At 36.1% G+C, this 72,089-nt stretch overlaps 3 protein-coding genes, 1 long non-coding RNA gene and 2 pseudogenes across 13 annotated transcripts; 5 read left to right on the top strand and 1 right to left on the bottom strand.

Moving 5' to 3' along the window:
• The first annotated feature begins 8,012 nt into the window (after positions 1-8,012).
• On the top strand, positions 8,013-12,431 carry LOC137726659 (TMV resistance protein N-like; annotated as a pseudogene). The gene is made up of 5 exons (XR_015963181.1): positions 8,013-8,625; positions 8,725-9,820; positions 9,921-10,191; positions 10,298-11,386; positions 11,471-12,431. The product of XR_015963181.1 is annotated as a TMV resistance protein N-like (transcript).
• Positions 12,432-17,375: 4,944 nt separating this feature from the next.
• On the top strand, positions 17,376-22,588 carry LOC148697196 (PH, RCC1 and FYVE domains-containing protein 1-like). Of its 5 annotated transcripts, none has more exons than XM_088695053.1 (6): positions 17,376-18,281; positions 19,235-19,321; positions 20,158-20,244; positions 20,361-20,447; positions 20,541-20,660; positions 22,125-22,588. In XM_088695053.1, exons 1-6 carry the CDS (start codon positions 18,234-18,236, stop codon positions 22,212-22,214), a joined length of 519 nt encoding a protein of 172 aa, XP_088551179.1. In that variant the 5' UTR covers positions 17,376-18,233; the 3' UTR covers positions 22,215-22,588. The 5 variants fall into 5 exon arrangements, with proteins under 5 accessions (XP_088551179.1, XP_088551178.1, XP_088551182.1 ...); XM_088695052.1 differs by lacking the exon at positions 22,125-22,588 and adding an exon at positions 21,220-21,651; XM_088695056.1 differs by lacking the exon at positions 22,125-22,588 and adding an exon at positions 20,744-20,890.
• Positions 22,589-26,415: 3,827 nt separating this feature from the next.
• LOC137726658 (TMV resistance protein N-like) lies at positions 26,416-32,074 on the top strand. Of its 3 annotated transcripts, XR_015963179.1 has the most exons (7): positions 26,416-27,409; positions 27,508-28,621; positions 28,722-28,997; positions 29,105-30,190; positions 30,322-30,920; positions 31,442-31,552; positions 31,874-32,074. XR_015963179.1 is itself a non-coding variant. In XM_088695050.1 (5 exons), exons 1-5 carry the CDS (start codon positions 26,892-26,894, stop codon positions 30,829-30,831), a joined length of 3,504 nt encoding a protein of 1,167 aa, XP_088551176.1. In that variant the 5' UTR covers positions 26,417-26,891; the 3' UTR covers positions 30,832-31,317. The 3 variants fall into 3 exon arrangements, 2 of the variants coding, with proteins under 2 accessions (XP_088551176.1, XP_088551177.1); XM_088695050.1 differs by lacking the exons at positions 31,442-31,552; positions 31,874-32,074 and having other exon boundaries at positions 26,417-27,409; positions 30,322-31,317; XM_088695051.1 differs by lacking the exons at positions 31,442-31,552; positions 31,874-32,074 and having other exon boundaries at positions 27,158-27,341; positions 30,322-31,317.
• A 6,316-nt stretch (positions 32,075-38,390) lies between these two features.
• On the top strand, positions 38,391-46,048 carry LOC137725177 (PH, RCC1 and FYVE domains-containing protein 1). Of its 2 annotated transcripts, XM_068463770.2 has the most exons (9): positions 38,391-39,049; positions 40,106-40,192; positions 41,030-41,116; positions 41,233-41,319; positions 41,415-41,534; positions 42,058-44,160; positions 44,288-44,434; positions 44,822-45,366; positions 45,543-46,048. In XM_068463770.2, the coding sequence occupies exons 1-9, from the start codon at positions 39,002-39,004 to the stop codon at positions 45,706-45,708; spliced, it is 3,390 nt and encodes a 1,129-aa protein (XP_068319871.2). In that variant the 5' UTR covers positions 38,391-39,001; the 3' UTR covers positions 45,709-46,048. The 2 variants fall into 2 exon arrangements, with proteins under 2 accessions (XP_068319871.2, XP_068319872.2); XM_068463771.2 differs by lacking the exon at positions 40,106-40,192 and having other exon boundaries at positions 38,518-39,049.
• A 2,402-nt stretch (positions 46,049-48,450) lies between these two features.
• On the bottom strand, positions 48,451-49,767 carry LOC148697195 (uncharacterized). Its single transcript, XR_015963178.1, has 2 exons — positions 49,333-49,767; positions 48,451-49,196 (listed from the first exon to the last, which is right to left on the bottom strand). It is a non-coding gene; the product is annotated as an uncharacterized LOC148697195 (long non-coding RNA).
• An 18,275-nt stretch (positions 49,768-68,042) lies between these two features.
• Positions 68,043-69,622, top strand: LOC137726072 (U-box domain-containing protein 29 pseudogene; annotated as a pseudogene). Its single transcript, XR_015963177.1, has one exon. The product of XR_015963177.1 is annotated as a U-box domain-containing protein 29 pseudogene (transcript).
• Positions 69,623-72,089: the final 2,467 nt, after the last annotated feature.

Here is a 72,089-nt window from a genome sequence, read left to right as displayed (position 1 = left end):
GTGGACCGGGCCCGGGAAGTGATCCGCCCCGGGCCGGGATGTGACATTTATTATTAATTTCATCTTGTACTTATAGTAATTATATAAAAGGGAAGGAATGACAGTTCGCGTTTAACTTAGGTGTAAAGTGAGGTTATATGAGTTCAAATAAAAGTATTTGAACATTTATGGGTCCGATGATAGTTCTTAGCGTACGGATGATGCTTGCAATTTTGTTTGCTTTATTAAGAAATTTACGAGTATGCTTAAATCTATGTCCGGACTTTTATTACGACAATGTATGCGCTTGTTACATGATTATTTAGTTATTTTTGTTACTTATAAAGGGATCGAAGACTATTCATTGATGACATTTTGCTCAAACTATATTTAAATTTCTCGAGAATTTTCACAATGCATTGAGAGCAAACTTCTTTAAAATTTTGTTACTACTAAGTTAAGTCTCCTTTTACTCGTTTATTTTTCCATACCTAAACAACAACTTTTTATTTATTTATTTATTCAGAGTTTATGAGCTTGGGCAAATGTAGACCTATGCAGTGAGGTCACAGACTATATTGGTGAAATTTTATAGAGATGCTTTCGTTCTCAGCGATCAAATATTTAATCTTCTGTTTACTTTGTTGGTTCCATTGATCATGCAATTTAACAATTAAATATTATTTGATCATCCATATAATTAAAATCATGTCGTCATACTAATCACCATTACCACTACGCGCTTTGTCATAAAAATAAAAAAAAGAAAACTAATGAAAATGACTTGAAAACTTTGAGTTTTAATAATAATGACAAAATAAAGGGTAAAGTGAATAGTATCAGGATTGACTTTTTAGTGTAAAAATGTGGTTTTTCATTAAAATGAACAGTACCGTAGGTTTTTCATTAAAACTCCAAAAAAACAAAATTAGAAAACTTCATTTTAATTCTTGGCAAATATGATTTTTAGATTAAAATCATAAGTAAGATCAAAATTTAATTTTAGTCATTTGATATATTAATAATGTAACATCCCACATCGCTCAGGGGAGTGATTCTTATATGTATATTCTCATCCCTACCTAGCACGAGGCCTTTTAGGAGCTCACTGGCTTCGGGTTCCATGGGAACTCCGAAGTTAAGCGAGTAGCGCGCGAGAGCATTCCCTGGATGGCTGACCCATCGGGAAGTTTTCGTGTGAGTTCCCAGAAACAAAACCGTGAGGGCGTGGTCGGGGCCCAAAGCGGACAATATCGTGCTAAGTAGGGATGAGAATATACATATAAGGATTACTCCCCTGGGCGATGTGGGATGTTACAAATAACCTCATTTATTAATTTTATTTTTATTTTTTTAATTATTTCTCTTTTTCTTCCTAATTTTTAATGTATTAATTTTAGTTCATTATAATTTTCATTTTCATTTCATTTATCGTAATATATTTTGTTGATCATTTAGATAAACTAATTTTTGTTATATAATATATTTCGATGTACTTTGTCTTCTTTATTTAGGTACATTAAATTCATTATAATACATTTCGATGCATAAATTTAGGTACACAAATTTCGGTACATACATTTCGATACAAACATTTAGGTACATTAATTCAATATAATACATTTCGGTACTCACATTTTGGTGCATACATTTCGGTACACACATTTATGTATATTAATTTAATATGATATATTTTGGTACATACATTTCGGTACTAACATTTAAATACATTAGTTCAATATAATACATTTCGGTAATAACATTTATGTACATTAATTGTGTGACATCCCACATCGCCCAGAGGAGTGATCCTTAAATGTATATTCACATCCCTACCTAGCACGAGGCCTTTTGGGAGCTCACTGGCTTCGGGTTCCGTAGGAACTCCGAAGTTAAGCGAGAAGGGGGCTAGAGCAATCCCATGATGGGTGACCCACTGGGAAGTTGCTCGTGAGTTCCCAAAAACAAAACCGTGAGGGAATGGTAAGCCCAAAACGGACAATATCATGCTACGGTGGTGGAACGGGCCTGGGAAGTGATCCGCCTCGGGCCGAGATGCGACAAATTGAGTCTTTCAAGTTTTAAGAATATTAAATAAATTTAAAAAATTAAAAAACTTTTTTTTGGTCAAAAAATAAATTAAAATTTGTATATTAATAAATTTAAATATTTAATGGGAGACATTAAATAAAATGCACATTAATTATTTTGAATAAAGAAAAAATTAAGGGATTATAATCAATATGTAATCTAATACAATATTTATTTTAAATTTCAATATTCTTAAAGGATTAAAGTTAAAAAACCCCGAAAAAAAAATACCCATCTCTTCGTCGTCTATTCCTACTTTGGTGTGAGTGATTTTGGTGTGAAGTTATATTGGTTGAAATAAAATTTCTTTTAAAATATTTTAACATTGTGAATTTCCGATGATAATTTTTGGTAAATGAATGGTAATTTTGCCTACTGTATTCAGTACTTTACAAGTAATCATCAACTCATATTCAAACTTTTCACTCATGAACATTTGCTCGTTACATGATTATTTATTTATTTTCGTTATATATAAGGGGATTGAAAACTGTTCATTGATACTATTTAGTTTAAATTAATTCTTGCAAATACATCGAGAGTGAGCTTCCTTGAAATTTCGTAACTATTAAGTCAAGTCTTCTTTCACGTGTTTTTGGTTGTCAAGTTTTGTCCTTTCATTTTGGTGTTGGCTGTGACAGCCCGTCCCGAATTATTTAAACCGTAGGTGTGAAATGTCGATTTTGTCCCTTGTGGTTGTTTGTCATTTTGGGGTGATTGTTTTGTGGTTTTGTTGGCTGCATCTGGACCACCTCTTGGTGTGTTTAGTTAGTATTTGTTCCTCTGGACTGCACTTGGCTTTCTGTGCTCTGAATATTGTTTATCACACTTACACTTGCACTTGCACGTTAACTACATTGTTTTGTAGTTTGGTTTTTATTTATTCGTACTTTTATTATTATTTTTGCTTCCGCACTATGCACATGGTTACGTCACTCTCACGTGACGGCCAGCACGCCTCGACTCCGGTCGGGGTGTGGCCGAGTTTAGCTCTTTCTTGTGGATTACTCGTTATTTTTTTAGTCTTTGTTTTGGCTCTGTGTACAATTGTTTATTTATTTATAGAGATGCTTTCGTTCTTGATTGATCAAATAATTTATCGTTTCTTTAGTTTCTTGGTTTGATCATGCAATTTAAATATTATTTGATTATCCAAATAATTAAAAGAGAGGATTGGCGAAAGAGACATAACTTTCTTTGGGGAAAGCTAATAAAACCAGGCCAAGGGTTTTCTGTTCCAATTATGTGTCTCCTCTACGTCTTATTCTTAGTTTTTTGACACGTTCTTTCACATAATTTTTGTGACAGCCCGTCCCGAAAATATCAAAAACGTACGTGTGAAAAGACTACTTTGCCCCTAGTTCGTTTTCGTTACGTTTATTGGTTGTTTTGTGTTGTGTTGGCATGTGTTGGGCCACACACTCACACTCTCACTCTCCCTAACCCTCTGTCCCTTTCCCTGTGACAGTCCCGAGAACCCTATTCCTTCCTCTTCCTTCGAAAACGTACGGACACACACAAGCACACTAAATCTCCACAGATCGAAGGAACTGAGTACACATTCGAGCTCGTGGGGCTCGTGGGAGTGCAGTCGTACCATTTTCAGGTGAGAACTCCATCGTTTTCACATCGATTCGACGATGTCCGATTTGGGTACTATTCATGCAAACGTGATTTCTCACGTTTTAAGGAAAATGAAGCTTGTAGGTAGCTTGGTGGAGTCCCAAGGAGACTCGGAGTAGTTCGTTTGAGGGAATTGGACGTCGGGATCGTTGGGTTCGAAGTTGGCCGGAGTTGGATCGATTTTGCAGGTGAGATTCCTTGGTTTTTAACCCTTAAAAGTGGTATGGTTGTGTTCCCCTAGTCCTAGGCTTCATTTTGGTGCAAAAATTATGAAATTTGGACGAAAAACGAACGAGATATCAAAGTTAGAAAATTTTCCAGTTTTCCGGCTCCGGCGACGGCACCGGAGGTTCGCCGGGGAAGGAGACGGAATATTTCTGACGCCGTTAACGGAATCCGTTAGAACTAACGGAATATTCCCTACGGCGTCAATTGACGCCGTCAGCGTGCCAGGCACGTGCCTGCGCGTGGCCGGCGCGTGGGGGCGCGTGCGGCGGTGAAAAATTATTCTAAAAATTTGGGTGTGATCCTGAGGTTGTGTAGAGCACGTTGGTATATTCATTTGTCCAATTTGAGCAATGTATGAGAAGTTATTACGAGAAGTTGGTTATGTGCTTTAAAATTAACGTTTTTGTAGTTGTTTCGCATATAGGTGATATGTATCCCGAGGACGAGCGTGGTCACTCGAGGCAGGGGGGCTACGACCCTTCCACATACCAGTGAGTGGGCTTTTGGTTTTCCGTATATACCTATATACATTTATTTTCCCATAAATTGTTTGAAAGGGTTAATTGTTTTATGCCATGCACCATATTATCATTGTTTATGCATCATCACGTGCATTATTAGTTGCATACATATACTTATGCATATTGGGTGCTGTGGACGCACAGGTAAGTGTCAGGTAAGTGTTATTCATGTTTATATTCAGTAGTGGTTTGAGATGCTTAGGGAGCTCATAACCTGCACCCCCGGTGTTAGTGCTCCCGCCCAGAGTAAGGCACAGTCCTTCACGTGATGTTCACCTCCCGCACCACACGCTCAGCTTGGATCCAAGTTAGGTGCACAGTCCTGTCGTACAGACCACATTAGGTGGTTCCGACTCGTAGGTGACCCGCGATTATTCGCACAGCCTTCACGTGATCGTAGCACTAGAGCGTTTATAAGTTTTACACCCAAGCCTGTCGTACAGACCACTTTAGGTGGTTCCGACTCGTGGGCAGGTTTAGTTATTGAGTTTGAGATTTGAGCTTTATATGCAGCCGTACAGGTCACGTTAGGTGACTCCGGCTGCCAGATTATATGTTATTGATATGATTTATACCTGAGCACTTGCATTTCATTATGAGGTTTTGACATGGCATATTCTTGAGCATGATTGGCATATCTATACATACGTATATATGTTTATTTTCTGGGAAGCATACAGGTTTTATGGCGAGGGGTTAGAATGTATTTTACTAAATGGTTTTCGAAAAGCTTTGTTTTTGCCCACTCACGCTTTTCTTTTGCGCCCCTCCAGGTTCTAGTTGTCTAGCAGGTTCGGTGGTTTCCCAGAGGGCTTTCCCAGCATTTCTGACAGACGCTCACCAGCGTAGGGTCACCTTCGGGTGTACTATTGTCGTATCATTTTCTTTTGGACTGCTGTAGGCTTATGCTCTGAACTTGTGTCTCACTTACGCTAGCACTTGTTTTTATTACTTTGTATGCTAGTTTTTAATTATTCGTACTTTTTATATTACTATTTTATTAGCTTCCGCACATGCACATGGTTACGTCACCTCCGCGTGACGGCCAACACGCCCTGATCTCGGTCGGGGTGTGTCAATTTTGAATTTAACAATGCTTTTTTATGGATTGAATTTTTTTTTTTTCCCAAAGCGGCGACATAAATTTCATAAGGGTAATGCAATGAAGACTAAATTCGTATACTAAATTTGCACACTAATTGATGTGTCACTAATAGAAATAAGCATGTTTATCAACGTTAAATAATAAATCAATCATCAATTTCCATGTTCTTTAATTTCCAAAACTTTGTCCACAAATTTAGGCGTATATATTTTAGAGATATTAATGGATTTATAAATTCATGGAGTTTAAGGGAGTTTAATTTATTTGTGGAGATTCCATGAAATTTTTTTATTCAACTCTCTCAAAATCTCAAGGAAAGAGGTGAGATTTGTGATGCTTAAATTGTACTACGAAAGCTCTCAAATTCCCTTAAATTCCTTAACTCTTTAAAATTCTTTAAAATAAATTCATAATTGAATACACCTAGAATGCTATAAACTTCTTTGAAATCTTAATTGAATACAAATATTTTTAAGGATTTTAATATTATCTTAAAAGTTTGATTGAATACATGTTGAATTTCAGAGAATCACTTAAAATCATGATTAAATACCTCTAGATTCATTAAAAACATTAAAAACCCTCAAATTCTCAATTGAATACAGGAGTGCGCTTTGCCTCACAAATCACAATGGACTAACAATAATATGGATCAAATTCTCCTTCGGCCAGAATAGAACTTAAAGCATTTTATTTATAAACGAAGAGGAATAACACTAGATTATAGTATTAAATAATTAACATTTAAATGTTAACCCTTGATAATACCTCAGCCTCAACCAATATCTCTCAATTATTTCATTGGTTGCTTTCACTTTAAATTAATTCCACAAGTAAAAAATTGTTGCAGTCTTACCAAGCAAGTGGTTAGAAACCGTCCAACATGTAATTGGAAAGGACCTGGCTTCTCTGCCATCCCAGTTCCCATACACTCTCATCTCCTCTTATTTTGTGTGGTCACAATTAAGCCATGTTAACATTTTATATTGATTTTTTTTATAAAGATAATAAGATAAAAAGTAATAATGATATAAAATATTAACCGTGACCGTATAGGAGGGGATGAGATTCTATAAGAACTAAGAGGGTAGAGAAGTCAGGTAAAATGGGGTTTTGGTCCCATCAGGACTGACTGAATGAGAAGAGTAAGCCGCCAATCCTGACTTATTGGTACAATTTCCATCTCTTGTTTTGTTTTTAGTGGAAAAATAGTTTTCTTTTTCTTGCATAAATTGTTAGTCTTGGTACTACAACACTATACTACACTTGTTATTGTTGTTGTTATCTTACCTCACTTAATTATTCTGTGTTACTTATTTTATCTATAGATAGAATGACAAAGTGAGGAAAAAAAATTTCACACAAGCGTAGAATTACAAACGAATATCTCCCATCAAAGAAAAGAATAAACAAGTTAGACTTTGTCAATACAAGTGTCTTTCAATACCTAAATTAGACTTAAAGGATGAATGAGAATTAAAGAGCTTACGTTTTTTTTTTTTTTTTTTTTTTTTGGGTGTGTGGAGGAAATGATCTTCCCTTTTCAAAATTTAGTTAATTATTCGGTGTTAATTAACATTTAAAAGCTACTTGTTTTGAATCTAATCTAAAAATAACTATTAGCGTTGATTGGTTAATTAACATTTAAGAGTTAATCCTGGATGATATGCCTCAATCTCAACTAATTTCTCTCCATTATTTTATAGGTCTTTTTCGCTTTAAATTAATCTCACTAGTCAGAAATTGCTGCAATCTTACTAAGCAAGTGGTTGGAAAGCATCCATCAAGTAGTTGGATTTGGAGGCCCTAGAAGGATTTGGATTTCATCTGGATTCCAATTGTGAGAATACTAAGAATTTTCACATTCTAACCGTTTATTATATATCGTGCGATCACAAATTATTTTGAATTTTTTATTTAAAATTAACCATAAATAATACTTAACGAAAACTTGATCGCACAATATACAATAAACGACCATAATACAAGAATCTCTAAAACTCCAAAAAAATTCCAAAAAAGATCCTCATCCGCTCTAGAAAATGAATAATTATTTTTGATCCAATTTAGCAGCAGAAGTGGGAGTGGGTAGAGCGCTGCCTGTTCGCACGTACTTTTCTCAATCTATTTGTGCAATTTACTTGTCAATAATGGATTTGGTCCTTCGGATCCCATCCGAATCCAAATAGTAAGGATCTAAGGATTCTCATATCTTAACTGTTCATCGTAAATCATACATTTAAAAATCATTTGAATTTTATTATTTAAAATTAAATACAAATAGCATCTGACAAAAACTAACCATATAATATATAATAAATGACTAGGATACGAGGATCTCTAATATTCCCACTATTTGAATCCAAATGGGATCCTCATCCAATTAAGTCCGCTGGTCTCTTCCTTTCTTGTTGGATTGATTCGTATTATCCCACTTGGCTTCCCCACGACTTTCACTCTTTCTCTCTTCCATTATTTCCTTTCCCCAACACCTCTCTGCTCATACTTTTGTGTGAGTATTTTGATCGTGGCTTTTCGTTCACTTTTCATTTGCTTTGCAATGGCGATGAGCACCCAAAGAGCCTCTGCCCCACTTCTTTCTCTCGAATCAGCTACTCGATGGAAGTACGATGTGTTTTTGAGTTTTAGGGGTGTAGACACCCGCAAGGGTTTCGTATCCCATTTATACCGCGAATTGTGCAAGTTCCAAGGAATTACGACTTTCCTTGACGATCGAGAGCTTGAAGAAGGAACAAGTATTCCACTTGAGCTCCCGAGTGCGATCAAAGAATCGCATGTTGCAATCGTTGTTCTTTCACCAAACTATGCTTCTTCCAAATGGTGCTTGAATGAACTTACAGCCATTCTTCAATGCATGGAAGCTAGGAACTCAGTTCTGCCGGTCTTTTACGAGACAGATCCATCTGACGTTAGAAATCAACGTGGATCTTTTGCCAACGCCTTCGCAGATCATGAAGAAAAGTTCATCACTAACGAAGATAAAAAGAAGGTTGTCCAATGGAAAGCTGATCTAAAAAGACTGTCCAAAATTTCGGGTTGGCATTCAAAGCAATCCAAGTAAGCATGCATGAACTTTTTTAATTTCCCATGTCTTAACAGAGTCAAACTTGAATGCTTCGTTTATGTTGTTTTGATCGGTTTTTTTATACCTTGTAGGTGTGAAAGTGAGCTTATTGAAAAAATCGTCAACAGTGTGTGGAGGAAAGTGCAAGCTGCGTTCACCGTGTCAGATTCCTCACAGAAATTAGTCGGAATTAATTCTAGGCTTGAGCAACTAGGTTCGCTATTAGCTCATGATGCCAATGATGTTCGCTTTATAGGGATAACGGGGATGGGCGGCATCGGTAAGACAACCCTTGCCAAGCTAGTTTATGATAGAATCTTCCATCATTTTGAAGTTTACTGCTTTCTCGCAAATATCAGAGATTGTACTCCAGTTAGTCTTCAACAACAACTTCTTTTCCCAGTCTTGAAAGAAAAGATTGAGCAAGTTCGGGATCAACAGTTGGGAATCATATACACTGAGAAGTAATTACGCAACAAAAAGGTTATTCTTGTACTTGATGATGTGGATCAAATAAACCAGATACAAGTACTAGCTGGAAAAGAAGCTTGGTTTGGTAGTGGGAGTAGAATGATCATTACAACTAGAAATGAACGTTTGCTAGTCCAGCATGGCATAACTTTATGTCATAGCGTCAAGTTGTTAAATGATTATGAAGCTCTTGCTCTGTTTAGTCAACATGCCTTTAAGAAAGATCTGCCCGAAGATGGGTTTTTGGAACTGTCTAAGTATTTCATTAATCATGCTAGAGGCCTTCCATTAGCTCTTGAACATTTGGGGTCGGCTTTGTTTAAGAGAGGTCTAGATGCATGGAATAGTGCACGGGATAATCTAAAGAAAATTCATAATCCAACAATTTTTGATAAACTCAAAATAAGTTATGATGGACTAGAAGAGATGGAGAAGAGAATTTTTCTCGATGTTGCATGTTTTCACAAAGGGAAGCACACGCAACGAGTAATTTAAATGCTAGACAATTCCCTTGATATTTCAAGCCGGATCTTGATAGATGCTCTAATTGAGAAATCTCTTCTGTATGATACTTCAGTCAAGTACAGCAGGATAGGGATGCATGATTTGATACAAGATATGGCATGGAGAATTGTTGGTAACGAGTCTAAAGAGTCTGGCCTGCGGAGTAGGTTGTGGCTTCCCAATAACATTTTTCATGTATTCATGACCAATACGGTAAGAAGTTATGTAAGATTACCAAGTTTGATAGAAGATATTATTTTTTTGGCACAATACTAAATGTGAAATTGACATTTCCTACATTCTTGGTTATTAGGGGACAAGAGCTATTGAAGCCATAAGCCTACAGTTACCCGAAATAGAGGAGGTGCACTGGAATTGTGAAGCCTTCTCTAACATGTCTGGACTAAGGTTTCTAGAATTTGACAATTTGATCGTTTCTTCCCAAATTTCTTCCATGTTCCTTGAGAATTATGAATTGGAGTTTGTATCCTTCCAAGTCTCTTCCACCAAGCTTTCACCCGCGTTTCCTTACTGAACTAAAAATGCATGATAGCAAACTTGTTCGGCCTTGGGATGGAAAAGAGGTAAGAATATACCCAATGAATGCTATTTAACAATTTTTTTATGTCCAATAAAATTGTAAGGTTTTGGAATTGGAAGCTTATATACATTATTTGTTGTATTCTGCAGAATTTCCCCAACTTGAAATATATTGATCTTAGCAACTCACGTAAATTAGTAAGTACCCCAGATTTTACTAGTCTTCGAAATCTTGAGAAGTTGTTTCTTCGGGATTGTACGAATTTGGTTGAGGTACACTCGTCTTTTGCAGTTCTTAAAAGACTTAAAGTTTTGAACCTTCATGCCTGTAAAAGTATTAAGAGTCTCCCAAGTGAGCTAGAAATGGATTCCCTTAAACATTTAGATCTTACTGGATGCTCCAAAGTGAAAAAGATTCCAGAATTTTCAAAACAGATGAAAAATTTGTCCGGGGTTTGTTTAGGCGGGACTGCGATTGAGAAATTACCTTCAACAATTGGACATCTGGTTGGCCTTAAAGATTTGTATATTAATGAATGCAGAAATCTGTTGGATATTCCTATTGAGATTTGTAACTTGAAGTCTCTTGAAACGCTGTATGTCCGCGGAAGTTCGAAAATAGAAAAACTCCCAGGGAAAATGGAGTTTTTAAAGGTACTTAACATGGGGGGAAACACAATAAGAGAGCCACTTGTTGATATGAAAAATCTCAAAACGTTGTGTGTTTCTGGATCAATGGGTAAGCCAAGGGACGAGTGGGGCCTTCTCCGCTTATTTGGAATTAGAAAGAGCCATGAGCCTTGTTGGGGTTTGGTGTTGTCTTCTTTAAATCGTTGGCGTTGTTTGGAGGAAATACACCTATGCAATTGTGATCTTGGTGATGGTGATATCCCCCATGATATTGGGGATAACTTGTCCTCTTTACGAATGTTAGATCTTAGTGGAAACAATTTTATTACCCTTCCAGCAAGCATCAAATGCCTTTCTCGACTTGTGTTTCTTTGGTTGATTGGGTGCCAAAGACTTGAGCAACTGCCAGATCTTCCATCAAATAGCAAATTACACGTAATTGTAGATAATTGTACCTCCTTGAAAAGGTTGTCGGATCCCTCGAAGTTGAGCAGCAGATTTGCCAATATTTATGATTTTACTTTCAGTTCTCTGAATTGCATTACATTGGTTGAAGATGAAGACTGGATGAATACAATATGTTCAAGGATCGTGAAATTCGCCAGTAAGGTACTCTTGTCTCTCTGTCTCTCTCTGTCCTTCTCTCTCTCTCTCTGTTCTCTGAATTGCATTACATTGGTTCTTTTGGTGCAGGGAATCTGTCGTTCTTTGGGTCGTAATTATATTGTATGCCCCGGAAAGGGGATTCCCGAGTGGTTCAACAATCAAACTGTGGGACATTCGCTAAACGTGGAGCGACCTCCTCAATCATGTAGCAGCTGGATGGGAATTGCTTTTTGCGTTGTTTTGGCACCACCTAAGGAAAACTATTCTTGTTATTGTTTCAAAATTAACTGTTTTCCTGGGATTTCATATCGCTTTAATGAAATAGAGCATGAGCGTATGGTGTCAGAACACCTTTGGATATTTTATTTGTCTCGAGAACAGTGTCAGGAACAGTATTCATTTGAAACATATTATCAAGCTGGAGGAAATAAGCCAAATGTGGTGAAAATGTATGGGGCTCGTTTGGTGTACAAGCAAGATTTGGAAGAGCTCAACCGAACATTGAAAATCTTGAAGCGAACGCATGGATATTGTGAAGAGGCAGCTCCAAGTGAAAGTGGTAGTTTTGATGACAAAGAACAAGCTCACAAAAGGCAGAAGGAAGAATAAAAATTGCTTTCTGCTTTATTTAACCATTCAATGCTTCAGAGTCGTACTTGGAAAGCTAAACATGGTGCTTTTTCTCAGAATCCATGTTAGTAAGTCACCATCTCAATCCCAGTATAACCTACCTGATATTTGATTATTTATTTTGCCCTCAAAGCTAATTTATTTGATCCAGCAATGAAGTATGTGTACATACTTCAAAAAAGATGCAAAGTCGTATTATGTAAATAAGTTTTCAACAAAAAGTGAAGGTATGGAAGATATGTAAGCAATATATGTTATGACATTTTCACATCAGCCGAATTGAAGCAAAATTTACTATGCTATGAACAGATAAGTAGCTGTAGGGATAATAATGTAAAAATGCCGATCATGATATGTGAAAACGGACGAGGAAGCTGTCTGTACATATTTCTTCAAATAAATGCAGGATATTCTATAACGATGTTGTGCATGTTATGAATCTTTTCTTTTTTGTGGGTACTGATAATTTTGAACTCAAACTAAAACTAGATTCTTAATGGCGAGACTAAGACGCAACCAAAGTGAATATTTATAGAACTCTCGTTATCAATTAAAATTCCATAAAACTACAATTTTAATTCTCTAATTAAAACTGAATATAATTAAAAATGATGGGCAATTTAGTAATTACAAGAACAGAAATTTTGTTGTTTTTTAAAAGCATCATCCACATATAATTTTTAATGTCTTCAATTTAAAAATAAATAAATAAAAGATAAAAGATAAAAATAATAATAAAAAAAAATCTTTGTCTACTCTCTCCCCGCTCTCACATTCTCTCACACTCTCTTACTCTCTCCATCCATTTAAAAAAAAAAAAATTAAAAATGTTCACACACACTTCGTCTTTGGACATTACTATTTATCAAGGTGAGAAGAAACTTTTTATCCTGTAAACAATTTTTTATCAAAGCAAATTAAAGTCAGAATTTGATGGTCCGAGGAGGGTGAAGAGGTTTTAAATATTCGGACTGGGCTGGAAGAAGGTAGGTTGATGTCAAATTTAACAATCATATGGAAACTGCTAGTGGATTGTATTTTGGGCTTAAACCCAATTACCATATTTCATTCAGATTTTCTTGCTGGACCTATAACCGTTATGTATGGGCTTTTTTGAATTTGTTGGGCTGAATGCCATAATTATGTAGTTTTTTCTTAGTTGATTCATGTGTAGAATTCGATCTTGAGATTTCTTTCAATACTAAGAAATAAACCAATAAATACTTTCATTCTACTCTCGTGTCGTAAACTTTACTAGCTACGCTAGAAACCAAGAAGAATGTGGATATGAGTGGATATTATCTACTATCCATGCTTATTAGTACTTCACGGGTTCTTCCATGCTTATACTCTTTGATGTCATCAAGTTTCAGCAAGCAAAGTACATCCTTGTGTCAAAGGCTGCAACATCTGCCCTAACTAGCAACTGCTAGGCTGCTTTGGGTGGTCCTTTGTTTAATCTGCAGTCGGCCTTTTCCTTATCTTCATATCTTCATAGATGTTGGTGCAAGTGTGTTGGGGTTGTGTTATTTGCAAGTAACTTAAGTAAGTTTGTAAATATCAGATCATTTGACACAATCAAATATATAATATACAAACAACTTTTTGTTTTTATTTTTTTCCGCTAATATTATTGGCTACAATAGTAACATGTATTTAATACAATCATTATTTGACGGTCAAATGTAATTCATGTGAATATATACATATATAATCAAGAGACCATATCAAACTATTAAAATGATGATTGTATTAAATACATATAAATATTATAGTTAAATCGAAAAACAACCCACACTCGGTTTAAATAATTAGTGACACTTGCAGTTTGTTTGTACCCGTCATAACATGGTGGGGTATTACGAAGTGAAAAGAACTTGATGAGTAGAGGATCTCCTGAACCTCTATGGGTGTTTTGTTTGTTGTGTCTTCCTCCCACTACACATCTCTATTTCCTTCGGGTTTTAAAAAGCTCACTAGCTACTATGGTAACGATAATGATAGACAACCACTTGGGTAAATGACTAAAAACCTTTTTAGAAAAAATATTTTTGGATTCCAAAAACACTTGAATTACTTTCTACTAAAAGCACTTGAAGTGCTTCTTGCTAAAAAAGTACCAATTATGTACTTCAAGTGTTTTTCTAGAATTAACTTGCATTTTACTAAAGTTTAGTTCCAAAAATATTTTATCTGAAAATATTTTCAATATTTTAAAAGTACTTATGAAAATGGTCCTCAAAAGAGTGAAAGTGATCCTTAATTTGTATGCAATGGTCCCATATGCATGGCAAGAAGGCGACCATGCCGAGTAGGTTGGTTTTGTGGTTGTGTCAAATCAACTTTGCAATTTTGGCTTCTTGTCCGCAAAGCAAGCCTTTGGAAGCCTCCTTCCTACATTATATATACTTCTCGGTTCTCACATCATGAAGAATTCTTCTTTCGCTGTACTTACCACCCTACTTTAATCAGTAGCACAATTATAATTAGGTTCCTTTAGAAATAACATTAAAGTCGATTTTAAAACCTCATTCTTGAGTTTCAAGAAACCACAAAGCCAAAGTAAACAAAACTGTTAGAAAAATATAAGATATGATGTCGTTTGACTCAACTTATTCACAAGGATAATTCATATTCTTTTCATGTCGCTAGAAATTTTTTTACACAGTTGTTAGGATGGACCCGAAACCACTCTAGTCCCTTAGTGGACCGCCATGCACTGCCAGCTGCCACCATTCAGAGTTAACAAAATTAGGGTTAGGGTTGTCGAATTAGGGTTAGGGTTTAGGAAAATGTGTAAACATAAGGTGCTATATATCTATAGTATGAGTTTTTCTCTTTTTAGCATTATTCATGGGTGAGTACGTAGATAAAAGCATCGATCATGTAAGAAGAGCTGAGAGAGAAATCAGAATGCAAAACAGCCACCTTGGTGGAACATGCGCTTCAAATAACTGCTTACCATAATCCCTCCTTATTTTTTTTTCTTGAAGAACAAAGTCCCACAGGTTTTAGGGGTTTTTGGCTATTTTGACTTCTCAAACTAAAGAAAATTAAATCATGCTCATTGCATGTAAGAATAAATCTGATCTTTAAAGAATCGAGGAAGATGAAGTTATTGTCGACTTCAATAGTAAGTTTCTGCTCTCAATATACATAACGCATAATTGGCTTAAGCTTATTGATGCCCAATATGTATGTATAACAGTGTGAACTTACTTATAGAGCAAACCGAAGTTATTCGCTCCTTCTTATCTGGACAAACTTAACGATAATAATGTTAAGCTTCAATTAACAACAAGTTCTGCTAACCTTCACTTACTCAAACACAATAAGTAATATATTAATAATTCAACAAATTGCTTAGTCGAAGTACAATTTGATTTACAAGCATCAAAATGAATTACAACTTCATTAGAGACATGGTCAATTGGGACAAAACAAAGCCAAAATTGTTTGATTCTACTTATCCACATAATGTATAACATGATCATCATTCAACCAATTGCTTAAACAAAAATCTTAAAAAGATCCATACACAACACCATGAATGATTATATAACAATTTCACAAATTGCCTTGTCAAGTCAAAAGTGATTTAAAGCATCAATAAGATATTATAATTCAAAACTACCTAGCCTAAATACCCTTATACTTATACTCACATTCGAACACTTGATTCTCCTGCTGACACCACCCGACCCGGATATCCACCAAAGTGAAGGCACGATAGCTGACAAATGAAAAGTAACGAAACCATATCATGAAAATAAAAAGTATGAATAAATCAAAACCGAAACTTAAAACTATTGATGAGAGTGCGCAGTACGGAATGTAAATTGCAATTGTTATACTAATGGTGCAGTAAATATACGAAAAGTTCCCATCCTAAGTAAGGATGAATATTACACAAAACTACAATAATTAAAAATTCTCACATTAATTGGACAGTACGTCAGAATTGCCCAAAATCCTTTGCTCACTAAAGAAGTTTAAAGCTCGTTTGGATGTGCTTTTGAAATAATTGAAAGTGTTTTTGGTGAAAATGTTTTTAGAACCAATCATTAGTAAAGATGCAAGTAAATCCTGAAAACGCACTTAAGGTGCTTCCTGAAAGAATCACGTAACTGGTGCTTCTTGCAGAAAGCACTTAAAGTGCTTTTGAAACCCAAAAATGTTTTCTCTAAAAACGCTTTCAGTCATTTTAAAAGCACATCCAAACAAGCTCTTAGCTACTAAGTCTTGGAGGGACACAAAACAGAAAGTGTGAGCTAGAAAAAATAAGTGTAATAAAACTTTTGTTTTTCTCAACATAATATAAAACCAAGTAAAAAAGATAAATAATTTTTTTAATTAATAAGGGTATTAAGGAATTGAAAATATATATTAAAGGTTCAACTCAACTTTTTATGAAAATAGCTTTTAAAAGCAACATGCATGCTGCTTTTAAAGATAATGTCTGGAGGCTACTGCTTTTAAAATAAGCAAGATATTTTGTTTTTACTAGACATTTTTTTAATGTTTAACTTTATAGTGAAATAGCTTTTAATGAAAAAACAATACCAAACAAACTTTAGTTATAAGTGTTTTTAGTTATTAGAAAACACTTCCTAGTATTTTTTTTTCCCAAAAAAGGAACCCCAAACAAACCATATACTCGTTTATACATTCGAGTTCATGCAGTCATTCTTTTATCTTTAGTAAGTAAAGAATGATTATATTTTAACATGCACATTACTAGTTGATATTCATGTTTACAAAGGAGTCGAGTTTTTTTGTTGGATTTTCTCCACTTAAAAATGCATAGAATATTCGTCCATGTATTTCCTTAATACAAATCAATGACATTCGTGCACACAAATTAATATGGATTTATGAAACATTGGTGCAATTGTAGGTATTCACAAACTCCTACATTCTCATCGTTTGGGTTCAAAATCTGCTACCTTTGGCGTTACAACCCCCACCAAATCCCTTTGAAGTTCTGAACCCACCTTCACTTGTAAAATACCTTCTCTACCCTTCTCCAGTCTTGCTTGTGTGTAGACCAACGTACAACTTGGTCGCTTCTCTTTTCGCCACATCACTCCTAATGAAGGCCATTATCGTCATCCTGCTATTCTCGCAACGCTCAAACCTAATACCACCCGTAAGGAAGAAAAGGATGCATAACTTGCACTCTTACAAGGACCCAAAATCATCACTAAAGTATAATGACAATCTTATAATGATAAAGTGTTTTTGAAATTGAATATATCATAACGTATATGAGTAGTTACGTAAACATTTATGTAAAACAAAACGAAAAACAGAACACAAAACTTAGACTGCAATTACATTCAGTTCAAATTTGGCTGAAGACATTACACCTCGCCAATTTCCAGCGATGGCACCTTTGGAAAATAACAAATAAAACTCCTTAAAGAAAGAAAAATTATACTTATATGGCCGCTCGACACTATTTATATAAAAAAAGAAAACCAAAACCGATTGCTGCAATCTTAATCTTACAACAAAACGTTGTTTATAAAAAGAAAAACTTTGAGTAACTTTCCACCTTGGTCATGTAGTTTCAACAAGTTCGTACTCAGTTGCATCAAACTCTGAAATTCTAGATACATATTTTATTTTATTTTATTTTGCGAGTTTGATTTATTTTTCACAATTTTTCACAATTTTTCAGAGTTTGAAACTCTGAAATTCTAGTACTCAATTTTTCACAGGTTTGACCAGTTGTGCTTTTTACAGACTCGGACACGCCCCACGGTCCGGTGAATCTTTCCAGTGAATTTTCTCTCTCTTCTGTTCCCTCCCTCGCTCCTTCGTCCGGTCCGCTTCCCCTCCCGTCCCATTCTCCGACGCCCTTTCGTACCTTCTCTTTTCTCTTTCACTCCCTAAATTCCTCTCTGAGGCCCTTTTCGTTTTTAAACCCGCCGTCGGTCTCTCCGCAACCAGCTTCCCAACAGTCCACGGCTTCGAGCTCAGTTTCTTCTTTGCTCGGAGTCAAAGATCAGAACTGGAGGTCTTAGGGTTTCGGCAGATCTGCGCCGCGTAGTGTAGAGAAAGAGAGAGCTGAGCAGTGGTGGTTGTGGTGGTGGTGACGTGGCCGTTGATGGTATTGCACGGAGGCGCGAGAGCCAGTTGGAAGGTAGATGATGAACGGAGCTCCGGCGGGGGATCGGAGAGGGTGGTGGCGTTACGGTAATTTCTGTCACATGGAATGGCAGATCTTGTTAGCTACGGGAATGCCAACCGTGACATCGACCAGGTCGGTCTCTTTCTCTCTAAATTCTCTTTGCCTCTTTTTAGTTTTTGCAAATGTATCAAAAAATACAAAGAAAATGAAATAAATTCCTAATTATTTGTCTGTTTAATTACTTAGAAAAGCAGAAGATTTGTTTTTTTCCTCCTCTAAAAAGTGGAAATTGGATGGAGAGCTATTTATTTTAGCTTGATACTTTTAAGTTTTGTAGGTATGTTAAAAATGTGAGGGAATTTTGATTTGGTAATTGAAAAACAACTCTCTAGATATAATTACTGGGAACATAATCTTCAGGTATGTTAAAAATGTGAGGGAATTTTGATTTGGTAATTGACATACAACTTTTTAGATATAATTAGTGGGAACATATTCTTCTCAAGGTTTTGGTTTTGATCTGGGTTCATCGTTTTCGGCTCAATGGATGCAGTATGGGTGCTTTTACAGAACCAAACAGGGCCGAAGTTTCGAACCTTTTTTAATTTTGTATTTTTCCCATGTGCATTTTCCATATCGACAACTGGGTTTGCTCCGAGGCATATGTAAAGTACTGACATCTTCAAACGATAAATGTCTAGTGATTATTGCATGGAAACCACATTTTACTTTCTTCGCAGGGTGTAAAACCTGCTGCTCTATTTGGAACAGTTTTTATAGTAACTTTAGAAGACGCATAGGGTTTCTTAATATCTTAAAAGTTTGGATTTAGCGGTTTATTGTCTTAGTCGCAGAATAACGGTTATGAATAATGATATGTTTTGGATGGTTGTAACTTGTCACTGAATGAGAACTAAGTTGGTATGCTTCTTGAGTTGGAAGTCAAAAAGTCATTACTATATGCGGTATGGAGTTCAGGGTAACGTTATAATTAGAATAGCATTTGATATGGTCCTATGTTTAGTTCATACAGCGTTTATCTGCCCTTCATATCTCATGGTTTTGAATGATTAAATGATTTTCAGGCAATAATTGCTTTGAAGGAGGGTGCTCAACTACTGAAATATGGTCGTAAGGGAAAGCCTAAGTTTTGTCCATTTAGACTTTCTACTGTAAGTTTGTATCTAAAGCTTCTCTATTAGGATTTATTTTTTATTTTTAAAATATTGGTGGTTTGTCCACTCCATGGAAGGAAAAGAACATGGTGTGCTCAATTATTAAGGTTGAAATAAAAAATTTATTCCACAATTCCTGCATGAACAGACAGTAAAATTTGTAAAAGGATGAAGTCAAGAATGCTACGAAACATATTTAATTGAATTTCCTGCTTAGCAGTGGTAATGTGGTGCCAATTAGGTAATTTCTATCTTCTCCCACAAGCATACAATCTCCATTTGTGCTTATAACGGAAAAGATAAAATTTCTCAAGTTTCCCTTCTGCTAATTAAATTAATCTCAAGGGGAAATCTGAGTTAATTTAGGTTCCGATCCATATGGCAGATTGGAACCAAAGGGTACAGTAGGCAGTTTGCCAGATTCTATGGCATATTTAATTTGGATGAGAGATTTGAGAACTTATTCGTAGTGTAGTTTGAGGTCAGTCAAGGCAAAATATGGTCTATAGTTCTTGGAGAAACATATCATTAATAGCTACGAAGGTTTGATAGACTATACATTTCACCTTGTAAGGTATTGGAATATGTTAAATGTCAGTTGACATTAGTTGTGCTGCTACGTTGCTGCATAACCAAGCTACTTTGTGTTTTGATGCATGCATTGTAAAATACTGCTAATGGGATAGCATTTCACTGGCCTTCTGTGGTAGATAGCATTTCAATGGCCTTCTATGGTTCTTGCTTGTGATTATATTTATTGTATTTTAATTCACAAATTTTGTCTGCTTAAATTCTTTCTATTTTCTACTTACTGCTGCATTTAATAATTTCAGGACGAATCAACTTTGTTCTGGATTTCAAGTAGCGAAAGAAGTTTGAAGTTGGCTTCTGTCACAAGAATTGTTCCTGGACAAAGAACTGTGAGAAATTTGATATAATTTTTTAGTACATGATTGGCATAGATTTACTGCAGTTTAAATTTAAGTCTTCTAGCGATGCTTATTCTAATTTCATCTTGCTCCAAAATTTGTTACAGGCTGTCTTTCAACGATATTTACGTCCTGAAAAGGACTATTTATCATTTTCTCTTCCATACAATAACGGAAAGCGGTCTCTTGATCTGGTTAGTGGTGGAAGCTCAAAATTATTTCTTTACATTGTTTCCTATTTTTATTTATAATAACAATATTTATGATAATCTGTTATTTGCGTCCAGATTTGCAAGGACAAAGTTGAGGCGCAAGTGTGGATTGCAGGCCTTAAAGCACTAATTTCCTCCGGCAGAGGTGGGCGTCAGAAAATTGACGGATGGAGTGATGGAGGCCTCTACCTTGATGTAAATATGCCTACTTAGAAACCTCTTTTGTGGTTAAAAAACCTCTTTTGTGGTTAAATTTTATGTTTTCTCTTGTCTTGCAGTGATCTGTGTTATATAGGCATCAACATGCAGTATTGGAGCTTTTGAGCTAAATTTGAAATGCTGAAATACTATGATAAGATTCTTTTATTATTTTTATTTAAATTTTAGTATTTGATTCTTAAAGAAATTAAACTTCTCCTTGCATAGACATAGTGTTTTTGCATGTTTAATATATATTTTTCTTTCCCTTTGTAATTTTTGGATTGGCATTTTTTTATAGACATTTTTTTATCTTATTTTTTATTACTTTATATGTTTAATATATATGTGTGTGTGTGTGTGTGTGTGTATTCTAAATGAGTCATCCAACCTTATAGTTCAGTTCATATGATTTTATTGTAGTCATCCAACCTTTATATGGAGAAATCACACACGCACATAGACTTTGGATGTATGAAAGTTTCTCTTACATTTCGGTATGTACAAGTACACCTGTTGAATGACTGCCTGCTTATCATGTTTTCGGGTACTTCAGGATGGCAAGCACTTGACATCAAATTGTCCTACTGATAGTTCTTCTAGTGGTGCACGAGATAGTGGCTCTCCAGATTATGAATTCAAACTGAAAGTATTTTCATAATCTTTTCAATGACAAACACAAAAGGAGTACTTATTTGGGTAATTTGAGTAACTCGGAAGAGTGAAGAAATTACTCCTTCTACCGTAAATCAATAAAGAAGAAGCTTGTAGCTTTGAAAAAAGATGAAGCATAGAAAAGTAGTGGGTTCCAACAGTATACAGACCGAAGTGTGGAAAATCTTGGGAGAGACATGTATAACATGTATAACGTGGTTGGAAGCCATTCAGCAAGTAGTTGGAAACCGTCCAGAATAAAGGTGGCCCAAAAAACGATTAATTATTTTTGGCCCTAAATATAATGCAGCCTGTTCACACTGACTTTTTTCAATCTGTTTCTGCAATTTCCTTGTCAATTAAGTCTGTTGGTGTTCATTTTGTGGTTTTCTTGTTGGATTGATTCGTATTGTCCCAATTGGCTTCCCTACAACTTTCATTCTTTCTCTCTTCCAGTTCCATTATTTCCTTTCCGCAAAACCTCTCTTTTGGTCTGCACCTACTTTTGTGTGAGTATTTTCGTCGTGGCTTTTCGTTCACTTTTCATTTGCTTTGTCCAATGTTATTTTTATTACTTTATATGTTTAATATATATATATATATATATATATATATATATATATTCTAAATGAGTCATCCAACCTTATAGTTCAGTTCATATGATTTTATTGTAGTCATCCAACCTCTTTATGGTGAAATCACACACGCACATAGACTTTGGATGTATGAAAGTTTCTCTTACATTTCGTTATGTATAAGTACACCTGTTGAATGACTGCCTGCTTATCATGTTTTCGGGTACTTCAGGATGGCAAGCACTTGACATCAAATTGTCCTAGTGATAGTTCTGCTAGTGGTGCACGAGATAGTGGCTCTCCAGATTTGAATTCAAACTGAAAGTATTTTCATAATCTTTTCAATGACAGGCACGAAAGGAGTACTTATTTGGGTAATTTGAGTAACTTGGAAGAGTGAAGAAATTACTTCTTCTACCACCAAATCAATAAAGAAGAAGCTTGTAGCTTTGAAAAAAGATGAAGCATAGAAAAGTAGTGGTTGGAAGCCTTCCAGCAAGTAGTTGGAAACCGTCCAGAATAAATGGGGCCCCAAAAAACGATTAATTATTTTTGGCCCTAAATATAATGCAGCCTGTTCACACTGACTTTTTTCAATCTGTTTCTGCAATTTCCTTGTCAATTAAGTCTGTTGGTGTTCATTTTGTGGTTTTCTTGTTGGATCGATTCGTATTGTCCCACTTGGCTTCCCTACAACTTTAATTCTTTCTCTCCTCCAGTTCCATTATTTCCTTTCCCCAAAACCTCTCTTTTGGTCTGCACCTACTTTTGCGTGAGTATTTTCGTCGTGGCTTTTCGTTCACTTTTCATTTGCTTTGCAATGGCGATGAGCACCCAAAGAGCCTCTGCACCACTTCTTTCTCTCGAATCAGCTCCTCAATGGAAGTACGATGTGTTTTTGAGTTTTAGGGGTGCAGACACCTGCAATGGTTTTGTATCCCATTTATACCACGAATTGTGCAAGTTCCAAGGAATTAAAGTTAAAAAACCCTGAAATTTATTTTAAATTTCAATATTCTTAAAGGAATATGTAATCTAACACCAAATTTATTTTAAATTTCAATATTCTTAAAGGATTAAAGTTTAAAAACCCCGAAAAAAAATACCCATCTCTTCGTCGTCTATTCCTACTTTGGTGTGAGTGATTTTGGTGTGAAGTTATATTGGTTGAAATAAAATTTCTCATAAAATATTTTAGCATTGTGAATTTCCGATGATAATTTTTGGTATACGAATGATGCTAGTAATTTTGCCTACTATATTCAGTAATTTACAAGTAATCATCAACTCATATTCAAACTTTTCATTCACGAACATGTGTTTGTTACATGATTATTTATTTATTTTTGTTATATATAAGGGGATTGAAAACTGTTCATTGATACTATTTAGTTCAAATTAATTCTCACAAACACATCGAGAGTGAGCTTCCTTGAAATTTTGCAACTATTAAGTCCAGTCTTCTTTCACATGTTTTTGGTTGTCAAGTTTTGTCCTTTCATTTTGGTGTTGGCCAAGTTCAGCTCTTTCTTGTGGATTATTCGTTTTTTTTTAGTCTTTGTTTTGACTCTGTAAACAACTGCTTATTTATTTATAGAGATACTTTCGTTCTCGACTGATCAAATAATTTATCGTTTCTTTACTTTCTTGGTTTGATTATGCAATTTAAATATTATTTGATTGTCCAAATAATTAAAAGAGAGGATTGGCGAAAAGAGACATAATCTTCTTTGGGAAAGCTAGTAAAACCAGGCCGAGGGTTTTCTGTTCCAATTATGTGTCTCCTCTACGTCTTATTCTTAGTTTTTTGACACTATTCTTTCACATAATTTTGAATTTAACAATGCTTTTTTTATGGATTGAAAAAAAAATAATTTCCAAAGCTGCGACATATATTTCATAAGGGTAATGTAATGGAGACTAAATTCGTATACTAAATTTACACACTAATTGATGTGTCACTAATATAAATAAGTATGTTTATCAACGTTAACTAATAAACCAATTATCAACTTCCATGTTCTTTAGTTTCCAAAACTTTGTCTACAAATTTAGGGGTGTATATTTTAGAGATATTAATGGATTTATAAATCCATGAAGTTTAAGAATTAATGAGTTTAAGAATTCTTTTTTTGGTTAAAATAATGCACAGAGTTAATTTTGGATGGTAAATTAACAATTAAGCTCACAATCTATACGAAATATTAAGGGTATATGGGCAAGAAAATGACAATATTATCTCCTATAGTGTGTTATGTGCAACTTACGTGATTTAAATTGATAAATTACCATCAAATTTTTTATCAAGGATGAAATTGGCAAATAATAATCAGTTTAAGGACATATTTTAGCGAAAAAAGTCAGTTTAGATACTTGGTTTTTCACTCGCATTATAGTCGATAGACTGGAAGATTTTTTTATTATTCAAGGATGAAATTGGCTTGAATTTCCCCAATGTTTTTTATTTTATTCAAGCTAAATTGTACACTAACTACACTTAGAAGAATAAGAAAGTTTGAACGTGAGAGACTGATTTGAAAAGAAAAATTCAAACCATCAGTTGAATCCACCATTAACTTCCCAGAAAGATTTAAAGTCAAGGCTAAAGTCTAAAAGTACAAAATACACAAGTCCAGCCCGTGGTCGTCCAAAACCAAACTAAACAAATCAAGGTTATTTTTTGAATAAGCGATATTATTTATATTAAGGAAGAGTGGCCTAAGTTTCATAACAGATGAGTTCTACTAATATGGTTAAAATTCGCTTTTAATAAGAATCAAACTTAAAACCTCTCATTTCAAGTAAAGAGTAATATCACTAGACCGTAGTACTAAATAATACTGAAAAAACCAAAGTTGAGAGTTGAGTATTGACGCAGAACACTAGTACTTAATTCGCTTATATTAAGGAAGAGCGGCCTAAGTTTCATAACAGATGAGTTCTACTAATATGGTTAAAATTCGCTTTTAACAAGAATCAAACATAAAACTCTCATTTCAAGTAAAGAGTAATATCACTAGACCGTAGTACTAAATAATACTGAAAAAACCAAAGTTGAGAGTTGAGTATTGACGCAGAACACTAGTACTTAATTCGCTCTCCTTCATCCCTCGGATGAAATGGGTTGCCAGGGGATGGGACTAGACTAGCAGCAGCACAACAATTCCTGTATTTTTTCCACCACAACTATGGCTGACTTAATACAAGAAGGGGTAAGCCACCGATCCTGACTTTTTGGTACATTTCCATCTCTTGTTTTGTTTTTAGTGGAAAAATAGTTTTCGTTTTCTGGCATAAATTGTTAATTTTGCCTCTACTACGCTACCCTGCACATCACATTTTATTGTTGTTTTTATCTTTACCCTTGTTAATTATTCGGTGTTGCTTGGTTTATCTATAAATAGAATGATTTTGTTTTTGGACAAAATCTATAGTTAGAATAATGAAGTGAGGAATAGAATTAGAAACGAATATCTGCCACAAATAAAAGAATAAACATGTTAGACTTTGTTAATGATGAATTAGGTGTCTGCCGATGTTTAAATCAGACTTAAATGATGAATGAGAATTAAAGAGCTTAGGGTTTCTTTGTTAAGAAAATATTCGTACTTCTTCATAATTTGGTTAATTTATTCGGTGTTAATTAAGCTAATTGTTTTGAATCTAATCTATAAAAAAAACTTAGTAACTAGTGTCGATTTATTAATTAACATTTAAAAGTTAATCCTTGATGGTACCCAGGCTCAACCAATTTCTCTCAATTATTTCATCGGTTTTTCGCTTTAAATTAATCCCACTAGTTAGAAAACTCTGCAATCTTACCAAGCAAGTGGTTGGAACCCGTCTAGCAAGCAGTTTGAAATCGTTCAGCAAGTAGTTGGAAACCGCGCTCAGAATGCATAGAGGCCCCTAGAAAATGAATAATTATTTTTGGTCCAATTAAGGAGCAGGAGTAGGAGTAGGTAGTCACACTGACTTTTCTCAATCTTTTCTTGCCAATTAAGTCTGCTTCTTGGTCTTTATTTTGTTGTTTTCTTGTTGGATTGATTCGTATGGTCCCACTTGGCTTCCCTACCACCTTCACTCTTTCTCTCTTCCATTATTTCCTTTCCCCAAACCCTCTCTTTTGGTTTGCTCTTATTTTTGTGTAAGATTCTAAAAAATGTTAGACGCTAGTCAGATGATAGGTTAGGGCCTAGCACCTAGACAGTTAGATGGAGTCTAGATGGAAGCCTAGGCGGATTTAGTTAAATTTATTACATATCATATAAAATTAATTAAATTTACTCTATAATATATAAATAAACTTTAAATAAAATGTTATTTAAAAAAATATATATCTATAAGTAAGTATATATGTAAAATTTTAAACAATTTATGTTAGATTTATATATTTTTAAGCCCGCAAGTTTTGTTGGGCCTTTTATTCTAATTAACAAAACGAAAGGTTGGGCTTTAATCCTTGTTTTATCGGTATGCACATGCTTAATAAAAAACCCTAACTAAATCATATAAAGCGTGCTAAAGGTGCTAAAATCTAAACCACTGCCGCCTTCAGCCATTCCGTTTCTGCAATTGTAGATCCAGTTCCGTCCCTCTTCTTCCTCTGCAGATTTCTCCAACCAATCCCACAGCGCCTCCCTCGCTTCTTCATCCTCTTCAGATTTCTCCAACCATTGTCGACATATTCGTTCGCAATTGCAGATCGATTTTGTTTGCACATTGAGAGGGAGATGGCGAGACTCGGGGAGACAAATCGGGTCTCGCTACAGATGTTCTTTCTCAGGCCGTCAAACCACCCAGCGTCCCACCAGACCGCCTAGCGTCTGCCCACACAGCACGCCGCCTAATAACCTTGCCGATTTTAGAAACAATTTCGGGTTAATCGCGGCGGAGCACCGCCGCCCAGCGCCTAGGTGGCCGCACCGTTTTTTTAGACCACTGCTTTTGTGTGAGTATTTTCATCGTGGTTTTTGGTTCACTTTTTATTTGCTTTGCAATGGCGATGAGCACCCAAAGAGCCTCTGCACCACTTCTTTCTCTCGAATCAGCTCCTCGATGGAAGTACGATGTGTTTTTGAGTTTTAGGGGTGTAGACACACGCAGGGGTTTCGTATCCCATTTATACAGCGAATTGTGCAAGTTCCAAGGAATTACGACTTTCCTTGACGATCGAGAGCTTGAAGAAGGAACAAGTATTCCACATGAGCTCCCGAGTGCGATCAAAGAATCGCATGTTGCAATCGTTGTTCTTTCACCAAACTATGCTTCTTCCAAATGGTGCTTGAAAGAACTTACGGCCATTCTTGAATGCATGGAAGCTAGGAACTCAGTTCTGCCGGTCTTTTACGAGACAGATCCATCTGACGTTGGAAATCAACGGGGATCTTTTGCCAAAGCCTTCGCAGAGCATGAAGAAAAGTTCATCACTACCGAAGATAAAAAGAAGGTTGTCCAATGGAAAGCTGATCTAAAAAGACTGTCCAAAATTTCTGGTTGGCATTCGAAGCAATATAAGTAAGCATGCATGAACAACTTTAATTTCCCATGTCTTAACAGAGTCAAACTTGAATGCTTCGCTTATGTTTTTTGATTGGTTATTTTATACCTTGTAGGTGTGAAAGTGAGCTTATTGAAAAAATCGTCAACAGTGTGCGGAGGAAAGTGCAAGCTGCGTTCACCGTGTCAGATTCCTCACAGAAATTAGTCGGAATTAATTCTGGGCTTGAGCAACTAGGTTCGCTATTAGCTCATGATGCCAATGATGTCCGCTTTATAGGGATAACGGGGATGGGCGGCATCGGTAAGACAACCCTTGCCAAGCTAGTTTATGCTAGAATCTTCCATCATTTTGAAGTTTACTGCTTTCTCGCAAATATCAGAGATCATACTCCAGTTAGTCTTCAACAACAACTTCTTTCCCCAGTCTTGAAAAAGATTGAGCAAGTTTGGGATCAACAGTTGGGAATCATATACACTGAGAAGTGCTTACGCAACAAAAAGGTTCTTCTTGTACTTGATGATGTGGATCAAATAAACCAGCTACAAGTACTAGCTGGAAAAGAAGCTTGGTTTGGTAGTGGGAGTAGAATTATCGTTACAACTAGAAATGAACGTTTGCTAGTCCAGCATGGCATAACTTTATGTCATAGCGTCAAGTTGTTAAATGATTCTGAAGCTCTTGCTCTGTTTAGTCAACATGCCTTTAAGAAAGATCTGCCCGAAGATGGGTTTTTGGAACTATCTAAGTATTTCATTTATCATGCTGGAGGCCTTCCATTAGCTCTTGAACATTTGGGGTCGGCTTTGTTTAAGAGAGGTCTAGATGCATGGAATAGTGCACGGGATAATCTAAAGAAAATTCCTAATCCAACAATTTTTGATAAACTCAAAATAAGTTATGATGCACTAGAAGAGATGGAGAAGGATATTTTTCTCGATGTTGCATGTTTTCACAGAGGGAAGCACACGCAGCGAGTAATTGAAATACTAGACAATTCCTTTGATATTTCAAGCCGGATCTTGATAGATGCTCTAATTGAGAAATCTCTTCTGACCTCTGAAAAATGCTTCCCGTATGATACTTCAGTCAAGTACAGCTGGATAGGGATGCATGATTTGATACAAGAAATGGCATGGAGAATTGTTGGTAACGAGTCTAAAGAGCCCGGCCGGCGGAGTAGGTTGTGGCTTCCCAATGACATTGATCATGTATTCATGAACAATACGGTAAGAAGTTATGTAAGATTACCAAGTTTGATAGAAGATATTATTTTTTTGGCACGATACTAAATGTGAAATTGACATTTCCTACATTCTCGGTTATTAGGGGACAAGAGCTATTGAAGCCATAAGCCTACGGTTACCCAAAATAGAGGAGGTGCACTGGAATTGCGAAGCCTTCTCTAACATGTCTGGACTAAGGTTTCTGGAATTTGACAATTTGATCGTTTCTTCAAGTCCCAAATTTCTTCCATGTTCCTTGAGAATTATGAATTGGAGTTTGTATCCTTCCAAGTCTCTTCCACCAAGCTTTCACCCGCGTTTCCTTACTGAACTAAAAATGCGTGATAGCAAACTCGTTCGGCTTTGGGATGGAAAAGAGGTAAGAATATACCCAATGAATGCTATTTAACAATTTTTTTATGTCCAATAAAATTGTAAGGTTTTTGGAATTGGAAGCTTATATACATTATTTCTTGTATTCTGCAGAATTTCCCCAACTTGAAATATATTGATCTTAGCAATTCACATAAATTGATAAGTACCCCAGATTTTACTGGTCTTCAAAATCTTGAGGAGTTGTCTCTTATGCGGTGTACGAATTTGGTTGAGGTACACCCGTCTTTTGCAGTTCTTAAAAGACTTAAAGTTTTGAGACTTCATTTCTGTAAAAGTATTAAGAGTCTCCCAAGTGAGCTAGAAATGGATTCCCTTGAAGTTTTAGATCTTACTGGATGCTCCAAAGTGAAAAAGATTCCAGAATTTTCAAAGCAGATGAAAAATTTGTCCGAGGTTGTTTTAGCTTGCACTGCGATTGAGAAATTACCTTCAACAATTGGACATCTGGTTGGACTTACTCTACTGGATATTGAGTATTGCGTAAATCTGTTGGATATTCCTATTGAGATTTGTAATTTGAAGTCTCTTGAACAGCTGTACGTCATCGGATGTTCAAAAATCGAAAAACTCCCAGGGAAGATGGAGTTTTTGGAGGAACTTTGTATGGGGGAAAACGCAATAAGAGAGCCGCTTGTTGATATGAAAAATCTTAAAGAGCTGCATGCTTATGGATCAATGGTTAAGCCAAGGGAAGAGTGGGGCCTTCTCCGCTTATTTGGAATTAGAAAGAGCGAAGAGCCTTGTTCGGGTTTGGTGTTGTCTTCTTTAAATCATTTGCGTTGTTTGGAGGACTTAAAACTATTCTTTTGTGATCTTGGTGAAGGTGATATCCCCCATGATATTGGTAGCTTGTCCTCTTTACAAATGTTAGATCTTAGAGGAAACAATTTTACTACCCTTCCAGCAAGCATCAAATGCCTTTCTCGACTTGGGTCTCTTTTATTGAATGGGTGCCAAAGACTTGAGCAACTGCCAGATCTTCCGTCAAATAGCCAATTACACGTAAATGTAGATGATTGTACCTCCTTGAAAAGGTTGACGGATCCCTCGAAGTTGAGCAGCAGATTTGCCAATATTTATGATTTTACTTTCAGTTCTCTGAATTGCATTACATTGGTTGAAGATGAAGACTGGATGAATACAATATGTTCAAGGATCGTGAAATCCGCCAGTAAGGTACTCTTGTCTCTCTGTCTCTCTCTGTCCTTCTCTCTCTCTCCCTCTCTCTCTCTCTCTCTCTCTCTCTCTCTCTCTCTCTCTCTCTCTCTCTCTCTCTCTGTTCTCTGAATTGCATTACATTGGTGCAGGGAAACTGTTGTTCTTCGGGTCGTAATTACATTGTATGCCCCGGAAAGGGGATTCCCGAGTGGTTCAACAAACACACTGTGGGACATTCTATAAACGTGGAGCTACCTCCTCAATCATGTAGCAGCTGGATGGGAATTGCTTTTTGCGTTGCTTTTGCACTACCTAAGGGAAACTTCAAAATTTTCCGTGTAAATTATGTCAATCTTAAGTGTTTGCCTGGGATTTCTTGTCATATTTCTGCAACAGAGCATATGGTGCCAGAACACCTTTGGATATTTTATTTGTCTCGAGAACAATGTCAGGAACAGTTTTCATTTGAAATAGATTGTGAACCAAATCTGGTGAAAATGTGTGGGGCTCGTTTGATGCACAAGCAAGATTTGGTAGAGCTCAACCGAACATTGAAAATCTTGAAGCGAACGCATGGATATTGGGAAGAAGCAGCTTCAAGTGAAAGTGGTAGTTTTGATGACCAAGAACAAGCTCACAAAAGGCAGAAGGAAGAATAAAAATTGCTTTCTGCTTTATTTAACCATTCAATGCTTCAGAGTCGTACTTGGAAAGCTAAACATGGTGCTTTTTCTCAGAATCCATGTTAGTAAGTCACCATCTCAATCCCAGTATAACCTGCCTGATATTTGATTATTTATTTTTCCCTGAAAGCTAATTTATTTGATCCAGCAATGAAGTATGTGTACATACAGTTAATAATGTGCGTCTCTCATCTATGTCAAATTGAACCAAAAAAGATGCAAAGTCGTATTATGTAAATAAGTTTTCAACAAAAAGTGCATGGTATGGAAGATATGTCAGCAATATATGTTATGAGACATTTTCACATCAGCAAGCAAAATTTACTATGCTATGAACAGATAAGTAGCTGTAGGGATAATAATGTAACAATGCTTGGACAGTGCCGATCATGATATGTGAAAACGGACAAGGAAGCTGTCTGTACATCTTTCTTCAAATAAATGCAGGATATTCTATAACAATGTTGTGCATGTTGTGATTCTTTTCTTTTTTGTGGGTACTGATAATTTTGAACTCAAACTGAAACTAGATTCTTAATGGCAAGACTAAGACGCAACCAAACAGTGAATATTTATTTATGTGCAGGATGAGAAGAAGTTTGTCGTACCGGGTTAATTTCGGCTTGGTTATTTTTAGAATGCAACTTCAGCTGCAGATGTTGCCTAACTGAACTATTTTAAACGTGGTTGGAACTTGGTAGAATATATCGAAAACTATATTTTTAAACTTTCCAAAACACGTTTGTTCTCGGCCTCCAGGACCTCATGTTCTTTTTCAGTTGCCCTTTCTTTCCGTATAGTTTTTGAATTTTATGCATATGCCTTAATGCAACTTGCAAATAGAGCTGAGGCTTTAGTTTTCCAACATGTTACTACTTCAAAAAATAACCCAAAAAACCAGAGCTGACGTAGTATATTTTTGCCCGTTCTGGTATGAATTCAAACATGCGGTGCCAAAGTAGAGAAACTTCTGCCCCATGCTAAAATCGACACCATCGACTCGACATCCACAATTTAGGTTTATTTTTGGTCATTCTCTCTCCTCACTCTCGCTTGTAGTTAGTCGAGGTGACGGGATGCGAATGTTCTTCCAAAAGCGTTTTTTGAGCAGTTTTGGAGAGATCAAAATTCCATACCATGCTCAACTAGAAGACGTTCATCTCTTATTGTAATGGTGATTCTACTTCTCATGCCAAACCAAATCTATATTTCCGGCTAGTAATTCTAGTTGGTTTATTCCATTTACTTTAAACTGCATATTAATAGAACTCTCGTTGTCAATTAAAATTCCATAAAACTACAATTTTAATTTTCTAATTAAACTGAATATAATTAAAAATGATTAGTAATTACAAGAACACAAATTTTGTTGTTTTTTAAAAGCATCATCCACATATAGTTTTTAATGTCTTCAACTTAAAAATAAATAAATAAAAGATAAAAGATAAAAATAATAATAATAAAAAAAATCTTTGTCTACTCTCTACCCGCTCTCACATTCTCTCAAACTCTCTTACTCTCTCCATCCATTTAAAAAAAAAAAAAAAATTAAAAATGTTCACACACACTTCGTCTTAGGACATTAATATTTATCAAGATGAGAAGAAACTTTTTATCCTGTAAACAATTTTTTATCAAAGCAAATTAAAGTCAGAATTTAATGGTCCGAAGATGGTGAAGAGGTTTTAAATATTCCGACTGGGCTGGAAGAAGGTAGGTGGAAGTCAAATTTAATAATCATATGGAAACTGCTAGTGGATTGTATTTTGGGCTTAAACCCAATTACCATATTTCATTCAGATTTTCTTGCTGGACCTATAACCGTTATGTATGGGCTTTTTTCAATTTGTTGGGCTAAATGCCATAATTATGTAGTTTTTTCTTTGTTGATTCATGTGTAGAATTCGATCTTGAGATTTCTTTCAATACTAAGAAATAAACCAACAAATACTTTCATTCTACTCTCGTGTCGTAAACTTTACTAGCTACGCTAGAAACCAAGAAGAATGTGGATATGAGTGGATATTATCTACTATCCATGCTTATTAGTACTTCACGGGTTCTTCCATGCTTATACTCTTTGATGTCATCAAGTTTCAGCAAGCAAGTACATCCTTGTGTCAAAGGCTGCAACATCTGCCCTAACTAGTAACTGCTAGGCTGCTTTGGGTGGTCCTTCGTTTAATCTGCAGTTGGCCTTTTCCTCAGATGCAATGCCAAAGAATTATCTTCATATCTTCATAGATGTTGGTGCAAGTGTGTTGGGGTTGTGTTATTTGCAGGTAACTTAAGTAAATTTGTAAATATCAGATCATTTGACAAAATCAAACATATAATATACAAACAACTTTTTGTTTTTTATTTTTTTCTGCTAATATTATTGGCTACAATAATAACATGTATTTAACACAATCATCATCTGACGGTCAAATGTAATTCATGTGAATATATATACATGTGTGTATATACACACACACACACACATATATATATATATATATATATATATATATAATCAAGAGACCATATCAAAAGAACTTGATAATTAGTGACACTTGCAGTTTGTTTGTACCCGTCACAACATGGTGGGGTATTACGAAGTGAAAAGAACTTGATGAGTAGAGGATCTCCTGAACCTCTATGGGTGTTTTGTTTGTTGTGTCTTCCTCCCACTACACATCTATATTTCCTTCGGGTTTTAAAATGCTCACTAGCTACTATGGTAACGATAACGATAGACAACCAATTGGGTAAAATGTAGTTGGACAATCGAAAAGAAAATTAGGGTTTCTTTGACAAGTACTTTTAAATGACTAAAAACTCTTTTAAAAAAAATATTTTTGGATTCCAAAAGCACTTCAATTATTTCCTGGTAAAAGCACTTAAAGTGCTTCATGCTAAAAAGTACCAATTATGTACTTCTTGCTCGAAACACTTTAAGTGTTTTTTCAAAATTAACTTACATTTTACTAAAGTTTGATTCTAAAAATATTTTCAGTCTTTTAAAAGCACTTATGAAAATGGTCCTCAAAAGAGTGAAAGTGATCCTTAATTTGTATGCAATGGTCCCATATGCATGGCAAGAAGGCGACCATGCCAAGTAGGTAGGTTTTGTGGTTGTGTCAAATCAACTTTGCAATTTTGGCTTCTTGTCCGCAAAGCAAGCCTTTGGAAGCCTCGTTCCTACATTATATATACTTCTCGGTTCTCACATCATGAAGAATTCTTCTTTCGCTGTACTTACCACCCTACTTTAATCAGTAGCACAATTATAATTTGCATCACGAACCAAATACCAAACAGCAAATAGGCGGCTTTCAAGTGGTTATCTGTTATCATCATGCAATTATACTACTGCCATTATTAGTAGCATAAGTTACCCACTCTTCCAAATCCACTTCATCAATAAAATCATGTCCCACCTTGTTGCTTTCAGGATTATAAACTAAGTGATCAGGGAAATTACTTTTTGGTATCAGATTTTTTCTTCTTCTTTGGTTTCGAATCAACAAATAGGCTAGCCCTAGCATGGGAAAATTGCACAATCATGGCACTGGTTGAGCCAGAATTCTTTGTGAGAGAGGGCTTTTCATTATGTATTGAGAAAAAATTGCGAACTCGTAATATGAGCAATTGAAATAATCTTCACAAAATTAAAAGATCTGCTAAATTTAATAGAGAGAATCAAAGAAAATGTATAATACAACTAAGTAGGATGTAGAGACCAGGGTAACCAGTAAAAAATGTGAAACTATATGAACAAAAATACAAAGAAATCTGGTTTGAATCATTTGACAAAAAAAAAAGGAGGGCAAAGAGGAGGGTTGCAAATAATAGTTGATTATGTTGCTTTAGAAATAACATTAAAGTCGATTTTAAAACCTCATTCTTGAGTTTCAAGAAACCACAAAGCCAAAGTAAACAAAATTGTTAGAAAAATATAAGCTATGATGTCGTTTGACTCAATTTCTTCACAAGGACAATTCATCTTCTTTTCATGTCGCTAGAAATTTTTTTACACAATGTTAAGATGGACCCGAAACTACTTTGGTCCCTTAGTGGACCACCATGCACTGCCAGCTACCACCATTCAGAGTTAACAAAAGAACAAAATTAGGGTTAGGGTTGTCGAATTAGGGTTAGGGTTTGGGAAAATGTGTAAACATAAGGTGCTATATATCTATAGTATGAGTTTTTCTCTTTATAGTATTATTCATGGGTGAGTACGTAGATAAAAGCATCGATCATGTAAGAAGAGCTAAGAGAGAAATCAGAATGCAAAACAGCCACCTTAGTGGAACATGCGCTTCAAACTAAAGAAAATTAAATCATGCTTATTGCATGTAAGAATAAATCTAATCTTTAAAGAATCGAGGAAGATGAAGTTATTGTCGACTTCAATAGTAAGTTTTTGCTCTCAATATACATAACGCATAATTGGCTTAAGATTATTGATGCCCAATATGTATGTATAACAGTGTGCACTTACTTATAGAGCAAACCGAAGTTATTCACTCCCACTTATCTGGACAAACTTAACGATAATAATGTTAAGCTTCAATTAACAACAAATTCTGCTAACTTTCACTTACTCGAACACAATAAGTAATAAATTAATAATTCAATAAATTGCTTAGTCGAAGTACAATTTGATTTACAAGCATCAAAATGAATTAAAATTTCACTAGAGACATGATCAATTGGGACAAAACAAAGCCAAAATTGTTTGATTCTACTTATCCACATAATGACTAACATGATCATCATCCAACCAATTGCTTAAACAAAAATCTTAAAAAGATCCATACACAACACCATGAATGATTATATAACAATTACACAAATTCCCTTATCAAGTCAAAAGTGATTTAAAGCATCGATAAGATACTATAATTCAAAACTACCTAGCCTAAATACCCTTAGACTTGTACTCACATTTGAACACTTGATTCTCCTGCTGACACATCCCAATTCGGATATCCACCAAAATGAAGGCGTGATGATTGACGCTTGAAAAATGACGAAGTCATATTATAAAAATAAAAAGTGTGAATAAATCAAAACCGAAACTTAAAACTATTGATGAAAGTGCTTAGTGCGGAATGTAAATTGCAATTGTTATACTAATGGTGCAGTAAATATACGAAAAGTTCACATCCTAAGTACGGAAGAATATTACACAAAACTACAAGAATTAAAAATTCTCACATTAATTGGACTGTACGTCAGAACTGCCCAAAATCCTTTGCTTGCCAAAGAAGTTTAGACCTCGTTTGGATGTGCTTTTAGAATGATTGAAAGTGCTTGGTGAAAATGATTTTAGAACCAATCATTAGTAAGATGCAAGTAAATCCTGGAAAAGCACTTAATGTGCTTCCTAGAAAAATCACATAACTGGTGCTTCTTGCAGAAAACACTTTTAGTGCTTTCGAAACCCAAAAATGTTTTCTCTAAAAGCGTTTTCAATCATTTTAAAAGCACATTTAAACGAGCTCTTAGCTACTAAGTCTTGGAGGGACACAATACAGAAAGTGTGAGCGAGAAAAAATAAGTGTAATAAAACTTTTGTTTTTCTCAACATAATATAAAACCAAGTAAAAAAGATAAATATTTTTTTTAATTAATAAGGGTATTAAGGAATTGAAAATATATATTAAAGGTTCAACTCAACTTTTTATGAAAATAACTTTTAAAAGCAACATGCATGCTGCTTTCAAAGATAATGTCTGGAGGCTACTGCTTTTAAAATAAGCAAGATATTTTATTTTTTCTAAACATTTTTTTAATGCTTAAGTTTAAAGTGAAATAGCTTTTGATGAAAAAACAAAACCAAACAAGACTTTAGTTATAAGTGTTTTTAGTTATTAGAAAACATCTCCTAGTATTCAAACAAACCAAATACTCGTTTATGCATTCGAGTTCATGCATTCATTCTTTTATCTTTAGTAAGTAAAGAATGACTATATTTTAACACGCACATTACTGGTTGATATTCATGTTTACAAAGGAGTCGAGTTTTTTTGTTGGATTTTCTCCACTTAAAAATGCATAGAATATTCATCCATGTATTTCCTTAATACAAATCAATGACATTCGCGTGCACAAATTAATATGGATTTATGAAACATTGGTGCAATTGTAGGTATTCACAAACTCCTACATTCTCCTCGTTTGGGTTCAAAATCTGCTACCTTCGGCGTTACAACCGCCACCAAATCCCTCTGAAGTTCTGAACCCACCTTCACTTGTACAATACCTTCTCTACCCTTCTCCAGTCCTGCTTGTGTGTAGACCAACGTACAACTTGGTCGCTTCTCTTTTCGCCACGTCACTCCTAATGAAGGCCATTATCGTCATCGTGCTATTCTCACAACGCTTAAACCTAATACCACCCGTAAAGAGGAAAAGGATGCATCACTTGCACTCTTACAAGGACCCAAAATCATCACTAAAGTCTAACCACAATCTTATAATGATAAAGTGTTTTTGAAATTGAATATATCATAACGTATATGAGTAGTTACGTAAACATTTATGTAGCACAAAACAAAAAACGAAACACAAAACTTAGACTACAATTACATTCAGTTCAAATTTGGCTAAAGACATTACACCACGCCAATTTCCAGCAATGGAACATTTGGAAAATAACAAATAAAACTCTTGCAAGAAAGAAAAGTTATACTTATATGGCCGGTCGACACTACTTATATAAAAAGAGAAAACCAAAACTGATTGCTGCAATCTTAGTCTTACAACAAAACGTTTTTAAAAACAACATACGAGGAGGACACATCTAATTAGTGGCTTGTTTAACCTTGTTTATAAAAAGAAAAACTTTGAGTAACTTTCCACCTTGGTCATGTGTTAGAGTAAATATAGAAATATAGAGAAGAATTTGAATGATGACTTTTGAGGTACAACTTGAATCGTTTCCTTAAAGTGTTATTTGCTCCCACTAGAATGAGTTTGCTAAAGGGTTCTTGGCAAGTCACTTCCAGGATACAACAAAGTATGAAATATTCGATTAGCAAAACCGAATTGCATTCCCTTATAAATAAGTAGAAAGAAATTGTATGAATGTGATGGAGAGAAGAGAGAGCAAGGAATGTAAAAATAAATTTCTGAAATTGTGTGTGAAACATTATGCTACAATAGGTATTTATAGGCATTAAAGCACTCGTTCATCGAGTCTTTTTATTTTAGTTGAAGATATACAACCCTTCTTAATAGTGTTGACCCAAAAGACATATCTTCTATTTAAAATTTTCAGAAAATAAATTTTGATTATTTATATTTTTTAATTCTACTCGTACAATTTGAATAAGCATCATGTTTTTTAGCTAAAAATTGTAACAATTCAACTAATTACATTTGCTGCGCACTGCAGCACCCTTAATCATACGCACAGACGCTGCACAATGCAGCACCAAGTCAATATAATATATATATATATATATATATATATAAAATAATAAATATTTATTATTGAAATCTCTAACATCATGTAGTTTCAACAAGTTCGCACTCAGTTGCATCAAATTCTAAAATTCTAGAAGATACATATTTTATTTTATTTTATTTTGCGAGTTTGATTTATTTGATCGGTAGTACTCAATTTTTCACAGGTTTGACCACTTGTGCTTTTTACAGACTCGGACACGCCCCACGGCCCCCACCCCACCCCACCCCCCCTAAATTTTCTCTTTCCAGGGAATTTTCTCTCTTCTGTTCCCTCCCTCGCTCCTTCGTCCGGTCCGCTTCCCCTCCCGTCCCATTCTCCGACGCCCTTTCGTCCCTTCTCTTTTCTCTTTCACTCCCTAAATTCCTCTCTGAGGCCCTCTTCATTTTTAAACCCGCCGTCGGTCTCTCCGCAACCAGCTTCCCAACAGTCCACGGCTTCGAGCTCAGTTTCTTCTTTGCTCGGAGTCAAAGATCAGAACTGGAGGTCTTAGGGTTTCGGCAGATCTGCGCCGCGTAGTGTAGAGAAAGAGAGAGCTGAGCAGTGGTGGTTGTGGTGGTAGTGACGTGGCCGTTGATGGTATTGCACGGAGGCGCGAGAGACAGTTGGAAGGTAGATGATGAACGGAGCTCCGGCGGGGGATCGGAGAGGGTGGTGGCGTTACGGTAATTTCTGTCACATGGAATGGCAGATCTTGTTAGCTACGGGAATGCCAACCGTGACATCGACCAGGTCGGTCTCTTTCTCTCTAAATTCTCTTTGCCTCTTTTTTGTTTTTGCAAATGTATCAAAAAGTACAAAGAAAATGAAATAAATTCCTAATTATTTGTCTGTTTAATTACTTAGAAAAGCAGAAGATTTGTTTTTTTCCTCCTCCAAAAAGTGGGAATTGGATGGAGAGCTCTTTATTTTTAGCTTGATACTTATAAGATTTTTAGGTATGTTAAAAATGTGAGGGAATTTCGATTTCGTAATTGAAAAACAACTCTCTAGATATAATTACTGGGAACATAATCTTCAGGTATGTTAAAAATATGAGGGAATTTTGATTTGGTAATTGACATACAACTTTTTAGATATAATTAGTGGGAACATATTCTTCTCAAGGTTTTGGTTTTGAGGATCACTTCTGGGTTCATCGTTTTTGGCTCAATGGATGCAGTATGGGTGCTTTTACAGAACCAAACAGGGCCGAAGTTTCGAACCTTTTTTAATTTTGTATTTTTCCCAAGTGCATTTTCCATATCGGCAACTGGGTTTGCTCCGAGGCATATGTAAAGTACTGACATCTTCGAACGATAAATGTCTAGTGATGATTGCGACAGAGTGATCTAATGGAAATGGCATTGCATGGAAACCACATTTTACTTTCTTCGCAGGGTGTAAAACCTGCTGCTCTAGTTGGAACAGTTTTTATAGTAACTTTAGAAGACGCATAGGGTTTCTTAATATCTTAAAAGTTTGGATTTAGCGATTTATTCTCTTAGTCGCAGGATAACAGTTATGAATTATGATATGTTTTGGAAGGTTGTAACTTGTAACTGAATGAGAACTAAGTTGGTGTGCTTCTTGAATTGGAAGTCAAAAAGTCATTACTATATGCGGTATGGAGTTCAGGGTAACATTATAATTAGAATAGCATTTGATATGGTGTAGAATTCTATATTCGAGTATAAATGATACTACTCTTTTGTGTGGGTTATTATGGTCCTATGTTTAGTTCATACAGCGTTTATCCGCCCTTCATATCTTTCTCATGGTTTTGAATGATTCTTAAATGATTTTCAGGCAATAATTGCTTTGAAGAAGGGTGCTCAACTACTGAAATATGGTCGTAAGGGAAAGCCTAAGTTTTGTCCATTTAGACTTTCTACTGTAAGTTTGTATCTAAAGCTTCTCTATTAGGATTTATTTTTTATTTTTAAAATATTGGTGGTTTGTCCACTCCATGGAAGGAAAAGAACATGGTGTGCTCAATTATTAAGGTTGAAATAAAAAATTTATTCCACAATTCCTGCATGAACAGACAGTAAAATTTATAAAAGGATGAAGTCAAGAATGCTACGAAACATATTTAATTGAATTTCCTGCTTAGCAGTGGTAATGTAGTGTCAATTAGGTAATTTCCATCTTCTCCCACAAGTATACAATTTCCATTTGTGCTTATAACAGAAAAGATAAAATTTATCAAGTTTCCCTTCTGCTAATTAAATTAATAACTGAAGGGGAAATCTGAGTTAATTTAGGTTCCAATCCAAGTGGCAGATTGGAACCAAAGGGTACAGTAGGCAGTTTGCCAGATTCTATGGCATATTTAATTTGGATAAGAGATTTGAGAACTTATTCATAGTGTAGTTTGAGGTCACTCAAGGCAAAATATGATCTACAGTTCTTGGAGAAACATATCATTAATAGCTACGAAGGTTTGATAGACTATACATTTCACCTTGTAAGGTATTGGAATATGTTAAATGTCAGTTGGCATTAGTTGTGCTGCTACGTTGCTGCATAACCATGCTACTTTGTGTTTTGATGTATGCAATGTAAAATACTGCTAATGGGATAGCATTTCACTGGCCTTCTGTGGTAGATAGCATTTCAATGGCCTTCTATGGTTCTTGCTTGTGATTATATTTATTGTATTTTAATTCACAAATTTGTCTGCTTAAATTCTTTCTACTTTCTACTTACTGCTGCATTTAATAATTTCAGGACGAATCAACTTTGATCTGGATTTCAAGTAGCGAAAGAAGTTTGAAGTTGGCTTCTGTCACAAGAATTGTTCCTGGACAAAGAACTGTGAGAAATTTGATATAATTTTTTAGTACATGATTGGCATAGATTTACTGCAGTTTAAATTTAAGTCTTCTAGCGATACTTGTTCTAATTTCATCTTGCTCCAAAATTTGTTACAGGCTGTCTTTCAACGATATTTACGTCCTGAAAAGAACTGTTTATCATTTTCTCTTATATACAATAACGGAAAGCGGTCTCTTGATCTGGTTAGTGGTGGAAGCTCAAAATTATTTGTCTTTACATTGTTTCCTATTTTTATTTATAATAACAATATTTATGATAATCTGTTATTTGCGTCCAGATTTGCAAGGACAAAGTTGAGGCGCAAGTGTGGATTGCAGGCCTTAAAGCACTCATTTCCTCTGGCAGAGGTGGGCGTTCGAAAATTGACGGATGGAGTGATGGAGGCCTCTACCTTGATGTAAATATGCCTACTTAGAAACCTCTTTTGTGGTTAAATTTTATGTTTTCTCTTGTCTTGCAGTGATCTGTGTTATATAGGCATCAACATGCTGTATTGGAGCTTTTGAGCTAAATTTGAAATGCTGAAATACTATGATAAGATTCTTTTATTATTTTTAATTTAAATTTTAGTATTTGATTCTTAAAGAAATTAAACTTCTCCTTGCATAGACATGGTGTTTTTGCATGTTTAATATATATTTTTCTTTCCCTTTGTAATTTTTGGATTGGCTTTTTTTTATAGACATTTTTTTTATCTTATTTGTTATTACTTTATATGTTTAATATATATATATATTCTAAATGAGTCATCCAACCTTAAAGTTCAGTTCATATGATTTTATTGTAGTCATCCAACCTCTTTATGGTGAAATCACACACGCACATAGACTTTGGATGTATGAAAGTTTCTCTTACATTTCGATATGTATAAGTACACCTGTTGAATGACTGCCTGCTTATCATGTTTTTGGGTACTTCAGGATGGCAAGGACTTGACATCAAATAGTCCTACTGATAGTTCTGCTAGTGGTGCACGAGATAGTGGCTCTCCAGAGATTTCTGTTAATTTCAAACCAAATACTTCGCCCAAGAGTTTTCCCCCTGAAAATTCTCCAGTTTCTGAGAGGTCACATGCTGCATCAGACCTGACAAATATGCAAGTTAAAGGATCTGGTTCAGATGCATTTCGAGTTAGTGTTTCAAGTGCTCCTAGCACTTCAAGTCATGGTTCTGGACAGGATGATTGTGAAGCTCTAGGTGATGTGTACATATGGGGTGAGGTTATTTGTGATAGTGTTGTTAAGGTTGGGGCTGATAAAAATGTGAATTATTTGAGCCCGAGATCAGATGTGCTTGTCCCTAGGCCATTAGAGTCCAATGTTGTTTTGGATGTCCATCATATAGCCTGTGGGGTCAAGCATGCAGCCTTGGTCACGAGACAAGGTGAAATGTTTACATGGGGTGAAGAATCTGGAGGACGACTAGGGCATGGTGCTGGGAAGGATGTTGTTCAACCTCATCTAGTTGAATCTCTGGCAGCTACTAGTGTTGATTTTGCAGCATGTGGAGAATTTCATACATGTGCTGTTACAATGGCTGGGGAACTTTATACGTGGGGAGATGGTACGCATAATGCTGGGCTACTTGGTCATGGCACTGATGTCAGCCATTGGATACCAAAGAGAATTTCGGGTCCTCTTGAGGGACTTCAAGTTGCTTCTGTAACTTGTGGTCCATGGCATACAGCCTTGATAACATCAACGGGGAAACTCTTCACATTCGGCGATGGCACATTTGGCGTCTTAGGCCATGGAGACAGAGAAAATGTTCCTTATCCGAGAGAAATAGAATCCCTATCAGGGTTGAGGACAATATCTGTTGCATGTGGGGTGTGGCACACTGCTGCTGTGGTGGAGGTTATTGCAACACAATCTAGTGCAAGTATTTCATCAGGTAAGTTGTTTACTTGGGGTGATGGAGATAAAAATCGTCTCGGGCATGGGGACAAGGAAGCCCGACTTAAACCGACATGTGTTCCAGCCCTTATTGACTACAATTTTCACAAAATTGCTTGCGGGCACAGTTTAACAGTTGGCTTGACGACATCAGGACATGTTTTTACAATGGGCAGTACTGTTTATGGTCAGCTTGGGAATCCCAATTCTGATGGAAAGCTACCTTGCTTGGTAGAAGACAAACTCGGTGGGGATTGTATTGAAGAAATTGCATGTGGTGCTTATCATGTAGCAGTATTAACATCCAGGAATGAAGTTTATACATGGGGAAAGGGAGCTAATGGGAGATTAGGCCATGGAGATGTTGAAGATCGGAAAACACCGACTTTGGTTGAAGCTTTAAAGGATAGACATGTGAAATATATTGGTTGCGGTTCAGAATATACAGCAGCTATTTGTCTTCACAAATGGGTATCTGGTGCTGAGCAGTCACAGTGCTCTGCTTGTAGACAGGCTTTTGGGTTCACAAGGAAGAGGCACAACTGCTATAATTGTGGACTTGTGCACTGCCACTCATGCAGTTCAAAAAAAGCAACAAGGGCAGCTCTGGCTCCTAATCCTGGAAAACCATATCGAGTTTGTGATCCTTGTTATATGAAATTGAATAAGGTGTCAGAACCTGGTAGTAATAACAGAAGGAATGCTATACCTCGGTTGTCAGGTGAGAACAAGGACAGGTTGGACAAGGCTGACATAAGATTATACAAGACTGCTGTACCATCGAATATGGATTTGATAAAGCAATTAGATACTAAAGCAGCCAAGCAGGGAAAGAAAGCTGACACATTTTCACTTGTCCGCTCTGCTCAAGCACCTTCATTGTTGCAATTAAAGGAGGTTGTTATGTCAACGGCTGTTGATCTGCGACGAACAGTTCCCAAACCAGTTCTTACACCATCTGGAGCAAGTTCAAGGTCCGTGTCCCCTTTCTCGAGGAGACCAAGCCCTCCTCGTTTTGCAACTCCTGTTCCTACTACATCAGGACTTTCCTTCTCAAAAAGTATTGCTGATAGTCTGAAGAAAACAAATGAACTTTTGAATCAGGAAGTGCTAAAATTACGTTCACGGGTAAGTTCATTCTTTTCTGGACTTTATTGCTACTTTTATAAACCTCTTGAGAGGGGTGGTGGGTTTCATGTTTGACTATTTGTAGTTATCGTATTTTAATAATTTGATTGTAAATGTTTTTTGTAAGGTTGAGAGCCTTAGACAGAGATGTGATCGTCAAGAATTAGAGCTTCAGAATTCTTCAAAGAAAGTACAAGAAGCAATGGCATTGGCCGCAGACGAATCTGCTAAATCTAAAGCTGCAAAAGAAGTTATAAAGTCACTAACCGCACAGGTCATTTCTTCTGCTACTTGCTTTTCATTTCCTAAACTTATTCACGATCATCAACTTTTGTGTCTTCTATTTAGTAAACGTTTAATTTAATCGTTTCTTTTTGAAATATTGAATTTAATAAAATAAACTTCAGTTCAGAGTAGAATAGTACATGATTGATGTAGGTTTATCTCTATGAATAAACTGTAGGCTGTAGCAATAAGGATCCAATGGTACAAGTTTTTCATACCTATTTTTTGTCAGTTGGAGTCTTTTAAACTGTCGGACTTGAATAAGTTAAAAGGTGTTATTTACTATTGAGTTGGGTAGCTGAACACCTCTACCTTTTTTGGTTTTTATTTTATGTTGGACTGCCATAGTGATCATCATCGTTGATAATAATTTCAGCTCAAGGATTTGGCGGAACGGCTTCCACCTGGGGTTTATGATTCAGAGACCATAAAGCAGGCATTCCTGCCAAATGGTTTGGAGCCAAATGGCATTAACTATCCAGATGCTAATGAAGAGCAGCATTCAAGATCAACTTCCATCAGCAGTTCTTACTTGATCTCCTTGGGAATCGACTCTGCTACAACAAATGGAAATCACGGCCCGACTCATTCACCCAAGGGTCAACTTGGAACAAATGAAACAATCATGCAGCACAGTCGGGACCCTCTGACCTCCAATGAGATGATAAACTCCCCAGATAAACTACCCAATGGCGGTGGATCATTTCAGACAGTTAGTAGTAGTGTGTCTGAAACTGTTGATGGCCGGGAATCCAGGCCTTTTCAAGATGGGGAGAATGGTGCGAGATCCATGAATTCTCCATGGCCTGCTAATGGTACTACGGTTGAGGCAGAATGGATTGAACAATATGAGCCTGGTGTTTATATAACTCTTGTGGCTCTGCGGGATGGAACTAGAGATCTCAAACGAGTGCGCTTCAGGTACTCTTGGTTTTGGTAGTTTCTTACTACAATAAACGTGTCAGCTGGTCGGCCAATGATCTCTTGATCATATTGGCCGTAACATGCCACATACTCGGTGCATAACTTTGCTGTTATGGATCAAAGATGGAATAATCTTGTAATCAAAGTCTGATAATATATATTTTCTTTTGTAGCCGAAAGAGATTTGGAGAGCACCAAGCACAGATCTGGTGGTCGGAGAATCGTGAGAAAGTGTATGAGAAGTACAATGTGCGTGGGTCAGACAAATCTTCGGTTGCTGGCTCAGCTGCACGTAGATCAGACGGAGCTCTCTCACCTGTCTCATCTCAACAAGCTTAGCAGAGGAGGGGCAGGAGGAAGGCAGTCCTCCGTTAACTTATTTTGTATGAATTACTGTGTAGGTGGTGTTGAGAGGAAGCAACAAAAGGGTGGTGGGTATGAAGGGAAGCATGCAAACAACCTCTTTTGCCTTTATTTTGTTTCTCCCCTTTCATTCCTTCCCACTTACCCAATTTTTTCTTCTTTTTTTCTTTTATTTTCCTTCATAAATTGATTTTCTCTCATCCATTTAATTTATGGGTATTTACCCTTTTATACACCTCTTGTATTGTAGTGTATATAAAATCTTCATATATGAGACGATGATCTGAGCAAATCAAAGTCTCTTCTTGCTCTTCCATACTTTTGGTACTTAAATTTTTCTCTAGTGAAAATCATCTAAACTTGGTAGCGAAACGATTAGCACAAGCGTAATGCGTAGTAACTAACCTTATGATTATTGTAGGTAATCCAAAGAGATTACTTTCTCTTTTTTTTATTTTTTATTTTTTTATATATATATATTTTGTTTAGTACATTGACATTTTTATACTAGGGAGAGGGGGAGTTTGGTTAAGCCACACCATAGGCAGCCCAATTTGGTATCGAATTCGTCATCCACAACCTCCCATTTTCGAGTGAAAATGAATACCACCATTACTATGTTTTGGTGGTATTCCTCTTCACTTGAATGTTAAGTAAAAATAAGAAGTCGTATTGAATGTAACCTTTAGGGCCTCGCTCAATAGAGAGAATTAGCTTGGATAGGATTGTTCACTACATTGAAGGCATTTGGAAGGTAGAAATGAATGATAACTTATCCATTTTGTTCAAGTTACAGGTTACTCATGAAGAAAATTTGTTCTTTTTAATTCTATCATTTATGAGGGGACTAGTAAGGATATCTTTTTTTCATGAATAATCTTTAACTTGGATAAAATTTGGAAGTTCTTATCTGTTTCTTCTTTCAAAATGCTTTCAATGCAATGGATAGTCATATCCAAGTTAATTCAAATATAGGCGCACCATGTAAGTATGCATTCATTTCTCTCCACCAATGACTTATTCACTTGCCCTCTTTGGATGACGTTTTATTAATTAGACAAGAAAGGCCTCGTTTTGTATCGAATCTGAAGATTGGATTGAAATCAATATCAAGTATTTTTATGGTAGACAAGAATGATTTTTCAATTTGAGAAGATTAGACATAAACAAAATTTCTTCCTTCTCTTATATATTTAAAAGACGATTGTAATCAATAAGTTTATTTTTAAATAATTCATCTACTACTTTCATGTTGATCACAAAATTTTCATTTCTTCTTTCAACATATATTAAAATAGTGACATATTCATTCCAATTCAATCTTCTACTTCTGTTGCCCCCAAAAAACATACAAGCTCCGCGTGAGGATATCGAAATTTGTATTCTAGATAACAAAGTATTTCTTCATATATTTAATGCTAATTGAATAATTGTAGATCATTCTGGCTCCATTATTCAAATACTAACGTGATCATTTTCATAACCTACCGACACTGAAACTTGCATTGCAAATTCAAACATCGGTCAAAAGTGAAAAGCCAGCAGGGACCCCTCTTTGCATTAAGTTTTAACCAAACCACTTTGAATCTTCCTCCACCACAATCCAAAGTAAAATGTAACAGTCACAACTTTTGACCCTAGGGACTTTACTTTGAGAATCACCAGTTCTATGAGTGCAACTTGTACGAACAGGATTCACAATTGTATAAACACAATTGTATAAATCGGATTCATCGTTGTTGTAACACTTTAATTTGATAATATATTATTATGTGAAGAAAATTTATACGTTATAAGGTATTACAACACAAGAACGCGAGATGAAAGTGAACTCACTCTCAAGTCCTACTGTTCTGTTGTTCAAAGGTTTTAGTCTCACATCTCTCCCAGTGCGGCAGTTTGAATTTAATGCAAGATGTGATATGGCTTAACCACTTATAACTTTTATGAATTAGTTGGTCAACTTATCCTACCCCCCTCCAAAATCGCAGTCCAAATTAGACTTTAATAGATAGACGTTGGTAGTGTTATTTACACGTTTTTTTTTATCTCTTACACATTCTTATTAATTTCTTTTTATTAATCTTCTTAATTTATTCAATTCGATGATCAAAAATTAAAAATGATGTGTGAAAAGTAAAAACAAATGTGCAGATAGCATCACTTTATTTATTTTCATGCTTGGTGTTTCGTAGGTGACTCTTTTTTGGGTTACAGACTTGGTCTACTTTAATAAATAAGATATATAACAAAATTTAAAATTAAATTAATTAACAAAAATAAAAGTCAAATTAAAAGTGGATTATTCTCCCCTTGTGTTTGAAAAAAATGTTGGAAATAATAAACTAAGAAATGTGAGTCTTAGGTTCTTTCATCACCAAGTGAGACTTCTTGTTTGAAAACTCATCCTCCTCCCCTCTTTTTCCTCATCACCTCGCCAGCTGCACCAACTAAAAGCAAAAACACAGAAGAGAGAGAGAGATGATGATGGAAAGGCATGGAGCAAAACTAAATAAAAGGAAGAGATGATGACATGTCAGCCTATAATATTTAACAGGATCACGCACGTCATCATCACTCACTCACTTCTTGTCAAAATATTTTGAGTTCGCGTTCACTCAATCTCTAGTACTGCATTACTGTTACTAGCTGGCTAGCTATGTGATCACATCAAAAACTTACGGAAGGGACAATTTCATCTGATTGGATTGAATATAATTACAAAACATATAACTTCACTTCCATTACATGTGAAAATTACATGCAGAATTCAATTATATTAAAAAGAAAAGAGGATTAATTCCACAGAAATAGCAGAAAATATGAATTAATGTTTTGATTTTCTTTTTCCCCTTTACAAAATTCCCATAAACATTAACTTGCCAAGCTATTTTATGCTTGCTTCTCATAAAATTAGACTGCATAAACAAAAGTAAAACAAAAACTGTGAATATATATTCATCAACCCCATCTGCATTACCCATCACCAATATTAGTTCTCTGAGTTGAAGAAGATTTATGAGCAGCAGCAGCTACATCTACCTTTTTTCTGTAGAAATATATCTCTATGTCTTCAAGGTGACAGCTGCGAGGAACTTTGTAAACCAATTGCATTGTGCTTCCTGGAAGGACCAGACGGTGGGATAGGCCTTGCTTTTGGTAAGAACGCAAAAAAGCTGCTGTCATGCAGTTTCTGATGACCGGATCTGCTGCTAGGCTTCATTACCTTGAACACTTGACTGCTCCGATGAAGCACTCTAGAGCTTTGAGTGTGGCCTACCAGAAAGATGAGCAGCAATACCGCTACTACAACCAACAGATCATGTTTCTTTCCCATTTCACCAAACAAGTGAAATGAAAAAGCCTAGCTATATAGGAAGAAATACAAGAAGGAAGAGCAAATCGAGAAAGAGAGATGGGGCCGCGGAGGAAGGGAGGGAGGGGGTGTTTTGCTGTCGCCAAGCCTGAAAAGTGCAAGGAAGTGAGAGATTAGTAATAATGGTGGCACAAACTACAAAGACTGATTACTTGTACTTTATAGATATTCATAATACTGGGTATAATATTGAGTATGTAACTGAAGTGGTTGAGAGCGTTTACTTTTGCATGCACATGAGATTTTGTGACTCTCTCCAAATGTAAATAAGTAAGAAATTAAGGAACAAGCTTTGTAGTTTTACGAATAGCTTTTGGCGTATGAATGAATGATTATGACATGAAATGGTATATAACTGAATCAGTTGATAACATATATATACTTCTGCATGCACTCCGAGATTTTTTGTTCAGTTCGCCCCTCCCCGAATATAAATAAATAAGAACGGAAGAAGCTAAGAATTTTGGTGAATGGCTTTGGGGTATGTATGAAATGGAGGCACACATACAAAACAATGAGGAAGGGAATGTGGAAACACTAGGAAATAAATGCAGGAACTGAGTCATGTGCCTTTGGATGGAGATGTTGGCTCTGTACATGAATTTGTGTGTGACTAAGCAAGGTGCAAAATCAAACAAGGGTAACATGTAGTAATAGTGTTTGAACCTTTTTTCTTTTAAGATTACTTGAACGGATCTTTAGGAGGTGTGTTTCTGAGTCATCACCAAAGGTTTGATGGAACAAAAAGGCCTAATTAAGGGATATATGGTGAGAAAGTTTAATGGAAAGATATTTGGTAGTGAAAAATGGGAGGGTGTGGGATGGTTAGGTAAATGTGTGGGTCTCTATCACAGTTAATGGCCGGCTAACAGTTCTCATGTGTATATCTTGCACAAATTGAAAAACTTGTCCCTAGTTCAAGCATTAAAGTAGAGTCTATGTATCTTTTCAACATATGATGTCACAAGTTGCGTTCCTAAATTCAGTAAGGCTTTCACTTTAGGTACATATCAAATTTTGTGATAATATGGGGTATGATATATCAATTATCAAATTGTTATGCTAATTAATCTAATAAATGGATTTCATTTGTAGTAGGAGAAGCAAGTTCTAGTTATGTTATGGTCAATCGTTCATAGAACGATGTGTTTCCAGAGAAACAATGCTAATCATTCCATGTTCGTAAAGGAGAAAAGAGGAACGAGGAACTCTCAACGAAAAAAGTGCTCTCTGAACCGAACATGAAAGTAGTTTTTCATTAAACTTTAAATCAATGATTTTATCACGATTTGAAAGAAATTACAAATGACCACTCTTCCATAGGTTTGTTTATAAAACATTAGAAGTTGAGAGAAACTCTAATTTTTTTTATATATACGATGAATAACACATATCAAATTAAAGCTCTAAAAATGATTTAAAGAGTCTAAGGAAACCCTTGCAACAGAAAAACAAAACAAGAATTTACAAAAAATTTGAAAAATAATCTTCAGATTTTAAAGTGTTTTTAACCTACTAAACTTATTAAATCGCCAAAATCATCATTTTTTTGCAACAATGTAGTAAGTTGGTCGTCTTTCAACCAAAAATGGAAGATGTTAAAATATCAAAAATCACTATTTACCGTAGAAATGCGATTCACAAAATTAAGAATTAGCTTTTTTTTGCTATGTTTTTTCGGTCTTATGTCACATAGGTGATATTTGGCCATTAATGCCCATAGAGTTCATTTTCTATCAACTGTCAGGCGCGAACGACTAAACTTAACGATACACACAAACAGAGACCATTCTAGATTGTATAATTGGTTTCTGTCCCTCCATTCTTGGAGGGTGGGGAGTGGTGATGCAAATGCTGGTTATTTTATGTTGGATATAAATCCAGTTGGCCGCCCATTGGGACTCACCTTCATCGCTTTCGGGATTTTGGACAAATGCAGACAGGGTCTCATGTTATGTTCTTCAAAAAACAAAAAACAGAATGAATGAACTGGTCCCACTTGTGGTGTATAATGAGAGATTTTTTGGTATGTCGAGTACTTGACCCGGCATATCAAATGTTATAAGATAAATAGTTAAATATTTAAAAAAAAATATCAACAAATTTATTATAATATTTAATGTATTGAGTCGTACTTTTGGTGCACTAAACAATTTCTCATGTAAGAATAAGATGTTGGGACTTGGGAGAGAGATGGACTGATGGAAAGCCGAATCCGTGTGTAATCTGATCTCAAACCTACGAGTTTTATTAAAGGGAGGTCTCTATGTCCATGTAGACGAGGACAAGCTGATGCAGTGAGGAAACAGTAGAGTGATGGGAAATATGTCGATCAATTGACATGTAACCTTTTTATCTTTAACTAGCATTTTCTCCCATTTTTTTTCATCCTCTTTCGTCCATTTCTCTTATATTTTTTATTTTGTTTTTTTGTTTTTATAAAAAATTAATATAAGATGTTGACGTGATTTAACCATAACCGTTCAAATAAAAAGGAATGGAAGAGGAGGAAAAAGAAAGAAAGAAGAGAATCCTACTTCTTTTATCTTGTCCCAACAGTCATCAATTTCTAATATATAGAAAACTTGTGTGGAGAATGGATATAATCACATGGTTAGGTTTCTTCACAAGTATCCGTTTACCTATGGCATATAGTATAGAAGATCTAAAATATAAATGCTATTTAGTTGTTATCACTTTCTTTATTTTGTTATCATAAGTTAAAAAAAGTTAACTCATTATGAGTTTAAGCCTAACTCTCTCTCTTAATGTATATGATGTTATTTTTTATTTTTTTAAAATAATAATAATAAGGTTAAGGAATACTAACAGTGCTTTTCCTCCAGACTTCTCTTTTGTTTTGCAAGCAGAGGCTACAACATTGAAAAGGGCTTTCATCCATTGGGCAGTTTGAATGCGTTATCCTAAAATTGACATTGAAGGTGATTGGAAGATCTTGGTAAAACAAATCAGAAAGATACTCAAGTTTCTTGACAAATTTCATATATTGTAAAGAACATTCGGCACCTACTGCATCAAACTCCTAAGTATACTATAAATTACTAGCCTTCATGCACGCACATAGGCGTGCAAAAGACATTTTTTGAATCACGACGTGCTACGCGCGACTTATACGATTTAAATGTATTTATATGCGTGAATTGACAAAAGAAAAGTTAAATATTTGAAGTAAATGAATAATCTTATATCATGCTAGAACAAACTCCTCATAAACCAATTAAAACAGCTAAATATACATAATAAAATCAATTTTTATAGAATTTACATTAAAAATAGAGAAAATAATATTTAATAAATAACTGATTGAATCACATTATTGCCAACCCATTGTGAGACTAAACCCACCCACCTCCCCCTTTAGTGTAGATAATATCGTATGTTAAAATTTTTTAAAAAAGCTTATTATATTAACACCCACAAATTGTTGAATAAACCCCACATACTTAATACTCCCCACATTTGCTTTTTCACTTAAAAATTATCTTAATACACCCCACATACTTCCCTATAATACCCCCACACTCTTAATATACACCTTATATTTTCTACATACACCTCACATTTTCTATACACCCCACATTTCTCAAATCTTATAACATTTATTTTTAATTTTCAAGGACTGAATGTAAACATTTGAACGTTTAGTTTGTTGAATGATTTCAAATTACGTTCAACTTCATTTGCTGTCTTAACTCGTAATTCCAAGTTGCGTTCATCAAGAGAGGACTTCAAACTTTCAACACGAGCCCATGCCTTGCATTCTGAATCTCCAGATTCCAAGACATCCCTGTGAATAGAGAAGAACCACATGCTATGAACATATTACATTTGCACTACGAAACCAACACATGACAAGAAAACGAGCTGTTTATGTATAATCACATTAATTTTCGGAACTCAATTAATACAGTTGAGTTATAACACTATTGAATTAAAGACAACACTATGCAAGTGAACAAGAACATGAGATCTCAAAAATTCAGTTGTAAATAATTAAGTAAAACCGCTGTTGCACACTTTACAAAATTTGTGTTGATTTAGTTAATAAAACAGAAACGATTTAATACCAGAAAATAGAAGCACACTTCAAAAAGCCTTTCATACACTGAGAAGATGGTTCAAGTGTCATTCTTTGCACAATATGCAAAGTTGAAGTTGTGCAACTAAATAACCAAAAACCAGTAAATGCGCCTCACCTTGAATCAGTCAACTCATTTCTATACAGTTCCAAGACTAGATTTAACTCTGAGTCACTTTCCTTTAAATCTTGGACCTACACCAATAAATGAGGGAAATGAAAAATTGCTCTAAACAAATCACATGAGAGCGAAAAAGTACAGAGCAAATTTTTAATCTGAGAGCCACTGATATTTAATAATATACGAACATATGCAACTCAATTTCATGCGTGTGGCTGTCAAACATTCAATTGAAATAGATTCCTGTAGTTGCTACCCTTTTTCTCAAGGGTGGCCACATAAAATGTTGTCTTTCTTAACCGATAAACTTTTCTTTTTGGGATGAAAAGGTGGGGTTTCCCAGATAAATGCTGTCATTCAAATATTGAAGAACTAGGTCTCCATCTTTCTAATACAAATAACATAAAAGAACCAACAAATTTGATGGGGATTGGCACCAAATGATTCCATTAGACTTTCAAAATTACCTTCTCTTAATACATGTGGAAGGTACATCGATTTCGTATTTCATTCGTCAAAATTAATTTTTCTCAATCAACATGTATGTAGTTTCATTGGTCAGGGTTTCGCTTAGTAATGGAGAATGTGAGGGATTTTGATAGTTGAAGAGAAATAATACGCTAAAAGTGATTTGGGGTGTATTTAGAAATTTTTTATTCTTTTTAAACATAATAAGGTCAAAATTGTCATTGCATAGTGGGGTAAATAAGTTATTTAATATTAAATTTTAATGTGGGGTGCATTCAACATTTTGTAGGATGCTAATATAAAAAGCCAAAAAAAAATCATTTGACAACTAATTTAATCACATTATTATCCGCGTGCAAAAAACCTTTTTTATAACCAGCATTACACGCCTTTTAAGATGTTTTGAACGTGTTTAAAAACAGAGAAAATAATATTTAATAAACAACTGATTGAATCATATTATTTCTACTTGCTAGCCCATTTGAGGCTAAGCCCACCGTTTTTCCCCTTAATGTAGATAATATCATTTGTTAAATAAAAAAAAAATCATTTGACAACTAATTTAATCACATTATTATCTGCGAGCGAAATATTTTTTTTATTTTTTATAACTGACATTATACATCTCTTAAGATGTTTTGAACGTGTTTAAAATAGAGAAAATAAAAATTAATAAACAACTTATTGAATCATTTATTGCTAGCCCATTGTGAGACTAAGCTGACACACCCCGATTCGGGATGTCCACTAGGACTCTGAATCGACCTGTGTTGGCCGACACCTCGAAGGTGATGAAGCCATAAAGTGTATTGATGTTTAAGATGTGAATAAATTTAAACCTATAAGTACCTAAGTACAAAGAGTGCGCGGTGAGCAGGTATGAACTCACTTCACACATGATGACAGAGCATAAGTACAGTATAGTAAAATAGGGTGAGAATTATACCATCGATGGTAATCGTCTACCCCAAGATTTACCGATAATCCTCGTTGGTACGAAAACTCTGCTACTAGAATCTGGAACGGTTAAAAACAAGGGTGAGTGGGCCTGAAAATAAAATGTTAATAAAAACCTTTTGAAAGCGTTATAACTCCTCGCCGTAAAACCCGTATAGTTTCCAGAAAATAATATTACGTAGGTACGAAAAATGAATGCACAGATGCAGTAAAAATAGAAGCATGCCATGCCACAATATCTCAGCAATAATAAATGTAAACCAGGTGTGAGATCAGTCTAAACTAACATGCTAGTCAGAGTCACTTTAATGTGACTTGTACGACTGGACCTATTGCTCATCAGTCTATGCTAGCACACGAGTGGAAGTCGCCTAGTGTGACATGTACGACAGGCTGGGTGTAAATATATACGCTTTAGTGCCATGATCACGTGAAAGTTAGTGTTATGCGCGGGTCACCTACGAGTCAGAGTCGCCTAATGCGACATGTACGACAGGTTAGCACCTAACTTGGATCCAAGGTGAGCGTGCGGTGCGGGAGGTGAACAATCACGTGAAGGCTCTGCCCTGACTCGGGGCGGGAGCACTAACACCGAGGTGTAGCAATGATGAGCTTTAAATGAATATATGCATGCTCATATAATTCAACCATTTCAATCGCATAATAACTCACCTGAACTTACCTGCGCCTCCGGAGGATCATTTGGCATAACCACAAATCTTATCACAATGCAATATTTAAATATAACACATTTAAATCATGGCATGCTATGCATAATCAATTTAAAACCTTTTTGGAAAACCGTAAGGTGTATATATACACTATAAAAAGGAAAAAAGCCCACTCACCTGAGGTCCGCACTACAACTCTCTAACACGAATATGAAGGCGTCATGAACGATCAGCTCCTAAACAATTATCAAATCATGTCTCAGAATTCTTATCAATAGAACACGTAATTTACATATCCTATTCGGGAAGATCCATACGTTGGATTTCCAATCCATAAGTTTTTGATATCCTTAAATATTATGTACTACAATGTATCAAAGTTTGGTGACAATCCAATGGTGGGATTGTCGATTGCTATAATAATCAAATGATGGACCTTAATGGAGCTAGGTTCAAATGACGGAAATTCGTCAATCAGACTTCATGTACGAAATTGAAGAATCAAATTTAGCCTAGAAAGGTCAGGGGATGCCTCGACCCAAGTGCCGCCGCCACGCACCACCATATACGGCGGTCAGCCGCCCCGACTCATTGGAAAAATAAACTATTTCTAAAAAATGTCAAACTTCACAAATGAAGATCTCAATGAGTAGAGCAAATTTTATACTTGTGACCAAGTCCAATTTGGCTGGGAAAAGCTTCAATTTAGCTCGAACTCGCCAGAAATCCTAAGGTGGGTGTTCTTCGATTCTCCTTCCTCGGTGTTCCAACGCCCTACCACTGGTTGGGTCTTGTTCCTGGATCCAAGGAAAGTTGATTAAGGGTAATGGTGGGTGGTGTAACTCGCCGGAATGAAGAAATCATCATCGAGCACCTTTGCTGCTCGGGTGGAGTTCTACATGAAAAAAGACCTAAAATCCTTCGATCTTGGGCGGAAATGGTAGAGGAGAGGTTATGAAAGAGGCTTCAGATGATGGATGGGTGTAGTTGGCCTGAAAAAATGGTGGAGGTGACCAGAATCACTCCGGTTCGAACTAGGTTTCTACATAGGTGTACAGGTCGAAGGGAAAGTTGGGAGCTTTCTTTCTTTTTCCTGATTGGTCCCTCTTTCCTCCCTAATTTTTGATTGGTCCATTACTCTTTTAATTTGATTGGTCCCTAACAACACATACCTGATTGGGCTGAAACCAAGCCTCTAATTGGTTCTCATTCCATTAATTCAAAACCTATAGTTTAGTAGAACGATTTCAAACGTCCGTAACTATATCGTTATAATCCAGGCTCGCAAACGGTTTTTGCCTATACGCTCGTGGCAATGATTACTACGTAAACACTCCAAACGAATGATTCATACGTCTCTCTAAACAATGGCCAACAGAAGTCAAAATCTTTGCCTCTAGGACATTTTCATCAATTCACGCTTTTAAAATTTATAAAACGTAATATTAGGGACGGGTTGTCACATAAGCCTACCCCCTTCCCCTTAGTGTAGATCATATCATTTGTTAAAAAATAATAAAAAAAAACAATCATTTGACAACTAATTTAATCACATTATTATCTGCGTGCGAATGACCTTTTTTTATAATTGACATTACATACCTCTTAAATGTTTTGAATGTGTTTAAAAATAGAGAAATTGAATCACATTATTGCTAGCCTATTACGATGTACTCATTAAAAAAAAACAAAAAATTAATTATTAAAAAAATACTTTTAAAATGATGAAAATACATCTGACTTATTTGATGCATTATTTTGGGATGCCTTTGAAGTTTTTTGTCTTGGGGGCATTTTGTTGAAGCTTGATGACACCAAAATCACTATTCACCTTTCCATTAGCTTTATATATAAGATATATTTTGAGAGGCTAACATGGCAGCATATGGTTTTGCTATGTTAGGACACAACTGTAGTCAATCTTGTAATAGTTCATAAGGTAAGGCCATCTTTAACCGAGGGCTGGCCAGATGACTCGTTTTAACCCTTTGGCCCTCCAAGATATTAACATTTTAATGAACAGTACATGACTATATTTGCCTCCATCTCCAACCGAGGGCCAAAGGGCCATAGAGTCATAGGGCCAAACATAATTTATTATTTAAAACCTACAACTTAAATTCAAATCCAATTGCTAAGTGACGTTAGTATGACGTTAGCTAGCCGTTGAATTTGAATTTTTTTTTTTGCTGTAAATAGTGACACACCCCGACCGAGATCAGGGCGTGCTGGCCGTCACCCGAAGGTGACGTAACCATGTGCGCGTGCGGAAGCTAATAAGAAGGTAATATAAAAGTACGAATAAATAAAAACCTAATAGCATACAAAGTACTAGTGTATGTGAGACACAATTCAGAGTAAGTCTACAACAATCCAAAAGGAAAGATACGACATATTTACACCTGAAGGTGACCCTACAATGGTGAGTGTCTGTCAGAAATGCCGGGACGCCCTCTGGGATAAACCACCGAACTTGCTAGACCACTAGAACCTGGAGGGGCGCAAAAACAAAAGCGTGAGTGGGCAAAAACAAAGCTCTTTGAAAACCCTTTAGCAAAATACATTCTAACCCCTCGCCGTAAAACCTGTATACTTCCCAGAAAATGAACATATATACGTATGTATAGATATGTCAATCATGCTCCATGATATGCCATTCATGCTCACAATATGCCATTCATGCTTGAGAATATGCCACAACAGAATCTCATAATCAAATATAAATGCTCAAGCATAATTCACATCAATAACATATAATCTGGCAGCCGGGAGTCACCTAACGTGACCTGTACGGCTGCATATAGAGCTCCAAACTCAACTCAATATCTGAATCTGCACACGAGTCGGAACCACCTAACGTGGTCTGTACGACAAGACTGGGTGTAATATATATACGCTCTAGTGCTACGATCACGTGAAGACTATGCGAATAATCGCGGTCACCTACGAGTCGGAACCACCTAATGTGGTCTGTACGACAAGGCTTGCACCTAACTTGGATCCAAGACGAGCGTGTGGTGCGGGTGAACATCACGTGAAGGACTATGCCCTGGCCCTGGGCGGGAACACTAACACCGGGGTGCAGATTATGAGCTCTCTAAACATCTCAAACTACCATTGCATAACAACATAAATACCACTTACCTGGCACTTACCTGTGCGTCCACAGCACCAAATACACATTTATAACTGTATGCCGTTACTAATGCATGTAATGATGCATAAGTATTAATAATAAAATGTATGGCATAAAACAATAACCTTTTCTATTTAATTTCTGGGAATTAATATGTATATAGGTATGTACGGAAAACAAAAGCCCACTCACTGGTAATTAGAAGGGTCGTAGCCCCCCTGCCTCGAGTGTGTACGCTCGTCTTCGGAAAACGAATCACCTATACGCAACAAAGTTACGAAAATATTAATTTAAAAGCACCTAAGCAACTTCTCGTAATAACTTCTCATACATTGCTCAAATTGGACAAATGAATATACCAATGTGATCTACACAACCTCAGGATCACACCCATATTTTTAAAATAATTTTTGGACCACGCACGCGCCCCCACGCGCCTGAACATGCACGGCCCTACGCGCCCCCCACGCGCAGCCACGTGCACTGCACACTGACGGCGTCAACTGACGCCGTCAGGAATATTCCGTTAACCTGACGGAATATTCCCTAACTGACGCCGTCACTGCCGTTAGGAATATTCCGTTAAACTTAACGGAATATTCCCCTTCCTTCTCCGGCCAATCTCCGTCGCCGGCGCCGTCGCCGGAAAACTGGGAAATTTTCAAACTAAGTTTTCTCCTTCGTTTTTCAACCATTCTTCACGATTCAAAAGCCAAAATGAAGCTTAGGACTAGTAGAACAACGTTAGACTAGTTTTAAGGCCTAAAAATTACTAGATCATACCTGTCCACAACTTCAAAGTTCGGCCAACTTCGAACCTAGCCTTCCCAACGTCCAAACTCGTCCAACGAACTACTCCCAAGCTCCTGGGAACCTCACAAACACAACTACAAGCTTAGAATCTCCTAAAACAAGCTAAATTAGGTTTGCATGAACAGTGTTCAAATTCGGCCATGGTGATATCGACGTGAAAACGTCAAAGTTCTTACCTGGAAATGGCACCACTGGACTTCTCTCAGCCTCACGAGCACGGTGGTGGTCTTGGTTTCTTGATTGGTGGAGATTTGAGTTGGTTTGTGTGTATGGCCGTGTATAGAGGAAGAAGAAGAAGATGGACTCGGGGAGAGAGAGAGAGAGACAGAGTGAGACAAAGAGTGAGGGAATGAGGGAGGGAATCCCGGGAGAAAAGAGAGTGTAGGAGTGTGTGTGTGTGGTCCTACACACCACACAACACAAAACTACACGTAAACGAATAGATTAGGGGTAAAATTGTAATTTTCCATGTACGTTTCGGGACGGGCTGTTACAAATAGGGTGGATATTGGGCTATAATTCACACAACTTTCAATTCAAGTTTGCAATGAATTCCATTTTTGGATCCTCTTCGGATTCCAACTGGGGGTCCTTATCCAATTCCAAATTGGAAGAAAAATGGGCGTAAATGAGACGAGAAGACGAGGAGTCTGATGAAGAAGTTCAAGTAAGGCACAGTAAACAAAAGAGAGCAGCAACCGTGGCTACGGCCATGGTGTGTCAGCCAACTGAGGAACGACCTCAATGGGGTGGCTCTGTTGCTGGTCGCTATTACAAACCATGAAACATAGCAATAACGCATGCCAATCTGATGAACAACTACTTCAACCCTAAGTCGGTGTACACAGAAGAGGATTTCAGACGTCGCTTCTGGATGAGGCGTCATGTCTTCGAGCGTTTACTTCGTGATGTCCATCAGGTTAATCTATACTTTCGACAGAAGTGGGACAGAGCAGGCCATCCTGGTTTTTCACCTTATCAGAATGTTACTATTGCACTCTAAATTATGGCCTATGGCTCCCCAGCTGATTCGATGGATGCAACCCATGGTATGTCTAAGTCTACATGCCTTGATACTCTTGAACAATTCTGTGACACAATTGTTCGGGTTTACAAAGATGAGTACCTCCGTGAGCCAAATCAAAAAGATCTGAATCGGCTCATTCGCAAAGCTGAAGATCGTGGGTTTCCGGGCATGATAGGGTCATTAGACTGCATGCATTGGGATTGGAAGAATTGTCCCACTGGATGGCAATGAGGCTTCTGCGGAAGGTCAAGAAAGCCAACTATTGTGTTAAAGGCGGTTGCCTCATATGACACATAGATCTGGTATGCTTTCTTTGGAGTCCCTGGATTCCAAAATGACATTACAGTTTTTAGGCGTTCACCCCTCTTCAATCGCCTGATGGAAGGTAAAGCACCTCAACTTGACTACTACATCAACGACCGTCAATACAATATGGGGTATTACTTGGCAGATAACATCTACCCAAAGTGGGCGACACTTGTCCAAGCAATTCCAAATCCTACGAATGACGCGGAAAAATTGTTTACCTTACACCAAGAGGCACACCAGAAAGATGTTGAAAGAACTTTCGGTATTTTACAAGCACGGTGGAAGATCATTAGTGAACCGGCAAGATGGTGGAGTTGAGAAAATTTGGACTCCATCATGATGTCTTTCATCATATTACACAATATGATAGTGGAGGATGAGCGATGGGTATATTGATGGAGAGTCCGATGACGACCAAGAAGATCCAAATAGGTCAAGAAGGGCTCGTGCAAAAATATATGATGGGCCTAATTTGCTTTTCAATCCAAGAACTGGTAGTATCTCTATAAATGAGTACATAAGGCGCTATAGAATGATACGTTCCCGTGCCACAACCAAGTACCTACAACAGGATCTTGTTGCACATCTTTGGGCCAAAAGAAACATGGAGTCGGCGTTGAAGTTTTATGTTATTAAATGTTTTTAAAAATGTTGTTTAAGTTTCATATTGTTAAATGTTTTTTTTTATGTTGTATAATTTTTATGTTGGTTAATGTTATTTAATGTTATTTCATATTTTTAATGTTATTTCATGTTACTTAATTTAATTTAATGTTGTATAATGGCTTAGGAAGATATAGGAAAAAAAATAGAATTTAAAAAAAAAAAATGAAACAAATTTTGTAAAATAGAAGTTATAGGAAGTTATAGAAAAAAAATAGAAGTTATAGGAAAAAAAATTTGTAAAAAAAAAAAAAACTGTAAAAAAATAAAATAAAAAATAACAGCTAGCTGACGTCAACCAGCCGTTGCATTTGAAATTTGGTTTAGCATTCCTGTCGGATATAACTAACAGGAATATACATATTCTTGTCAGTTATATCCGACAAGAATGCTTACATTTTTGGCCAGCCCGAGGCTGACTGGCTAGTTGGCTGGATTGGGCCAACCTTTTGGCCCTTTCAGATTCTGTGGGGCCCACAAGCCCTCCAGCCTAGCCCTCGGTTGGAGACGATTTTCGGATGTTTTTCGACCCTCTGATCCTCTAAACCCTTCGGTTGATAGCCTAAGTATTGACATGTGGTAACAGGATCCCCAGAGGAATCTACTTGTAAATTTCTTCTACTTTTTTTATTAAAAAAATCAAGGAAATACTAAAATATTAACTTTAGGTACGTTTGGTAGTATTTTTCTAGTAAAACCATTCTCTTTTTGGTATATGACCGCCCAACAGTATTATTTGTTGTAAATGAATCATCATTGATAGAATGACGGACCTTGTATGAGCTTATAAAAAATTGGGCTACTCCCTATATTGCCAATTGGTTTTATAGTGGAATTTCAACTTTTTTCATTATTATCTTCGTATATCAAGTGTATGCGCGTACATTAGAAAAATAAAAACTAAAAAAGTTGTTCAACATAAATTCCTATTTGATTAATTTTATGTGTTTTCTGGTATTAGCAAAATTATTTGCTACCTGGAAAGAGTTGATGAACAATTAAGTTCAATAAAAAATAGTCGGAAGAATTAATAGTAGAGGAGATTATGTTTTCAATTAATTATGAACAGGAACTCAACCAGAAAAAGAAGGAATATGAGTAGAGGAGATTGATTGTGCCAAACCATCCTCGATCCGACTTCCAGCTTCACTGGTGCGTGTGTGCGTACTCTTATGAATTGCAGACTTGCAGTGAGATGTCCAGCTGCTCTGGTCAGGCATATATACTTCAAGCTTCACTTGCACCATTTATGGCAGAGAATCCCACCACAAAAGAAGATCACACGAAAAATGGATCCATTAATCATGATTGTTTAGATGATACATGATAGTCATAAGATATAGTTTTCTTTTAGGGTAGTTCTATTCGAACATCTTTTTTTTTACTTCTCATGCAATTTTGTTAATTTTTGTTCATCGATCATCTTTAATCTTATTAGATCCGACATCTGAAAATTGAGAGACGTTTGTGAGAGGTTAAAATGGGTATGTGGTAGCACCACTCTTTTTTACTCCATTATGTGGTTACAAGTTTTGGTGTCTAAGTTTGATGTATTTTTGTTAAATATTTCATGATAATATTAGAGCCATGTATACTGAATTTGTAATTAACAAGGCTTAAGCCGATCTTCACACATGGAACGCTAATCTTAGCCTCGATCTCAAGTTATATTTTAGTCCTTCAAAAAATTAGATTTTATAAAGAATAGTGCATGTCATCTTCATATCCAGCACTGCATGACTATATTCAAATCCCGTTTATATTTTAGGGAAATTTTTTAAAATATCATATAAACTTGTACCCATTTTTTAATTTGTCATACAAACTAAAATTTTAAGCAATTTGTTACACCAACTTTCTGAAATCATCCATTTGTCATCTCATCCTAACTCCATTATGTTTTCCATTCAAAATAAGTCATGTGCCTTGCACATGGCTTGTGTTGAGGGTTATTTTTGTCATTTTAACACCCCACTTCCTTCTATTAAGTTGCATTCGATCAAAACAATTCTAGAGTGTTTAGTTTAACACGTCATGAAATCCAATTTTATATGGGCCCTGTAATATGAGAAACAAGTTGAGGTTTGGTGCCCATAAATGGAGTTGTAGATGCATATACGTTGCTCGAATACAACGATCTGCATGAATACCCTCGAACACAAAATTTAAGAGTTTTACTAAAGAAAAGTAAAGAACTTGTAAAAATATCTTAAATGACAGAAATAACCTTGAACATAAGTCATATGCCTCGCACATGACTTATTTTGGACGGAAAACTTAACGGAGTTAGGGTAAGATGTCAAATTGATGATTTCAGAAAATTGGTATGACAAATTGCTTAAACTTTTAGTTTATATGACCACTTGAAAAAGATGTACAAGTTCATATGACATTTCAAAAAAATTCCCTATATTTTATTACTTTGATAGAAAACAAGAGTTGGGTATTCTTTCATGGTGGAAACTGGAGCAATTTCATTATCCTGTACTTTCTCATATGGCTTCTGATGTGTTAACAATTCCTATCTCAACTGTTGCCTCGGAATCAGCATTTAGTATTAGTGGTAGGGTGCTTGATCAAATCGAAGTTCTTTGTTGCCTAAAACCGTTCAAGCCTTGCTATGTACTAGAGATTGGCTTTTTGGCAAAGGAGGTAAATTTATAGAGATTTTTGACATGAGCCTTAACGAAAACTCGAGACAATGCTCCTATAGTTTTAGTCTTGATTAAGTATGGTCTGCGTCTCAACCTCATCATTTACAAGAAAGAGAAGCCGTAACAAAGTATCCAAAAATGAAATCCATTGTACTGAAAAGATTAGCAACTTCTTCATTCAGTACAGTTAATTTGATACTTAATTGATTGGTCTGCACTAAATTGATTAGCTTAAAACAGCCCAGAAGGTAAGTGCTAGTTAATAGAGGTAGGAGCAAACATGCATGGAGTTTGACATTCATGAAATGAAATGATAGGTTGGTTCATCGGTCTACTCCCCCACTAACTAATTAAGCTGTATGTTGACTAATTAATTAAGAAGAATCACGTAGTTAGGCTGCTTCCATCAGCTTTACCAACTACTATAAGTTCCAATAATTATAATATTAATCTATATGGCGCCAACAAAAAATTAACATGTAACATCTCATTTACAATTTACCATTGTTATTTAATGTGATATTCTGCATGCAATAGGAAGTTATCAAATTGAAATCCAAGTTGCTTTATATGAATAAGGTGAAAACGTGAAACATGTTTGTGTTGTAAATAGTGTTTATTTAGAAACATGATTGTGTAAACTTAAAAGTAGAATTCCAATAGGATTTGGAGATCAAATCTTTTAATGATTTGCATTACTTGCAAGGCAAGAAAGCTCATCATGATTAGTATAAATAAAGCCCTTCTCTCTTTCTCTCTTCTCTTTGCTGCACCCTCTCTCTACTCTCCATAAAGTATAAGTTTTACAAAACGTTATCAGCACAAATAACTTTCAAAGTTGTTCATGGAATTCTAGAGAAGAATTATCCTGGAGATTCGCCATCTTCAAATTAAGGAGAGTATTAGTTTCATATCATCTTTATTTTGATTAAACTATTTTTTTTAATGAATTGATCTAGTTGTTAATTGAATCAATATTTCTCCCTCCATGCATATGCTGGACAAGACGATATTTAGATCTGGAGAAGTTCCTTCAAGACCAGGTTTTGCCACGCAAACCACGTAACCCTAACCTTAATTTATGTCTCCACACTAACCGCTTGTATATGCATACTTTACAAAGCAATCTCATGATTGGAAGTGTTCATATTTTAGGTCATCATTCAGATATCATTCTTGTAAATTTTCATACAATCAAATAAAAAATCGTTTAGCCTTTAATTATTATTTTGAACATTTCATTGCTTGTTACAACCATATGTTTGTTTATTTATCTAGTCGCAGTTAGATAATTAAAAGATTTGCAATTTTATAAATTTATTGGGATGATTTTTCAACGATAATCATAAAAATAATCAATTGAGATTATGAAAAATATTGTAAATTGAGTCCAAATGAATGGTTTAATTTCAACTATTTCGTTTTTTATTTTTAGTTTTTATTTATTCTTTGTTAGTGATAGAGGAAAATAGATAAAGAAAGTGAGGAATGAAAATAGTGGATGATGAATGGTGGAAGAGAAGTAAAAGATATTTACAATAACAGACATACAAAGTGAATTTTAAAAATAAAAAATAAAAAACCAAAAACCAAAAACCAAAACTATTTTAATTTTTTTCACTTTCAAGATTTTGTTGTCATTCCCGCATCCCTTATGCCTCTTATCATTTCCCATATATGCTTTCCTCTTATTTCAAACAGAAGAAGCGAAACAAAATTTAAAAACAAATAAGTTATTTTTAAGTTGTTACATAAACACATGGTTCACGCAAGGGCCCTTCTAAGATATAAGGTCAGACACCACAACTTATTGAATTACAGTCCCCTTCCGTTGAGGGGTCATTAGATAATTATATTTTAGGGATAATCACAATGAGCTTTATCAATATCAACATATATATGATATTGACTATGATTCCAGGGCAACGTTATTCACATCCGCTTTTTTACGTTCCACGCATATTTGTTAATTTTTACCTATTGGTCTTCTTCAATTCATTTGATCGTACAATTAAAAATTAAAAAATGTGTATAAGAGATGAAAATAAATGTATGAATAACACTGTTTTAATCCTACAGTTTTATTTGTCCCAACAAGTAAGCTAATATATTGGAAAATTAGGGAGTGTACACGCAGAAGAGAGGCATGGTCTTTGGTCTTATCGCCTCTAAAGTCAGAAGAGAAGACCGGAAGAGCAGTCCATAGTCCACATTTCCCTAAGGTCATATTCGGCGGACAAAATTCAAAGCTCCAACGTCTTCACTCTTCTTCTTCTTTATATCCCGTGTTCCAACTTCCACGTCCGCTGAGACCGGGGACCCTACTAGGCTATCACCACACTATACATGCAAAGTCGTACACGGTGACACAACACCATACACCATGTATCGCATTTTCTATTTTTAGTCCTTGACTAACATGATTTATGCCATAAAAACGTTTAAAATTTAAATTTTACTACTTGTATATATACCTAATGAGGAGAGAAGGGGTTTCGATTTGAAATTATACTACTTGTATATACCTAACGAGGAGAGAAGGATTCTTTCCCTTCCAAGCTTATATAGAAAAATGAGGAAGGAAAACAAGAAGCATTGCCAAAAAAGAAGTGTGAAAATTGATCATGGAAGTGACGCTTTCAGCAGCGTGTTCAGCCCAATTTTCACGAGACTAGTAACGCTCTTCAACGTTACACTAAAAAGAAAAGCCATAGCTGTGCTCATGGGAAGGGGACTTACCAAAAATATTAAGAAATGAGGAAACTAAAGGATTCCTTAATGGAAGGTGGAAAGGAGCCATACGCCTATAAAATTGGGTAGAAGTCAGCACAAAGGAGGAGAGACAACGTGGAAAAGCAATATAGACTCCATAGAGAGAAGGAATCAAGGCAAGATTGCACCAAGCAGAGCATGCTTTTCTCTAAGTGTATAAAACTCAATTTTTGAAGGGAAAATTCTCCTAACCTTTCAGGGATTCCTTCAAACTTCTCATAGATTTCCTTAGCTACTACAAATATACACAGAATTACGAACCCTAGGTTAGTCATTCCCAAAACCATGCAAGCATCCACTGAGTTCTCTCTCACACTAAACTGATAAAATTTTAGCTTTCACGCCACGCTCCGTTCAGGCAAGCCATAATTTATTGCAATCATTCAGTCTTTGAGCCATTGATTCAATTGGAATATTTCCTAAGACACACTAATTCTTTCAAAGTATGTTAGGACTTGGTACCAGAAATGAACCAAGTGAGCTGAGAGTTTCCACCAAGGCCCAAATCCAACTCGATCAAAAAGTTTTCAACATACGTTATCGCCATTAATATGAGTCGAATTTAATACGACTTACTTACAAGTGAAAATAAATATTACTAAACTGTAATACTGATTGGTCACTTTGATATTACGCACGCTTGCAGGCTCCACTACACTAGGATCAATTAACTCTTGATATAGCTTTATTTTACTTCTCGATGTTATTCCCAATTGATTAACAAAACTACTACAACAAAAACAAAAAATAAAATTAAAATATAAATTTTCAAAAAATAAGACAAAATGATTTTCGCACAATACTCCTCACTCAACACACTTTTATTTATTTTTATCTATTGATTTTTATTTTAATGTAAAGAGGTACACAGTAGAGAGATTATATTCACACACCTCAAATCACTTATCCTACAACCTTTTAAATTTTTAATATTTTCTACACAACACTAACACTTGATAAAAAAACATTAAAAAAATTATAAATGTGTGAAAGAAGTAATTTGTGGTATCTGAATATAATCTCCCTGCACAGTCATGACTTTCCAAATACAAATCCCAACGCTCATGGGCGTTAGTGGAATTTAGCCCTTCAATAACTGGAATTTCCCTCCATATGCAAGCTGTTTCACGCGGATACAAACCCAATTTGACCAACAACTATTTAGTCGTATTTACGTACACACCCCTGTCCCACCAATACCAAGTCAAAACGACCACGTCACCTTCGTCCTAAAAAACACTTCCAACCTCCACTTCCTCCCAAAACACAACCAACTCAAAACCTCTCCGTCTGAAAAACTCTGGAGCAGCAAACACTCAAATCGCCGGCAAAAATGGCGAGGGAGCGCGACCACCTCTACATCACCGTCCCCAACCTCTTCCGCTGCCCCATCTCCATGGACGTCATGCGCTCCCCCGTCAGCCTCTGCACCGGCGTCACATACGACCGCGCCAGCATCCAGCACTGGCTCGAATCCGGCCACGACACCTGCCCCGCCACCATGCAGACTCTCCAATCCAAGGACGTCATCCCCAACCTCACTCTCCGCCGTCTAATCAACCTCTGGGCCCAGTCCCACGGCCCTTCCTCGCCGGCCTCCTCTCCCTCTCTCTCCTCCCAGCACCTGGCCTCCCTCGTCCAATTCCTCCAAAGCGATAACCAGAGCGAGAAATTCAGCCAAAATATCGTCCATTCGTTGTCGAGGGCGGCCGATTTCGCGAGGGCCAGCGACGAGAATCGGAGGTTTGTGGCGAGTTTCGACGGCTTCGTCACCGCCATTGTCGGGGTTCTGAACAGAGAAGGCGTCGAAACTGAGGTCCTCGAATCAGTAATTAAGGTTTTGGATTCGGTTTTGCCTCAGAGCGGAGTCAACGAGCAATTGAGCCGATTAATGGTGAAGAGCAACGGCAATTCCCTCGCGTCGATTCGATTGGTGTTGCAGAAAGGCAACCTGAGCTCGAAGATCGAATCCGTCAGGGTTTTGGATTCGATCGCGCTCGACGCCGAGTCGAAACGGTTAATCGCAGAGAAGGAAGGCTTACTGTCCGTACTCATCGATCTATTGGGCTCGGAAACCGATCAGAACCTACACGGTGCCGTTTTCTCGTGCTTATCATCCGTGTCCGTGACTCGGTCAATCAAAGCCGAGCTCGTCCAGGTCGGACTCGTCCGATTCATAACGTCAACGCTGTTAAACCCGGACACCAACACTCCCCTGGCGGAGAAGTCTTTAAAGCTATTGTCCACGATTGCCACTTGCGCGGAGGGCCGGTCGGCGATCAGCGGGGAGGAGAAGTGCGCGGGGGCGGTGGCGGAGAGGCTGATGAAGGTGTCGAGGGGGGCGACTGAGGACGGCGTAGCGGTGCTGTGGAGCGTGTGCTGCATGTTGGGGGACAAGAGGGCGAGGGAGAGCGTGGCGGGAGGGAATGGGGTGGCGAAGGTGCTGTTGGTGATGCAGAGTGGGTATGGGGAGGGGCATTTTGTGAGGAGGATGTGTGGGGATTTGGTCAAAGTTTTGAGCGTCGGGTTGGGGTTGGGGTTGAGGTATGACACCAAGACTATACATATCATGCCTTGTTAGAAATTGTTGATGGTGATTATCGGGATCGTTTATTTTTCTGGAAATTGTGAATTTGGATGCAAAATTTATACAATCAAAAGGAAAAAAGGGAAAATTCTTTTAGTTTTTATAGTGTTCGATCATGATTCTGTCATTGATGTTGTATGATTAGAGGGGTTTGTGGGGACTTGTGAATCTGCAGAATTAGGTTGATTAGATGGCTTAAATGATTTGAAAAAAATAAAATAAAGAACTTTTTGTTAATCTTCTTTTATTGTTAATTCAGAAAAGTTTCATGATCATGTAGGTTTTTAGTTAGTTAATTGTTTCTCTTTTCTTTTTATGAGAAAGTGAGGTTATCTCCCAACGAGAGATGGTTCAGTTGATAAGCGCATGCTTGTAGTTAATCTCTAAACCAAATTCGATTTTTGCTGATAGCAATTTTAGTTGGTGGACGATTTGTAAATTTTTATATAAATTCATACCGCTAGCAGTTAGGTGCCACACATAAGTTCTTTCAACTTAAGGTTGTGAGTATATCTTGTTGCTGGTAGTGAGAATAGCCATCTCCTCATTTTTGCTACCAAAAAAAAAAGGGTGTGGTTATCATGGATTCAATCACTAGAAAATGAGAAGAATTGTGCCATTCATACACTCATTTTTACTTTATACGTGTTCTTGTTATTTTTTTGTCATTAATTTTTTTTTTTAATTCATTCGATTTGACGATCTAAAATAAAAAAACGTGTGTAAAAAGTAAAAATAGATGTGTGGATAACCCTACCCAAATAAGAATAATGGGCAAGCTTTGCTATGATTTCAAGTACATAACTTGTTAACTAAGATAATGTAAAAGAAATTTATTATACATGTGAGCTAAAGTCAGTTGTCGGCTTTTTTACTTATACTCAATCAAATTTGTATAATTGTCATTTACAAGAAAAGCAACTCACAAAGCATAATTGTGTCGCCACTGTAACGTCATATGCATATGCATGTAATACAACGCATACATAAAAAAATTTACACATAATATTGTATAATTGGGACGAGACAGTCGCAGTGGCAGCGTTTCCATGCCATATAAGTCATTGGGCTGAGCTACGATGAGTTCTGCCGCGGTGAACGTTTGAAAATATGCATGCGTGTCAAACATGGTTTCTTTCATATTCCCTGGCAAGGAAACGAAACTGGTAAATCCCAAAATTAGCCTTAAACAATTAACCCATCAGATTATGGAAAGTGTGTGGGAAAACATGTGGAATATGACCAATTCAGAACCTGAATTGTTCAACGCAACATCAATGAACCGCACGGCACCCATTATTTTTCTTCCTCTTTTGAAAAAATAAAACGTCATTTCTTTCTCCTCGATGCTCCATCAGTCATCCGATTATGATTCAGAAAATCAGTCATCACCAAAGACATTATTTCTTGTTACAAAACAAACAGGAACAAAATTTTGTAGCTGCCACTGTTTCCAGAGACTTGGAATATGGACTTCCTAGTGGAATGGAATATCTTCTTTCTCAACTTGAAATACATATGCAGGGTTAATGCCGTTACGAAAAATTAAGCCCCTTCAAATCACACGAACAACTTAGACGAATGTCTGTAATTGTGCTATTTCTTTTTCTTCTTCTGCAGATTACTACAGTTTCCTTTGTTGTGCGAAGTGTCAACCAAAAATGTGCAAGATTGTGTGTGGGACAAATAACAGTTAGGCAAGTGATAAAGAGAAGAGTACTTTATATATAAACCATTGCAACTCTTATTTTCTAGATAAAAACCCACATAATCCTAAATATCCAAATAAAACCTAAATTTGAAAATGACTACCAAGTAGAAAAGTAATTGACCTATTGTTACAAAATATTTACAACTTGTGCCACAATATTCAAATCAAATCAATAAATGTATTCACCACAAATCAAATCACATCTAGATCTCTGCCACCAAATCCTAGGGATCCGGAGATCGAACCCTTGAAATTTGATCAAACGGCTACAATTATTATAACCTTTAGAGGGGCACCTTGTTTGTTACTGTTGGATCAAATTTTAAGGGCCTGAATTTCCGGATCCTTAGGATTTGGTGAGAGAGATCCGGATGGGATCTCTTCCCATGTATATAGTACTACTCTACGTTCAAAAAAAAAATATATATATATATATATATATGTGTGTGCACAGTACCAACATATATGTTAGAAAATAATTTACCTATATGTAATTTATGATTAGCAAATAATATATATTATGTGGTAAATCAATATTGAATCAAATAACATTCCTTTATTTTGTAGGTAACTTATTTTTCATATATTATATGTAGGGGTGGAAAAAAAATACCGAAACCAAACCGAAAATACCAAATTTTTTTTATACCGAAACCAAACCGATCCCAAATTGTTCGGTATGGGATCGGTCTCACACTCTAAAATATTTCGGTATTATAATCTCGAACCGAACTTTAAAGTTTAAACCCTATATATATTATATATACGTTGGAATATGTATATGACCTATTATATTATTAAATAACTCAAAGCACATGGACGCTATATTGCTATCTACAGAATTCAACATTCACTCTCTCTCGTTCTCTCTCTCTCTCTCTCTCTCTCTCTCTCTCTCTCTCGAATTATCTCTATTTGCAACCCAAAAAGGCAGAAGCCACCTTCCTTCAACTCAATCCAAACCAGAGCCGACACATCCCTACTCACTCTCTC

This window comes from Pyrus communis, chromosome 5 (assembly GCF_041283825.1).
Source record: "Pyrus communis isolate YQ-2024b chromosome 5, ASM4128382v1, whole genome shotgun sequence".
NCBI lineage: Eukaryota > Viridiplantae > Streptophyta > Magnoliopsida > Rosales > Rosaceae > Pyrus > Pyrus communis.
This window is presented reverse-complemented; position numbering and strand designations above follow the sequence as displayed.

Bases quoted from the DNA above. Each gene is read 5' to 3' on its own strand.
- LOC137726658 (XM_088695050.1), top strand. From the start codon at position 26,892: ATGGCGATGAGCACCCAAAGAGCCTCTGCACCACTTCTTTCTCTCGAA. The intron at 27,410-27,507 runs GTAAGCATGCAT...TATACCTTGTAG, and splicing joins TGGCATTCGAAGCAATATAA to GTGTGAAAGTGAGCTTATTG. The intron at 28,998-29,104 runs GTAAGAATATAC...TGTATTCTGCAG, and splicing joins GGCTTTGGGATGGAAAAGAG to AATTTCCCCAACTTGAAATA.
- LOC148697196 (XM_088695052.1), top strand. From the start codon at position 18,234: ATGGCAGATCTTGTTAGCTACGGGAATGCCAACCGTGACATCGACCAG. The intron at 19,322-20,157 runs GTAAGTTTGTAT...TAATAATTTCAG, and splicing joins GTCCATTTAGACTTTCTACT to GACGAATCAACTTTGTTCTG. The intron at 20,245-20,360 runs GTGAGAAATTTG...AATTTGTTACAG, and splicing joins TTGTTCCTGGACAAAGAACT to GCTGTCTTTCAACGATATTT.
- LOC137725177 (XM_068463770.2), top strand. From the start codon at position 39,002: ATGGCAGATCTTGTTAGCTACGGGAATGCCAACCGTGACATCGACCAG. The intron at 39,050-40,105 runs GTCGGTCTCTTT...AATGATTTTCAG, and splicing joins CCAACCGTGACATCGACCAG to GCAATAATTGCTTTGAAGAA. The intron at 41,535-42,057 runs GTAAATATGCCT...TGGGTACTTCAG, and splicing joins ATGGAGGCCTCTACCTTGAT to GATGGCAAGGACTTGACATC.